The sequence below is a fragment of the Triturus cristatus genome, chromosome 8 (genome assembly GCF_964204655.1).
Source record: "Triturus cristatus chromosome 8, aTriCri1.1, whole genome shotgun sequence".
NCBI lineage: Eukaryota > Metazoa > Chordata > Amphibia > Caudata > Salamandridae > Triturus > Triturus cristatus.
In genome coordinates this window covers 573,604,057-573,676,145 of record NC_140591.1, presented here as the reverse complement: position 1 = coordinate 573,676,145, position 72,089 = coordinate 573,604,057, and positions in this window count along the sequence as shown.

Genomic DNA, 72,089 nt, shown 5'->3' with positions numbered 1-72,089 from the left:
TTAGTGCAGTACGTGTCACGCAACGTGCAGGTGGGGGCACCTGCTATTGCGGGACAACCAACGGACCACCATGCGGTGGTTATTAGTCCTGTTATGGTAATTCGGTGATGGGCAAGCGCCCCCAAAGTAAGGATGATTTTCCTTATTGGCTTGCTGAGAAATTTGAACAACTGGAGGCGGTTTTTCTGCATACCACTCCTGTGGAGAAACACAGCATTCTCACCATTAGTTTGCCGAAAGACTTGGTCCCAGATATGGCCGATTGCACAAACTGGGGCAAGGTCTTTGCCGCGACCTACTCGAAGTGCTTCGGCACTCCGTCTATGTCTGTACTACCCTCCGTCATTAAACGTGTTCAAGAGAATCACGGAGCGGAGGCTGCTGTTGAATTAGGAATGAGGCTTGTCGGAGTGTTCGATGTGGTGGCTTCCATGGTAATCGCCAACCTCAAAGGCGATGCCATGCAGCTCCAAGTAGCTAATAAGCTGGACCGCTTGGATGAACTCGACAGGCCTAAGGAGTTTGCTAAAATAATTGTGCAAGCCTATAGGACCGTGGGCCGTAGTGCCTTGGGTGTTAAACCAACCGTAGTAGTTCCTGATATACTACAGCAAACTAAGGTGAGCTCGTCTACTAAAGACGAACGCCCAAATTTTCCTAAACAAAGTTGGCGAGCAAAGAAACAGGGTAAGCAGCAACAGAAACAGGGGTCTCGTCCTGCCTCGTCCGTGCAGTCATCCAGCGAAAGCACATATGATCTGCGCGATCGATCTCGTATTAAGTCACCTGATAGATTTCAGGTTTCTGAACAACGCTCTCCTCGTTCTTCACAGGAAACATCGGCTTCACAATCCGGTGGCGGAGACCGTGGGAAAGGAAGGGGTACCCAAAGTCGTGAGCAACCCCGTCAGACTGACGGCAAAGGCAAGCAGGACGAGTCTGCACGTCAACGACCCCCGATTCAGAAGAAGAAAGTTGCTGCGCTAACAGCGAGGTATGCCACAGATGGTGCGGACGCAGCTTCAGAACCTGACATGGGCACTAACGCTGCTCGACAGCGTGGCAGAAGTTACAGTAGTGCGACAAGCACTGCGTCCATATCTGGTGGCGACAGCAACTGATACATTCATAACTGTAGAAACTGCTGACACTAGAGTGGCTCCCCCTGACAGACTATATAATATAGTCCTTTTAATTGAAGGTGACATACAACGCACGATTAAAGGGATTTTTTGGTATAATCTGACCTCTTCATATGATATTCTATTGGCAGAGGCTGATTGGCCCCCGGCTTTCGTTTTAGATGCTACTAGAGGGGAGGAGGTGATCCTCCCGTCTTTTGCGCACACAGTGCCAAAGGACCAAGCTAAGAAGTTCGCTGAGGAGTGGGCTCTGGTGCTTGCACCTGCGTTGTATCGTAATCTGGTAGGCTGGGATAAATTGTCCCCCAGCCATGAAATTCCATTGCGGTCCACACCCCAGCTACAACCCCAATATCCCATGCTTCGCGAAGCAAGACCTCACGTCGAGTCTATCCTTGAACAATTGGAATATTAAAGTGTAATTGAAACATGTGTGTCACCAATGAATAATCCTTTATTCACTGTGACGAAGCCTGACGGGTCGTACCGCCTGGTTTTGCATTACCGGCATTTAAACTCTCATTGCCGGACATGCGCAGTACAGAATACCCACAGTTCGGCTCTCGTCGATAGTCTCGTGAGAAAACGGTTTAAAACCACACTTGACATTTCCAACGGCTTTTACAGCCACAACCTGTCCTCTCTCAGTAGTGAGTGGACGGCATTTACCTCAGGTGGCAAACAAAAACATTTCAAAAGATTACCGGTGGGCTATTAAAACAGCCCTGGTGTCTTTGGCGCTCGTGTAGTCTCTCTGTTAGAGAGCATAGACCCTGATGCGTACTCGTATGTGGATGACATTTAGCTCACAGATGACGAGTTGTGGCCGCATCTCCGTCTCGTTGATTGCATCATTGTTTTGTTTGCAGACTTCGTTACAAATTCAACTTTGCGAAGTCTCACCTTGCGGAATATACAGTGTTGTTTTTGGGATACGAACTCAACAATGAAGGTCGAGGATTGGCTCCGCACTTCCTAGAGAAATGCGCATGCCTACGTGCTCCTACGACACTGAAGAAATTACAATCTCTGCTGGGCTTTCTGAATTTCGGTCGAACGTACATTCCTGATTATGCCCAGCGTATCAAGCCGCTTTATGCCTTGGTACAACCTACTGTTTCCAAATCATGTTGGCTGCCAGAGCATTCAGCTATATTGCAATCATTGCAAGCTGACCTTCTTGCTTCAAAATGCTTACTGACGCGTGATAACCACACTAACCTGGTCATAAGATCGGGCGCAGTGGCTTTCACATACTTAATGTTCAATGAGGGCGACACCGTCCCCATTACCTACAAATCACACCTGTACACTTCGGCTGAACTGCGATTTTCTGCTGTCGAGAAAGTTCTGATGGCAGTGCAGATGGCAATTCTGAAAGAACAAGGGCTATCGCAAGGTAAACGCATGTTGGTGGTAACACCATATCCTGCCCTTGAGGCGGTGACGAAAGCAAGTGTACCTAATTCTAAGGCTTTGCATCCAAGGTGGATACAATGGGCCACTTCCTTGACATCGCCCGACGTCACATATATATTTGACGCGGCTCTACAGACTCAGGAGTTCTTGCAATATGAATTTGTTCATCCAGCTCCACTGTCTTTGCGCCCGCTTGAGGATTACCATTGTGTCATTTACACTGACGGTTCTGCGCAACCGGCTACTGGATCGAAGCCTGCCTATTCAGCGGCCTGCGCAATTGTAGTCGGTACTTTCGTGAATGGTGAATTCCAAACCGATGTCGTGCATACGCAGTCATTGGGTGATTATACCGCACAGTTGGCGGAGCTTCGTGCTCTGGTGCTTGCACTGGAGTTTGCTGATCCCCGAGTCACTACTCTTATAGTGAGTGACTCGTTTTATTGCGTTCAATCTTACAACGACAATCTACATTTTTAGTCTCGAAATGACTATCATGATTCCAAAGGTAGCACAATTAAGCATATAACGCTTTGGGTTCGAGTGGCAGAACTTAAAGAACATCTGCCTCTCGTGAATGTTATTCACACTCTTGGTCACCAACGAGTTGGTGTCCATGCTGTCGGCAACAGCCTAGTTGACGAGGCAGCAAAAACAGCAGCGGCGACATACTTAGTAGCAGCAGTTACAAGATCACAAAGTAAGATCGATGATGACATATTGACAGCTATTGCTGCTACAGAGAAGGGAACAAAATATCCAAGAGGTTTTCCTTCTCGTTACCATTATTGCTTAAGCCCGGATAACATCCCTTTAGTGAGGATTAACGGCGTTTGTGAAATATTGACTCCCAACGCGGACTGCAGACCATCTTTGATATTAGCGGCTCACGAGGGCATGGCATCCGCGCATGCCGGCGTTGCAGCTACTGTATCTCTGTTGCAACAACGTTACTGGTGGTGCGGTTTATATAAACAAGCTCGTGCTTATGTTCTTAATTGTGACATTTGCCAGCAGATAAAACCTTCAACTGCGGCGCGCCCACCACAAACTCAGTTGTACATATCTAATAAACCACTGGGTTGTGTTTATTTAGATCATTGCGGTCCATTTACCTCTGACACTGCGTTCAAAGACATCTTGGTTGCAGTGGATTCGTGCACACGTTTTCTGTGGGTGTGGCTACAAAGGAGTGCTGATGCCCGTACTGTCATCAAGGATTTGCGTGTCTTTGTTGGAAGTTTTGCATGTGGTACCTTTCATTCTGATCAGGGCCCTGCGTTCGCCTCTAAGGCGTACAAAGAAGCCATGAGAAATTTGGGGGTCCAAGTCAAATTTTCGGCTCCATACCGACCTGAGGGTAATAGTGTGATGGAGCGAATGAACCGTGACTTAAAGCAATCTTTGACAGCCAGGGTTTAAGGTACTGGCCGGAACTGGCTAGCCCACTTGTATGACGTGTAACGTGCACTTAATAAGCTCCCTAGAAGGTCTCTGGGTGGGCGGACCCCATACATGATGCTCTTTGGCATATGAATGTTTGTCCCGGACCTTGATGGTCTAGACATGGCGGCGTCGGCCGCACCCTTTGACGTAGATGATCACTGGGCTGTATTGCAGAATCTTCAAGAAGCCAGAGACAGTCTAGTGAAGGAACATGTACCCTCCACATCTGATGCTGCGCTTCAGATTCCGGTAGTCGGCTGGCTACCTCGAGTTGGTGATCTGGTCGGTGAGAAGGTGGAGAACAAGAAGGAGTTTGGCCCCTCTTATCGTGCACCAGTTCCGGTGCTTGGAGTACAGGGTACACGTACAGTAATTTTACCTCCACTTCCTGGTCGCAAGGATAACAGGTACATCTCTATTGACAATGTCAAGCTGCAGCGAGTGGCCGATTCTTCTTAGTATGACGCCAGCAGTTTCTTGCCCTTCGATGCTGAGAAATTCTGTTGTGGCCCCAGCTTCTACCACCTTGCTTGATGTTACCGTCGAGATGCATACAGTTACTGGTCCTTTATTGCCACCGACAGCTGGTGGTCTACCTGAAGATATTGAGTATGCTTATCCTGCATATGTCCCGTTGCCTGTTTTACAATCCACCACAGTTACCCAGTCATGCTACTCCTTTGACACTAATTCAATGACTTCTATTGCCCCGTCAAAAGTTTCGATTTTTGTTGCCTGATTCAAAAGACATTTTTTAATTCCTCCTTGGACTTACATTTGGCTGGTGCTCATATGTATTTTTTTGTTTATGTCCATTGGTTTTGTGGTAGTGTTTTTTAGACTTATCAATGGACACTACCTGAAAGAAAGGTCTACATTTGGACTAATTGATGGAACTTTGGCCCCCCACTCCTCATCACATGTTATGAAAAGGGACCAGACTTTTGTGAACATTACTGCCTGGCCTGTACGTGATGGAATCGCGTGGGATGCTGTAAAATTTCAAATTCATTGCCTCACTGAAGTAATCAATGTGCCAAATGTATTTCGTGTTTCTATGGGTGATGTAGTTAAGCAAAACATCCACTCGGATGACTGGGATGTTCAAGCAATAGAAGCACTGTTTTCTGATTTGAAATATTACGCTGCATTTGATGCTGAAGATTTGTATTTAGATACTGCTAATTATGATGAGCAATTCTGCTATCAACATTATGGCACACATTTCCTACACAAAGCAAATACGTTTCGAAATTTTGTAAATTATACACAATGGGAACACTGTCCAGCCCCTAGGGTGGGCAGCTCCACCACGTTGGTGGACAAATTCACATATTTTTCTGATTTCAGTGTGTCGAATCCGGCCTCCTTTTATTTTAAGGTTACGGCTGAGTCTGCTTCTAAAGTCAGACTGACACACACCAAATTGTTATATTCGAAGTCCTTTATGGACAAGTTGGCAATCGGAGGCTATGATCTGTGGAAAGCTACTATCGATCTTAAATCGGTTTGGGGTTCTAAACCATGGCAGGTACAGGGAACAGAAGCTTTGCATCATCCCGAACCACATGTTATTTTTTAATTCGTCAATTTTTCAGACCACCTGTTTTGGATTGGCTACTTCTAAAAAATAAAATGTTCCCTCCACTCCGGGGCTGGGTGCTTATCCTAATTGGGATAATCATACGGATCTGTCCCTTGCTACGTTACAGTCATACCTTTCCAACACATCCTTCAATATTTCTGAATTGAATCCGGAAGGGTGGTTAGTATGGCAAACGAGCTCAGATTCCTGTCAACATCGGTTTCTGGATTTAGCACGGGGGTATGCACAAGTTCGTGTAGACCCCCATTTTGAATCTTCTCACACTGTAACTACCTACTCAGTAGGGAAGTTATGCCAATCTTGGCTGCAACATTCCACCTTAGCATCTGTTAAACTTCATTTATCACAATTGAACGACAAAATAGATTTGAATTATTTTGTTAAGGTCCTGCGGTTGGCAGGTCCAAAAGATAGGTATATGCTATTTACAACGAAGTTTGGAAGCTGTCACAGATTGAAGCTGCATCCAGATTACGAGCTGTTGATCAAGCCAATATGGAAAAGGTATTGGCTGTAATAGATAATAGCAGTAACACCCTGTCTTCCGGAATTTATACCTTAGATCATATTGTTTCGTCTGTGGTAGACATTGTGCAGGATGATTTGTCTGTATTGTATCATGGTCAAAATCAATTGCGTTCTAATATGCAGTTTGCATGGACATTGCAAACGTTAAAGGCTGGGAAAGTCCCTTGGGATTACATGAATACTTCATCTTTGCTCCTCCCTTTTAATTTAACTGAGAAGCAACAGTTCATGTCCATGAAAGATGCAACATACTCATTGCTGCACATTGAAAAATTAGAACCTTTACCTTTCTCTGTTGCCGAATTAAACTCCGCTGTGTGGCTTATCCACGGGTTGATCACGTTACCATTCCCCCTGTTTAAGTTCAGTTCGTGCATGAAACATTATGCCCTTGGCAGATATGAAAAACTTGGTACTGCCTTCCTGCACGAAGTTTGGACACTCCCATTCACGTATAGATGCGTGAGGGACGGAAAAGAGGTTTACTTAAAAGGTGAAGAGTGCACTTCCACTCCAGATCACTCTGTGTCGGCACATTCAATTAAATGGTGCATGTAATGTGCACGCTCCTAATTTAGCTTGCATCCTGAAAGGGATTCCGGTGCCAGTTATAACACCGTCTTTTACGCTGCTTGCTAACGGTAGTTATTTGCTATTAAATAATGAAGCTTGCTGTGGGATGTTAGTGGGAATTCCCTACATAGTGACTGTATCGCAGAGAGTAGTCTGCTGTAATAACGTCCTTTTCCCACCCCCGCATGGACGGCTCGATGTATCCATCTGGCCTTCCATTCCAACCTTGAAAGCAGAGTTCAACAAGATGAGCAGAATAAGGGCTCAATTGTCTCAAAAAGAAGTCGTGTTGACTTCGTCCCGGGAAACATTTGTCCTTCACGTAGCAAATACGTGCACAGAGGTGCAAGCCCTTTTGAATAATGATCTCCCACTTCATTTTGGGGCCCTGATTCAGACTATCTTTAATGCCTCGTCAACAAGTGGCCTGGCTCATTTTTTTAAAATTGTGGGCTCCGGCCTTGTGACCTCCTTTCAAACTGTTTTTGGTGTGATCCCGGCATTTTTTGGTTCTATTTTTTCCAGCATCTTCGGAGGTCTCCCTTTGCTTCTCGCCCTTGTAGCTGGGGTGCTTGTGTTGATCTGCGTACTACGCTATGGATGCACAACTTGCGTCATACGACAGCATGTCCCGGCTGCTCCATCTTCGTAACCGGATACTTGAATACTATGGCACTTTACCACTGGCGACGTTAAGCATAGCCTATGGATTGTTCTTCCGGTCTCCCTACTTTACTTGTGTGCAACCCGTCTTTCATTGCTTAGATTGTCCCTTCCAATAGGCTCTGGATTTGTGCCTGTCAAACTCGGTGTGTCCTGCCCCGGATTATGATCGGCTAATGAGCCCCTTAGTGGCTCATGAGTTGGACTGTTCTGGTGTCAGGATTATGGCCTGTGGAGCAGCACATGGAATCCTAGGGAATTGGGACATCGGAACGGCTGCAGCTGAATTCTTAGCGAGAAGTTATCTTGAAGAACACACCAGTTGTCCTCGAGTGGTGCTGGAGGCTCCGGTTGTCGAGGAACATGCGTGTTCCTTCCCCCTTGCTGAACTGGATGGCAGATAATTTTGCAGTACGTTCCAATGATTTCCTCTTGGAAGCTGTTGCAACTTATTGTGCTTATACCTTGATGGATTGACTTTTTCGCCCTTCATTTCGTTCTACATCCATCGATGATATTTTTTTTCCTTTTGAATGGTTTTTTTCAATCGTCTTTATTTTTTTTCTTTCTCTTTTTTCCTTCGAACTTTTCACTTACCTTATATAAACTTACAATTTATGCCCTTGGTTCCGCTCTATCAAACTAGAACTCTGCGTTCTTGCAAGTGCGCCCCTACTGGTTAGTGGTCCGATCAAGGGGGGGTGTAGTGAAGATTGCTATCTATATACGTACAATGCTAAGTTAGCACAACCGCGTTAGATGTTAGAAAGTCATCTTGCCGTTTTTGCTGCTTTTGCACACAACACTGTAGTCACATGTTATTAATTGAGAAATGCTTGCTCGACTTTGCTTCACATGAGAACTGTCTGTTGTTCACATCCCTAACAGTGAGCAGCGACTTTGGTCTGAACATTGTGTAAAGAAACAGTCTGGGTTGCTAGACGGTGCATGTTGTTGGGTTCAGGTTGATTGGCCCACTATTTAGCCATAACACGCACGCAGCTGCAAATACCTGAAAGTCGAGTGCTTTTAATATTGCAGGCAGCATGCTTTAGAGACATTCGGAAGAAGAGCTTTCCCAGGAGCAGAGTCTAGCTGATCCTGTGATGTGATTCCACTAAGCTGATCTTTACGGTATGGGGTTAACCATTCAAGCCTAAGAGACCTTTTAATAGTCTAATAATAACCATATTAGTTTACTAGCAAAAGGAAGGTGGTTATCATCCACGGTCATTTTATTATGATTACTCCTTTCATTTTCTATGGTATTGTAACTATGCTGATGGTTTTGATCTTAATCATTTGTCTGCTTATGTTAGCCAAAGTACTGCATCTTCGGACACTTTACCGTGTCTCTGTTTATTCTGTTGTGGACTGATATGAGAATAATTGCAAACAGGTACTTCTGATTCCCACCATTCCTGAGAATACCCTAAGTCGCTTGTTCTGGGTTGTCTATACATTGGGACCGCCGAGATAAAACTCGGATAACGAATGGGACACGGATGCTGGTCGGATAAGGGGTTCTGAGGTGAGTTTTTGGTACACCACAATTCACTGAGGTCCTTGTTTCCTGTGCATAGTTCTGTGTATAAGCAGAATCCCTGCAACATTACTAAGAGTCTTCTCTTGTGAAATTTCTTCCCACATTTCTTTCAACTCCGTCTTTTCACATTTGGTTATGTATGACATAACACAGTGAGCAACAGCAATCAAATTATCTGCAAAATACTGAATATCCATATTTGCATTCCACATTGTCAAAATCACTGGATTGTAGTCATTAATATACTTTGAATCTTCAGTTCTTATTATGTTGTAAGAATTCTTCGGAGATTTTTGAGTAATAGTATGCCTTACTGCTGACTTGAAACCGTTGAGTCTTCATTTTGAAATTACTGGACGCGGGAATCCAAAGCGACATTTTGTGTAAAATCTTCCCTTTGATTTGTATTTCCGTCTCAATATTTCCCACATCGATGACTTTGATACTGTAAAACTTGCTGTTTGAAGTTATTTTCTCCTCCTTCTTTTGGAATGGCACAGGTAACATATTCTTCAATTCAAGACAAAACACTTTCATCTGTATCAGTTCCAAATGTTGGTGCATTCTTGAGCCATAATAGCATGTGAATATGAGGTGCACCTCTGGCTTGGTACTCCTTTCTCCAAAAGAAACCAATAACTTCTCCAAGAGGTGGATTATTTTTATTGCAGATAAAAGATATCATAGTTTGAAACCTATGATAAAAATATCTGCACACATTTACAGGATCCAAGGAACACAGTTCTCCAGCTGTCTTCAAATTATTTATTTATTTATTTATTTTTTATTGAGCAGAGCATCAAGAACACAACAATCACATGTGAAATACATTAACAGTGTCGTTCATAAGTTAACATTTAAATAAGATCAAATTCATTACTTAAATATTAAAAAAAGGAAAAGCAGAGAAGTCTTCTTAGATAAAACAATCATATTTAGCTACAGAAATATTTTAAGAGCTAAAATAAGTACGTGCAGAGAAACCGGGAAATACATCCGTACTAAAGTGCTTGTGCTAAAGTGCTATAGTTCAACTTAAAACCCTTCCAAACTCCATTTTCAGTATAATACTCCTGTTCAGTCTAATATTCCAAATTATTGTAAAACCTTCAATTCTCATTAAACTTTTTAGAAGCGACCACTCGCAGCGCATAGGCTTCTATTGAACCATTTGTTATACATGGGATCCTCCATTGACTTTCAGTTCTGAAGAATTAGAGAGCGTGCTACTAAGGAGGCGATAGAAAGAGACATTTCTTCTGCCTTCCTCAAATTAGTCAGATCTTTGCTAATTCCGAACAGGACCACCTTGGCCTCCGGCGATATCTTTTTTTAATTGCTCTGCTTAAGGCTGAAAAAATCTTCTCCCAAAAAGGCCCTATTCTAGGACATGTAAAAAAAGTGTGAATCCAGACCCCTTTGCCTTCTGCCTGGTAGCGAAAGCATCTGTTTTTGACTTTCCGGATATTTTTTATTTAATGCTTTTGGTGTAAAGTAAACCAGCCACCGCAATAGGAAAGACATTCTTTTAAAATTGTCTGCTCTCAGTGCGTTGCTTCCTTGCAAACATATAACTTCCCATTCTTAATTGGAGAAGGTACATTGCGTTTCCCGTGTCACCCTTTCAAGACGGCCTTTCACTAATTGGGATTGACCCTGGTTACGCAACAGACGATACCAATTACCCACCCCACTTATTTTAGCTCCGAATAGGGCTGTTGCCAGTTTGGTTGGTGCTCCAAAAGAAAAATTCTGTTGATTTAAAAAGTGAACAATCTGTAAGTATTAAAAAAAAGCAGGATGTCTCTGATCCCCACTTCTCATCAGCACCTCTTGCCAGGTGATTACCCTGTTCCAGTTCCTTAAGTGATGGGATTGGATTTGAAGATTGAGGTTTTTACATTCTCCTAATTTTAAATAATGGAACCCAGAGAAGCCTGTTCCTCAATAAAGAATTAAAGTCTACTGGAGTAATCTTTTAACGTCTTGTATCTCGTTTTTTTCGGTAGTTTGGAGGTTTTTAGGAATATCGGAATTTGAGACCCGGGTTCATGCACCATTTTCTCCCAAAAAAAGTTGTCTTTCAACCCATTAAAAGCCAAGAGACGAGCTGATAAATCTAAGAAGGCTGCTTCATAGTAAATACGAACATGCGGCCAGTCCACCATGTCCAATAGTTAGTTGTATCGAAACAAGTTTAACCCGCGATGTCTTTTCCCCCCAAACAAACTGTTTAAACATGTTTTCCAATTCTTTAAAATATTTGATATTAATTTGAATTGATAAATTAATAAACAAAAAGACAAGTAACGGGAGAATGGACATCTTTATAAGAGATACATGTCATAACAAGGTTAAAGGAAGTAACAACCACCTATCCAACAATCGTTTTATTTTACCCTGCATTTTTTCATTATTCAACTTAAATGATTGTTGGTATTGAGCAGAGACATAGATCCCTAAATATCGTATGGGGTCGAGTTTTTCTGCTTGTATCTTAAGATTGGCTGAGAGAAAATTTGTGTCGGTATTCAAAATAAGAATTTCAGTTTTATTTTGATTTATTTTATAGCCCCCGATTAACTCAAACTCCTTAAATTCTCTCATAACCAACTCCAAGTTCTGGCTATTAGGTTTCAAGTATAAAATAATGTCATCCGCAAATAGCTTTAGCTTGGCCATACCCAAGAGTGGGGCATTAATTGCATTGTTTTCATGTATAAGCATGGCCAATGGTTCTATAAAGAATGTAAACAGTAAAGGGGAAAGCTGTCACCCCTGTCTTGTCCCCTATTTATTTTTACTGTACCCACTCGTTTTGCGTTTATTACCACGTGCGCCTGTGCCCCCGATAGATATTTTGCAGCATTAAAATAATTATAAATAAATAATTATTATAAATAAATTAAAATAATCTGGGGAGGGATACCAAATCTAGCAAGCGCTAAAAATAAAGTATTCCAGTTAACCAGGTCGAAAGCTTTGTTCACATCAACCGTCGTAATACAAGCCGGGGTTAAGTTGATGTTGGAATAATCCAACACCTGTATTACAAATTCGGTATTTGGGGCCATTGATCTCCCAGCTATAAACCCAGTTTGATCTTTGTAAATTATTTCCTGAGCTGCAGGTGAAAAGCGAAGCGCCCAGAATTTCATTAAGATCTTATAGTCAGCGTTGAGGAGGCTGATAGGTCTATAAGAATTTATATCTTTTGGGTTTTTGTCTTTTTTCACAAAACTGACAACTATCGCCTCTTTAAAAGTCAAGGGCACCAGCCCCCCATTTTTAATATAATTAAAAATTTTCGTCAAGGGCAGAGTCAATTCTTTTGCGAATACCTTGGAAAATTCTATCGGGAGTCCATCCTCCCCGCATGCTTTTGCTCCAGCCGTTGATTTTATAGCAGCCAAGATTTCTGTACCTTGTAGATCTGCTTTAAACTGATCCACCAAAAAATTGGATAGTTTTGGGAAATATACTTTATCAAAGTATCCCTGAATGACACCTTCCCCAACCGGATATTCCGATGTGTAGAGCTGCTGGTAATACTCCATAAAAACCTGCACAATCTCGTCTCTATTTAATACCTCTCGTCCAGTTTTAGGATCTATCACCTTCGAGATTATAGCTGCTTCTAGTCTAGTTTTAGTGGAGCTAGCTAGCAATTTTCCAACCCTTTGGCTATTTTCGTACACTCGTTGTTGGTAGGTGCAGGAGCTACTGATCTCTTCTCATAAAAAGAATTCCCTCAACGCTTGTTTGGCATCTTAAAGCTGATGGGATCCTGACAGTTCTCAGGACCCGTGCCCTTTCCACTGCCAGCTGGAGTTCTGCTATTTCAGCTTGACGAATTCTCGACTGAGCGGCCAAGAAAGAGATAATTTGTCCTTTTACCGCTGTCTTAAAAAACCCCAAACCGAAAAGGGTTCCGATGTCTCCTCGTTGATCCTGAAGTATTCAAGGACCCATACTCTAATGCCCTCTACCCACTGCTGATCCTGAAGGAGGAGGCAATCCATCTGACACCTGGAGAGCTCCCTCCTCCCCTCACCAATTTCTAGTTTGAGCCTGATGTAAAAGTAATCTGAAAAAGAGTTGGTCCCGATATCTACCTTTAAGGTGTTAAATGATCTTGATGTTTAAAAAAAATCAATGCGGGATGCATTCTGATAACGTCAGAAGTGACAAGTATAGGAGTTAGTATCAGGGTTGGCTTTGTGCCATGGATCTATTAAGTGGGAGTCGATGGCCTCAAACACACTTTTGGTGTTGGGTTTTAATTGTTTTTTGTTCTTGTTGAGGGTGTCCTTCTTTAGATCCTGTATATAATTAAAATCCCCCAATAATAATTTGACCTGGGACACCCCTTAACAACTCGTGGATCTTCACCAACCCTGAGGCATCATCCGTAACTGGACCATAGTAATTTACAAAATTTTAAATCCCCCTATTCAATCTTGCGACAACCCAAAGACATCTTCCCTGTGGATCCCTATGAACTTGTTCAAATTCCCATTACAAACTTCTAGAAAAATAAATGGCTACGCCTCTCATAGTTAGCCCAGCAGATGCAAAAAAGGCCTCCAAAAATGTCCTTGGTAGGTAAAGCTTAGGTGAATTGGACTTGAGATGGGTTTCTTGCAGAAACAAAACATGGGGCATAAAGGAGGCCAATCATCTAATGACACCATTATATTTCTGTTTGTTAAGGATCCCGTTTATGTTGACTGACAGAATACTACTATTACTAGCCATTTCTATTTCTTTGATACACTTGATATTTGATCAAATAAGACATCCTGTTATCTCCTATTTGGTCCCTTTTGCTACTGCTCTTATCCCTTCTGAAATTACCACCCAGCACAACCCTCCACCTCCCCTATAAAATTGTGAACCCCTCCCCTGAAATGTGAAAACCCCACTTGCCACACTCAGCCACATTTCAGCCCACCCTGCAAACTTTTTGGGTGTCATGTAGCTACACCCAGGTGACCCTGCGACCCCCAGCAACAAAGAAGCCCCAACCTCCTATTACACACTCAGATAATTTTTTTAACTTCTAAAAGACATTTCTTTCAGTAAGCCCTGGGCATCTTCTATATTTGAGAAAAGATGAAACTTCCCCTTTACAAGAACCAGAGTTTCGATTGTTGTGCTATTGAGGCCTGTGTGCCTTGTGCTTTAAATAGGTATTACATCTTAACAAATTCCTTCCGCCTACGTGCTGCTCCAGCTGACATGTCTGAAAATATACGATATTTAGCAGATTCATTTATTGCAAATTGTCTTTGCTGTATTGCCTTTGCCATCACTCTCTCCTTCACACGAAAGTCAAAAAAATTCAACAGGATTGTTCGTGGTATCCTGGAATTTGGTAGAGGATGAGAGGGAACTCGGTGTGCCCTAGTGATAGTTAGTTCCCCATCAAATTCAGGGAGAATATTTTGCTTAATAAACGTTTCGGTCCATTGTACAGTGTGCGCTCCCTCGATCCCTTCAGGGACCACCACTATTCGGAGATTTGACCTTCGGGAGCAATTTTCGAGTTCCTCAAGTTTGTTTTCCAGAAATATTTTATTTTTTAATACTTCATTCGTCTTCGAAAACATGTCATTCATCTGGTCTTCTAGCTGTGTGATTCTTGTTTCCGCTTCCTGCAACCTGGCTGGAAAACAAGCAACTGCTTTTTTGATTTTACCTAGACGCAGATGGAGGGACCTCATCTGGAGCTCCTGTGATTTTTTCATCTACCTTATCTCCTCCAAAATAAGGTTTAGCATATCCCGTCTGTCTATCTGTTTTGTGGTTTGTCCTTCCATTGAGGGATTACTGGAATCTCAGAATATCTTTCCATCAGGCTTTTTATTCCCGGGTTGTGATGTCTCAATCTCCAGACAGGTTCCACCCTGAGGCTGCCCCTGAGGCTGTGGCAGAAATAAAGCCTGTGGCTGCAACTGGTTTTGAGTCTCCAATTGAAAAGATATTATAGACTCCAGTGTGGGCAGCGCTGGCTTAGTTGACATATTTACTTTAGGGGCTGGCAGTACTTCTTGTTTGTTCTGATTTTGTGCAACCAGATCCCCCTTTGATGGAGAAGATTAGGTCTGTCTAAGCGTGTGAGTTTGTGGTGGCAGTGATAGAGCCTGTACCGAATCCTGTAACAACTCTCCTAGCACATCTTGAGATTTTGCTATGAGGGTAGGAGGAGCCAGTAGGGATGCTTTTTTTTATGAAAAGAGGAAAATGCTTGGCACCTTTCAGAGCCTTCGTAATACCCCCAGTTGTTGGAGCCTCTTGTTGTTTCCTTACCAATGCTAATATAGCCTCTGTAGATTTTTGCACCTCCAATGTCTCTCTCTCTAGCTGCACCGGGGATAGAAGCTGCTCTTCTTCAGAGCTTTTAAAGCTAAAAATGTAAACCGGGGAGATTTGAACTGTGCACAAATCTGGCAGTTTGTGCTATGGCTTCCGCCTAGGCTAAGCGGGTTTTAGCTTTTAGCCCGGCCACTGAATCAACCTTAGCCACTGCGTTCGTATGTTTAAAGTGTTTGCCCATTTCAGCCTTTGTTTTTGTCCTGTTATCAAAAAAAAAATGAAAAAATAAAAAATTCAAGTGCACAAAATACCTCATATTCACTCAGTTCCACACCTCATGTTTTGGGAGATTTTTGGGGATTTAGCATTCTGCTCCTCCTACTTCCTGCCTCCTGCCTCCTGTTTCCATTGTCCTGCCCGATCCTCTGTAACTCCTCCATTTTGCCTCAATCTGCCCAAAACCTTCCTGAAAAGACGTCTTTTCCAGACGTCCCTCAGCGCCAGGACACTGCCCTGGTATGCAGAGATCGAGTTGTGGCGCCGCGCTACAGCTGCGCGAAGAAAACAGGACTGCCTGACCACTGCCTTCACTGTGTGCTTGCTCTGAAACGCCATTGCTGGGGGCAGCGTCACCTATGGCTTCACGGAGGCGTGGTATCCGCGGCCGCACCCAGCCCAGCTATCTTCAATTCAATGTTTTTTACATTTGAATTTGCTTGCCGTAAAAATTCAAGTAAATCATCCCATGCGTACTCAGCACAGCTAAACGTAACAAACCATGTAGGGGTTCAAAAGTTCCTTCACATACATTTAAGTTCTCTGTGACGAAGATACCAATACTCATTAGTAACATGTTGACACATCATCAAATTAATTAACTGAGGTTCTAAATGATTGTCTCTTTGTTGAACTTTGTTAAAAACTTCCTTGGCAGAAAGATGTGTAAGATGAACTCCTGTTTTTAATATGTGGTTCACTGCATATGAAAGTCCAGACAAGTCACTTTCGAACAGAAGATTAAATAAATATGGAATACACTGCTGAAATCTTGGATCTTCTGAGTACAATCGTGTTGTATGATATTCTGAATCTGGAATCTGTAGTGATCGTTCATCATATCATCCACCTTTTCCAGTGGGGAAGAGCTGTGGAAAACAACAGTCTTCCAAACTTTTTTCCCATACACTCACAGGAGTTCCCTTCACTTTCTTTATTTGGAATAATGCAATAGTGTTTTCTATCACGTCTTTTGAATGTAGAGGATGTATACTATAATGTTCATACATTTCTTCACTCCTTGAGTTATCCACTTTTTATTATTTGACCAGTTGAAATTTCTCTTTCATCTTCTAAAGATATGTTATCTTCTTTGTTAGAAATGGCGATTTCTGGTTGGCTGAGGCTTGCGCCAAAGCCAGGCAGAAACCACCACTCTAGTCAGGGCTGGGGAGTTACACGCCAAAGATAACCCCTGCTCACCCCCTTGGTAGCTTGGCACGAGCAGTCAGGCTTATCTCTGAGGCGATGTGTAAAGCGTTTGCGCGCGCACCCAGCAACAACACCCAAGGCCCACCACAAAGGAAACTCCACACAAGGTATTCTATAAAAATAGCCTTTGTATTATACACAACACATTAGATAAAAACACACACTTTACAATGTGCCAACAGGCACGGGCAGAATTTACAAGGGATCATATGTACAGGGGACAGGGCCACATGGACCCCTGTCAGGAATTAGCACTTAGAACATAGCACAAATCACCAATAGTAAACATAGGACATAACACACAGTAACTGTGGAGCACAACCAGTCTCTACTGGCGCACTAATGACCTCAGCGTCATCACACTAGCATCAGGTGTAAAACCTATCCTGCATCTATCACAGGGGCATAAATCACATTATGCAATTCTCCTTGGTCTAACTCATTAGACCTAACCACCTAGCTATAACTATACTAGGGGCGCACATCGCACAGGGAAGTACATTCTCCCTACCATCAACCTAAGCAGGTAAAACAACCTTCTAGGCAGAAATAACCACATTTAGAGGTATCAGACACAGGGTGCGCAAAACATGCTATACACAATACATTTCCTAGCACCCAAAAGCACATTAGAGTCCAGGTTGCGCCAGAACCTAAACGTAGCAGCTGCCCACTACTTGCTGGGCAGCTGGGGACAAAGCAGGGCCTAAACGCTGCAGCTGGCACTAAGTGCTGCGCAGCTGTGGAAGGCACATAGTAGGCAGGGGCTCTCACTAGCCCCTGAAACAATATCCAGAACGTTGGAGCCACCTAGGCTCGAAAATGACATGTCCCCATGGAACACACGGGCTCCTAAAATAATGGTGCGCAAATATAGCAAAGGGGCTTGCCCCAAAGTACTGTGGAGCGCACTGGCGCTCTCTGTGCAACTAATGCTGGGCTAGAGCCTCCCTGGCTCTCAAGGAAATGAGGGGGGGGGGCCAAACGTTGGAGCCTTCTAGGCTCTTCAAACAAACTTGCCCACGTGTTGGAGCCACCCGGCTCTGAAGTAATAATATGAGCTGGCGGTGGAGTCCCCTCTGGACTCGAAATACGGGATGTCCGCCTCGTGGGAGCCTCACTGGGCTCTAAACAAATCTATGCCCCCATGGGAGCGGCCCGCTAGCAGACGGGGCCGCCCCAGAACTTTGCACTCTGTGCCTTTACAGGCATTTTAGTATGGTATCGGCTCCCTCCTCGGCGGGAGCGAAAGGCGGCCCGGACCCCCTTAGAGCCCTCACTCACCGGCTCTCTCGGACGCGCCTCTCACGGCGGGGTAGGCTCCCGCCTCGACTCCTGCGGGGCTGACGATGGAGCATACAACGCTCCGCTTCCTCTGCACGCGGGGCTCTCTCACCACATGAGAGCTCCGTCCCTGGAGGCGCCGGTCTTCGCCCAGTCCCCCATCTCGGGACCGGGACTTCTCTGGTGGAGCCTGCGAGGCTCCGGGGACAATGGCGGCACTTCCGATTCCGTCCCGCGGCCCCGCCCACAACCAGGCGGGCCGCGGACTCGGCGGCCGTTTTTAAATGCAGCTCGGGCCGCGGCGGTGATCTCTTTGGCGGGCACAGTGCGGGGTGGGCACCCGTCATTTTTACATGACTCCATAAGCGGGGTAGGCACCCGTATCCCTCCTGAAGCACGAAGACGCAGGGTGGGCACCTGCATAGAATTAACGCAAAGGCAGCGGGGTGGGCACCCGCGAGACCAGCATTACGGGGGAATCCCTACGTCGGGATTCCCTCAGCGGCGATCGCAGCCCAGCGCTGCCCAGGCCCACATGTTCCTCCTTCCTGGGGGAAGAGATAGCGCATTTCAGGCGCTAGGTCACAAGTCCTGGAGGCATAAAGAAAGGGAGCAAAAACCTCCAGCAAAGAGGCCTTTAGAAAGAAAGGGGCAATGGCACAACGAATAGTCCCAGAAGTCCTTCAGCGTCCAGGGCATCCAGGGGCTGGGCAGGGCCCAGGGAGGCAAGCCTTCCCCTGGGCCCCAGCAGCAGCACGCCCCTGGTAGATTCAAGTACAGAACGAGAACATTTTGTAAGGGGACACAGCCCCTTTTTATACACCAAATCCCTTTGTCTGGGTTCAGGGTGAGGGGGAAAACCAGTCGCAGCTGGTTGGGGAGCACCCTTGATGTGCTCAGCCCCTCACTCTATTCATTGGCAGGGCTAGGGTCGTCAGTCGCACCGCAGGGGGCGGGGCCAGCATTGTGTGTGGAAAACCCTGTCCTATTCAGGACCCAGGTGTACTCCTCCCACCCATCTAGCTGTTGATCTCCCCATTCACCACTGGGTGACTCATCCTGACTCTGGGGAATCCCTAGCCCGTCACATGACACGACCAGCCAATCACGCGACAGACACACTGCACACAGAAGTGCCCACTTCTAGAAGTGGCACTTCCACACTAGGTACATGCACGCCGCACACATCATCGCGCAGCATTCACTCCCACGAGTCCGCACATACCAAACTCGGGCCTGCACACCCCACGCATCAGGAACTACTAGGGACACATACATTCCCCATGCATTCCTATGGGAGGGCAGGCCTATCTCACCACATGCACTCAGAGCACGCACGCACCTTACCCTGGGACACAGGGAAAGTGCGCAGAGACCAAACAATTACCACACCAAGTCACCAATAAAAGGCAAAAAGTTCAGGGGTGAACCCGCCAGAAGGGCCAAGTCCAACATTCTTCCACATATACATTTTCATAATAAATATTGTTTTGCACAAGATATAATGTAGCCTTTTGAAGTTTGGTGACATCTAATAACTCTTTCCACATTTTCCGACTCTTTGTTGGTACACCATTAAGTAGAATGACTACAGGTTCACTTTCCTCTCTCTCTACACCAACAGTTTCAATAGTTTTCTTAAAATCTAAAGGTAAATACGCAACTCTTCCTTTTAAACCTCTGTAAATCTGTTGGAGGCGGCTTACCTGTTTTAGGTTCCATACAGACTATAGCCTGAAACAGGTGCACAGATTGAATAAGAATGGACTCATACGTATTTAAATCTACCAGTTCCGGAAGAATTGCTACCAACTATAGATTATTATGTACAGCTCTAGCTGGCCTTTTGTTCTCTTCTAATTTGTTTCAACAATATTTACAAATAGGTTGATCAGTATCTAACTCAAAATGACCTTTTCCCAACAAATAGGCACCACATTTCTCCCACATTCATTGTTTTCCTTTTCACTTTTTAAATACACATCAACATTCCTAGTTTGACTTCTATAGTGAGTACGGCAACAATAAATACAAACATAGTTTGGATTTTCACAAGTACCTTAAACTTTGTAATTTCTTCTGCAAACTTCACAGTAGTAGTATCGTCCATCTCCTTTGCAACACCTACACTTATCAAACTTTTCCATAGAAGCTTAACTATGAACTCAATGAGACAAAAAGAAGAAGGAATCACTGAGGAGCAGGGCCACTGGAATTATGGGACTGTTTGGCTGCACCTACTTTCGCACAAATATACATTTTCTGCATTAGGCACATAATTCATCATCTGCTCCCTAATCAGTAGATTTGAACAAAAAAAGCCTTGTTTCTAGCTCAAACGTTATCAAAAATGCAGCGACAAGTGTGACAGCTTCTTGTAAGGTCCTTTGTAAACCGAGAATGATCACCTGTTACTTATTGCTAAATGTGGATGTTAAATTGGTACTAATGGTGTGCAAGCCACTCTTGCTTCCTTCTGCTCCTCTCTCTGTGCCTCTCTTTTTAATGCCCCCCTGTTGCCTCTTTCTGCATTTGTCTTCCCTCTTTATGTACCTTTCTTGCCTCTTTCTGCATCTCACTTGCCTCTTTCTGAATGTCTCTTGCTTCTTTCTACACCTTTGTTGCTTCTTTCAGCAATTCTCTTGACTCTTTCTGAACTTCTCTTGCCTGTTTCTGTACCTCTCTTGACTCGTTCTGTATCCCTGTTGCCTCTTTCTGCATCCCTCTTCCCTCTTTGTGCAACTCTCTTGCCTCTTGCTGTACCTTTCATGCCTCTTTCAGCACCTCTGTTACTTCTTTCTGCACTTCTCTTGCTTTTTTCTGCACCCCTCCTGCCTCTTTCTGTACCCCTCTTGCCTCTTTATGCACCCCTCCTACCTATTTCTGCACATCTCTTACTTCTTTTTGCACCTCTGTTGCTTCTTTCTGCACCTTACTTGCCTCTTTCTGCGCTTCTGTTGCTTTTTTCCACACATCTGTTGCTTCTTTCTCAATTCTCTTGCCTCTTGCTGCACTTCTCTTTCTTCTTTCGGCACCCTTCCTGTATCTTTCTGTACTTCTCTTGCCTCATTGTGTACCTCTCCTACCTCTTGCTGCACTCCTCTTGCGTCTTTTTGCACCTCTGTTTGTTCTTTCTGCACTACTCTTGCTTGTTTCTGCACCTCTCTTGCGTCTTTCTGCACCTCCGTTGCCTCTTTCTGCACTTTACCTGATTTTTTATATACCTCTCTTGCCTCTTTCTACACCTCTGTTGCTTCTTTCTGCACCCCCTGCCTCTTTCCGTACCCATCTTCCCTCTTTGTGCAACTCTCTTGCCTCTTTCTACACCTCTCTTCCCTCTTTCTGCACCAATCTTGCCTCTTTCTGTACCTCTGTTGCTTCTTTCTGCACTTCTCTTGCCTTTTTCTGTACCCCTCGTTCCTCTATCAGTACCTCTGTTGCTTTTTTCTGCACTCCTCTTCCTTCTTTTTGCACCCCTCGTGCCTCCTTCTGCACCTCTATTGCCTCTTTCAGCACCACTGTTGGTTCTTTCTGCACTTCTCTTGCTTCTTCCTAAACCGCTGTTGCTTCTTTCAGCAATTCTCGTGCCTCCTTCTGTACCTCTCTTGCCTCATTAGGTACCTCTGCTGGTTCTTTCTGCACTTCTCTTGCTTCTTCCTAAACCGCTGTTGCTTCTTTCTGCACTTCTCTTGCCTCTTTCTGCACCTCTGACTTAGAGATAGTTTTAATCCCCCTGCTCTATTATGTACTAGAGCCTTACAGGGGAGGTTATGCCAATCAGGTACCCCAATCCATAGTGTACCCTAGTGTATGCAGGTGTTTTCACTGTATTCTAAGTGTCTTTCAGGATAGCACTTGCTCTGGGCCTGGTTAGTCAGAGTCAGTTACCACCAGCACCAGGCAGCAAAATGTTGTGGGCGCAAGATGACTTTGCAACAAGGCCCCTTTCTGCACCTCTGTTGGTTCTTTGTGCATATCTCTTGCTTCTTGCTGCACCTTTCTTTGTCTTTCTGGACTTCTGTTGCATCTTTCTGCATTTCTCTTGCTTCTTTCTGCGCATTTCTTCCTCTTTATGCACATGTCCTACCTCTGTAGAAATAGTTAGAAATTAGCATTTAAAGGACCTTTGAAATTCACTGAAAAAAACATAGGTTTCAGGGACGTTATAGTTAGAAATTATCATTTAAAAAACCTTTGAAATTCACTGAAAAAATAATAGATTTCATGGACGTTATAGTTAGAAATTAGCATTTAAAAAACCATAGAAATTCACTGAAAAAAACACAGGTTTCAGGGACGTTATAGTTAGTTGAACATTTCACTAGCACAAAACCAGAGAAATTCGGCTGTTATAGTTAGTTGAGCTAACTATAACTGGCGCCCCCTCAATGCACTGCTGATGACATCACATACTACATCATTCATGACATGGTAATTGACATCACTGATGAGATCACTGATGACAGCTCAAATGACATCACTGATGACATCATCCATGTGATACTCTGATGCACCTCCTCACACCCTAATATAACCTCTGAAACACCCACTCTAAAATACAGACTCCCATTTTCAAACCATAGACACACCAATACCAGTTACTACATACCCACTCACTGATTCCTAGGTCTACACACAAGTCCACTCATTCACCCATACAGTCACTCATACATGCAGTCACTTATCAATACAGCACTATCATTTGCACTCATACACCTATACAGACACTCACACATCGCTACTAATCCATAGAGTTACTCACTCACCTAGTCAATCATGCAAAGAATCATTCACACTCCCATTTACTCACCTATACATTCATACACACACCACCTCAGTTATTCATACAGATACTAACAAATACTTACTCTCATATACAATCACTGATTCAAGCACACACTCATCCATACAGCCAATCTCACAATCACTCACTCTCACATATAGTGATTTATATACCTCAACACTCACATATACTGCCTCTCACATATGAAGTTACTCACACATGTACCACTGAGACAACCATTCACTCAGCAACACACCCATACACACACTCACCCACCCCTACAGCTCTTCACAGATGCACTATTGAACCCATACACCCAGTGAATTACCCCTCACAAATCTATGCACAGAGTCACACCCCCACCCACCCACACAGACACTCAAGCACCCATACAGATACTCAGACAACCAATCAATTATCCACATAGACACTCATGTAGCTAATCACCAACCCATGCAGCTATTTACACACCAACTAACAGACTAATAGACATTTACAGTTTAGTAACTAACCCATGCATTCAGTAAGACACATTTTATCACTCACTTATACAGTCAGTCACACACTTATTACACCATCCATTCAGACAGTCATACACCCACTCATTCTTCAATACACCCTGGCCTATATAAATGATTTATCTTTGCCTTAACAACAATGTGTTTCTCTTCGATAAAGTTTTGTACAAACAATTGAGGGGGGTGGCTATGGGGGCATGTTTTTCTCCAAACTATGCCTGCCTTTTGGTTGGTTGGTGGGAGGAGCATGTCCTCAGGGTCACCCACAAGACTATGTGGGATACACACATCCACTTTATGGCAGATATATTGATGATATTTTTATCGTTTGGGAGGGATCCAAAGAGGAAGCTTCTTTGTTTGTAACATCCATTAACACCAACACCATGAACTTGCAATTCACGGCTACCATCAGTACTGAGAAGGTTGAATTTCTAGATGTGGAGGTTTTCATTTCAGATAACCACATTGAAACCAAATTACATAGAAAAATCACTGCTGGGAATTCCATCTTACTTGCCAGCAGTGCCCATCCACCCCATCTCATACACAGCATACCCTATGGGGAATTTCTCCGCTTACGGCGGATGTGCAGCCGTCAATCTGACTTAGAACAATGTCAAAAAGAAGCATCAGTCCGGTTCCTTGCTCGAGGCTATACACCATCTAACCTCAAAAAAGTCCTTGACAAAGCTAACCTTTGTCCTCGGGAAATCTGCCTTTCATCCAAACAACATCAGGCCACACCCAATAGTTGTGAAGTGACTAATGAGGTCATGCAACCTATCAGATTAATCACTACATTTTGCAAACAAAATAAGACTTTCCGCAGAATAATTTACAAACATTGGCCAATTGTTCTGACTGATATGACTCTGAAATTTTTGCTGCCCAGTTTACCTAACATTACCTTCAGGAGATCTCCCTCTATGAGGGATGCTTTGGTTAAATCCAGTCCTGAATCCATGGCCAAAACCACCTGGCTGTCACGTTCTGGCTTTTTTAAATGTTCATCGTGTCGTGCCTGCAAATTTGGAACCAATGTTTCTGAGTACTACACAGCATTCAGTAACATTCCGGTCCAAATAAAAAATCACTTTACTTATCGTACTGATTTTGCAGTACATGTGCTTGAATGCACGTGTCACCTCAAGTATGTTGGCAGCACCAAATTACCGGTTTTCAATCGCATTTTGTAACATCTACGTGCAATTGTCAACTCGGATTCCACGTACCCTGTTGCCCGACATTTCAAAGCCATACATGCTAATAAAATCTGTGACCTTAAATATTTTGTTATTGGGGCAGTACCCCCCTCAATTCATGGGGGCAACAGAAAGAAACAACTTAGGCAGTTAGAATCCTCTTTCATTCTATTACTTGATACTAAAATGCCTATGGAATGAATACGAGTGAAGATCTCCCTAATTTTCTGTAAATATCTGTATGTGTAAGGTCTGTTGTTTAAGTAATTTGTTAATGAATCACTCAACTTCCTTTGTCTTTACTTTTCACTGGTGGCCCTAAAACATAGCATCAGCAAGCAATGCATTTAACTTTGTTCATCTTTTGAACAAGGACTTATTTCTCTGTCTTCTGTTTCGCCCTTTCCCTTCCCTTTATTTTATTCCCTTTCCCCGTTTGTTTAAATACTTCTAACTCTTTTTTCTTTTTAACGATATTATATCGTTTTTCTTTTAATCTTATTAACTTGTTATTCTGGGAGTATTAATGTGTATATTCATTAGAATTAATTAATGGATTTTAGACCTATCCGTTACATCTAATCATGTTTGTGATCAAATGTCAGTGTTACAGCATTATGGGGCACTTGCCATGAATTTCATTTGCTGTTTTCCACTTAAACCTTCGATTTTTATAAATTGCAGGTATATTTGTATTTTTGATTAATTAACTTGAATTGAACCGTAGTGATTTATTTGCAATAGTGATCAAGATGTTACACTCCCACAACTTAAGTACTTTTTTTATGTTCATTTTGAGTCAACTCTTTGATTGGGTGAAACTGTCTTTTTAATGGGAGGTCCGGCATCAACGCGTCAGGTGATCAAGGTCGCGGAGGCGATCGAAACTCGTCTGAGGCGGACACTTGTCTGACGAATTGAAAATAAAATGTCAGGATTTGAACTTTGAAACCGCTTGGTGCATTTCTTGGATGGCAGTATCGAACATTGACTGAGGTCCGTACCTGCTATCAAACTCCCTTTGGGAAATCGGGAGGTCAGGACTTTGTCTGCGTATATATATATATATATATATATATATATATATATATATATATATATATATATATATATGATACCAGCCTGACAGCGTTCAACAAACAGGCACCGACTCCGTGAGTAATTCAGCAAAGACAAAAGTTTTATTCCAACGTTAGGCACAGACGCGTTTCGGCGGGAACAACCGCCTTGTTCACTGCATGAATATATGAATATATATATATATTACCTACTGGCAGTCGCCAGTAGGTAGTTATAGTTAGGACATCCGCAGCATTCTATTTGGAATAACGTTGGCGTCGATTGATGAATCTTCGCGAAATTTTCCAAACTTTTGGCCAGCTCCGGTCCGCTCCTATCCTGAAAATTTCACGGTGATTCGTCAAGCGGGGGCCGAGAAAAAGGGGGGTCCCAAAACGCATTTTCTCTATGCATCTTCCCGTAGGACCTGTTGACGCAGCTACAGCCCGAAGTGGTGAACGGAATTACACCAAATTTGGCAAAGAGGAAGTCCTCAGTTCAGACTCGTGCCTTTTGCTTAAATGGTGTAAATCCGTTCATTAGTTCCTGAGAAAATCAAACGTAAAATCACATATATATCTGGGCGGAGCGTAACCACACATCTCATCGTGAGATCGAATTAGCTATCAGCACTTCATCCAAGAAGTGTTGGCAGCCATATTGGGACCAATATACATGATAAAAAGGATTGCAGTTAATAGAAAGTTTTAAGCCTTTAGTTACATTATAATTCATTTGTTGATGGTATCATACTCATTTTAGGAATTGTGGTGTGTCCTAAGGTGATTTTACCATGTGAAAAAAGCCTTCTGCTGTGATATCATCAATCATGTTTGGGAGAAAACTATTTTCTCATGCTTTTCCCACAGAGGGTTGGAAGGTAATCTATAAGCTAAACTGAGAGCATATTTTCTGTAAATTCACATTATCTTTCTCACTCATTTGAGAATGAAGTCTGACATTCTCTGTAAAACATGTACATCCAACAAGGGAAGAGACTGTCAGTTGATTCCTTTGTGTTCTACAGCAGCTTCCCAGAGTGTTCTAAAGAACAACTAGAGCGCTTACAGTCCTACTTATGACAAACGTATGGCACACCTGAAGCCATCTTGGTTGGAATAAAGTGGTAACTCTTAAAACATTTAATTTAAAAAGGAACAATATGAGGGGGTTCATTTTGCCATAGAAAGTATGATTAGTGCTGCAGAAAGAAAAATTAGGGCACATTTTGAGTGACTTCTCAAATACTCTTCTATTTCATTAAACAATTCTGACATGCAGACTGAAGCATGCACTTTCAATACCAGCAGCAGACTTCCCTGGTGAGCAGTAGCTTTGCTACAGTGGTCTGATAAGCAAATAGAGTGCTAACATTCTGAATTTATTGCAAATGTGTGACACATCTGAATGCCTTCTTGATGGAATCAAAGTAAAAAGCTGAAAGTATCTCCTACTGAGGAGACTGCAGTAAATGAGGAAATTAGTAAACTTCATAACAAATAAATCTCCCAAGATGGCCACCAGAGACAAAAGAGCCCAAATGTAGCCCAAATATCACCCAGATGTAGCCCAAGTATAGCCCAATGAGAGAATGTCCCAGTGTGTTCTAACGAACAACTAGAGCGCTAACAGTCTTACTGATGACAAAAGTATGGCACACCTGAAGCCATCTTGATTGGAATAAAGTGGTAACACTTAAAACATTTAATTTACGAAGGAACAAAATGAGGGGGTTCATTTTGCCATAGAAATTATGTTAGTGCTGCAGAAAGAAAAATTAGGGCACATTTTGACTTCCCAAATCCTCTTCTATTTCATAAAAAAATTCTGACATGCAGACTGAAACATGCACTTTGAATACCAACAGCAGAATTCCCTGATGAGCAGTAGCTTTACTACAGTGATCAAATGAGCAACTAGAGGGCTAACATTCAGAATGTATGGCAAATGTGTGACACATCTGAATGCCTTCTTGATGGAACCAAAGTAAAAAACTGAAAGTATCTCCTACTAAGGAGTCTGCAGTAAATGAGGAAATTAGTAAACTTCATAACAAATAAATCTCCCAAGATGGCCACCAGAGAAAAAAGAGCCCAAATGTAGCCCAAATATCACCCAGATGTAGCCCAAGTATAGCCCAATGACAGAATGTCCCAGCGTGTTCTAACGAACAACTAGAGCGCTAACAGTCTTACTTATGACAAAAGTATGGCACACCTGAAGCCATCTTGATTGGAATAAAGTGGTAACACTTAAAACATTTAATTTACAAAGGAACACAATGAGGGGGTTCATTTTGCCATAGAAATTATGATTAGTGCTGCAGAAAGAAAAATTAGGGCACATTTTGACTTCCCAAATCCTCTTCTATTTCATAAAAAAATTCTGACATGCAGACTGAAACATGCACTTTGAATACCAGCAGCAGACTTCCCTGGTGAGCAGTAGCTTTACTACAGTGATCAAATGAGCAACTAGAGGGCTAACATTCAGAATGTATGGCAAATGTGTGACACATCTGAATGCCTTCTTGATGGAACCAAAGTAAAAAACTGAAAGTATCTCCTACTGAGGAGACTGCAGTAAATGAGGAAATTAGGAAACTTCATAACAAATAAATCTCCAAAGATGGCCACCAGAGACAAAAGAGCCCAAATGTAGCACAAATAACACCCAGATGTAGCCCAAGTATAGCCCAATGACAGAATGTCCCAGAGTGTTCTAACGAACAACTAGAGAGCTAACAATCTTACTTATGACAAAAGTATGGCACACCTGAAGCCAACTTGATTGGAATAAAGTGGTAACACTTAAAACATTTAATCTGCAAAGGAACAAAATGAGGGGGTTCATTTTGCAGTAGAAATACTGATTAGTGCTGCAGAAAGAAAAATTAGGGCACATTTTGACTTCTCAAGTCCTCTTCTATTTCATAAAACTATTCTGACATGCAGACTTAAACATGCACTTTGAATACCAGCAGCAGACTTCCCTGGTGAGCAGTAGCTTTACTACAGTGATCTAATGAGCAATTAGAGTGCTAACATTCAGAATTTGTGGCAGAATGTATGACAGATCTGATTGCCTTCTTGATGGAACCAAAGTAAAAACTGAAAGTATTTCCTACTGAGGAGACTGCAGTAAATGAGGAAATTAGGAAATTTCATAACAAATAAGTCTCCCAAGATGGCCACCAGAGACAAAAGAGCCCAAATGTAGCCCAAATATCACCCAGATGTAGCCCAAGTATAGCCCAATGACAGAATGCCCCAGAGTGTTCTAACGAACAACTAGAGAGCTAACAATCTTACTTATGACAAAAGTATGGCACACCTGAAGCCAACTTGATTGGAATAAAGTGGTAACACTTAAAACATTTAATCTGCAAAGGAACAAAATGAGGGGGTTCATTTTGCCATAGAAATTATGATTAGTGCTGCAGAAAGAAAAATTAGGGCACATTTTGACTTCTCAAGTCCTCTTCTATTTCATAAAACTATTCTGACATGCAGACTGAAACATGCACTTTGAATACCAGCAGCAGACTTCCCTGGTGAGCAGTAGCTTTACTACAGTGATCTATTGAGCAATTAGAGTGCTAACATTCAGAATTTGTGGCAGAATGTATGACAGATCTGATTGCCTTCTTGATGGAACCAAAGTAAAAAACTGAAAGTATTTTCTACTGAGGAGACTGCAGTAAATGAGGAAATTAGAAAATTTCATAACAAATAAGTCTCCCAAGATGGCCACCAGAGACAAAAGAGCCCAAATGTAGCCCAAATATCACCCAGATGTAGCCCAAGTATAGCCCAATGACAGAATGTCCCAGAGTGTTCTAACGAACAACTAGAGCGCTTACTGTCTTACTTATGACTAACGTATGGCACACCTGAAGCCATCTTGATTGGAATAAACTGGTAACACTTAAAACATTTAATTTAAAAAGGAACACAATGAGGGGGTTCATTGTGCCATAGAAATTATGATTAGTGCTGCAGAAAGAAAAATTAGGGCACATTTTGACTTCTCAAGTCCTCTTCTATTTCATTAAAAAATTCTGACATGCAGACTGAAACATGCACTTTTAATACCAGCAGTAGACTTCCGTGGTGAGCAGTAGCTTTACTACAGTGATCTAATGAGCAGCTAGAGTGCTAACATTCAGAATTTATGGCAGAATGTGTGACATATCTGAATACCTTATTGATGGAATCAAAGTAAAAAACTGAAAGCATTTCCTACTGAGGGGACTGCAGTAAATGAGGAAATTAGGAAAGTTCCTAACAAATAAATCTCCCAAGATGGCCACCAGAGACAAAAGAGCCCAAATGTAGCCCAAATATCACCCAGATGTAGCCCAAGTATAGCCCAATGACAGAATGTCCCAGAGTGTTCTAACGAACAACTAGAGCGCTAACTGTCTTACTTATGACAAAAGTATGGCACACCTGAAGCCATCTTGATTGGAATAAAGTGGTAACACTTAAAACATTTAATTTACGAAGGAACAAAATGAGGGGGTTCATTTTGCCATAGAAATTATGATTAGTGCTGCAGAAAGAAAAATTAGGGCACATTTTGACTTCCCAAATCCTCTTCTATTTCATAAACAAATTCTGACAAGCAGACTGAAACTTGCACTTTGAATACCAGCAGCAGACTTCCCTGGTGAGCAGTAGCTTTACTACAGTGATCAAATGAGCAACTAGAGGGCTAACATTCAGAATGTATGGCAAATGTGTGACACATCTGAATGCCTTCTTGATGGAACCAAAGTAAAAAACTGAAAGTATCTCCTACTGAGGAGACTGCAGTAAATGAGGAAATTAGGAAACTTCATAACAAATAAATCTCCAAAGATGGCCACCAGAGACAAAAGAGCCCAAATGTAGCCCAAATATCACCCAGATGTAGCCCAAGTATAGCCCAATGACAGAATGTCCCAGAGTGTTCTAACGAACAACTAGAGCGCTAACAGTCTTACTTATGACAAATGTATGGCACACCTGAAGCCATCTTGATTGGAATAAAGTGGTAACACTTAAAACTTTTAATTTACAAAGGAACAAAATGAGGGGGTTCATTTTGCCATAGAAATTATGATTAGTTTTGCAGAAAGAAAAATTATGGCACATTTTGACTTCTCAAATCCTCTTCTATTTCCTAAAAAAATTCTGACATGCAGACTGAAACATGCACTTTGAATACCAGCAGCAGACTTCCCTGGTGAGCAGTAGTTTTACCACAGTGATCTAATGAGCAACTAGAGTGCTAACATTCAGAATTTATGGCAAATGTGTGACACATCTGAATGCCTTCTGGATGGAGCCAAAATAAAAAACTGAAAGTATTCCCACTGAGGAGACTGCAGTAAATGAGGAAATTAGGAAACTTCATAACAAATAAATCTCCCAAGATGGCCACCAGAGACAAAAGAGCCCAAATGTAGCCCAAATATCACCCAGATGTAGCCCAAGTATCGCCCAATGACAAAATGTCCCAGAGTATTCTTAAGAACAACTAGAGCGCTTACTGTCTTACTTATGACAAAAGTATGGCACACCTGAAGCCATCTTGATTGGAATAAACTGGTAACACTTAAAACATTTAATTTAAAAAGGAACACAATGCGGGGTTTCATTTTGCCATAGAAATTATGATTGGTGCTGAAGAAAGAAAAATTAGGGCACATTTTGAGTGACTTCTCAAATCCTCTTCTATTTCATTAAAAAATTCTGACATGCAGACTGAAACATGCACTTTCAATACCAGCAGCAGACTTCCCTGGTGAGCAGTAGCTTTACTACAGTGAACTAATGAGCAACTAGAGCGCTAACATTCTGAATTTATGGCAAATGTGTGACACATCTGAATGCCTTCTTGATGGAATCAAAGTAAAAACTGAAAGTATTTCCTACTGAGGAGACTGTAGTAAATGAGGATATTAGAAAACGTCATAACATATAAGTCTCCCAAGATGGCCACCAGAGAAAAAAGAGCCCAAATGTAGCACAAATAACACCCAGATGTAGCCCAAGTATAGCTCAATGACAGAATGTCCCAGAGTGTTCTAACGAACAACTAGAGAGCTAACAATCTTACTTATGACAAAAGTATGGCACACCTGAAGCCAACTTGATTGGGATAAAGTGGTAACACTTAAAACATTTAATCTGCAAAGGAACAAAATGAGGGGGTTCATTTTGCCATAGAAATTATGATTAGTGCTGCAGAAAGAAAAATTAGGGCACATTTTGACCTCTCAAGTCCTCTTCTACTTCATTAAAAAATTCTGACATGCAGACTGAAACATGCACTTTTAATACCAGCAGTAGACTTCCGTGGTGAGCAGTAGCTTAACTACAGTGATCTAATGAGCAACTAGAGTGCTAACATTCAGAATTTATGGCAGAATGTGTGACATATCTGAATACCTTCTTGATAGAATCAAAGTAAAAAACTGAAAGCATTTCCTACTGAGGAGACTGCAGTAAATGAGGAAATTAGGAAACTTCATAACAAATAAAACTCCCAACATGGCAACCAGAGACAAAAGAGCCCAACTGCAGCACAAATATCACCCAGATGTAGCACACATGTAGCCCAATGACAGAAATGTGCAAAACACCTATTTTTAGTGTTTTTGCAGACTTGTCAGGTATTGGAGTGCTTTACATGAGCATTGGTTACATCACACAAGATCAAATTCATTTTGGTTGTAGACATGGGGAGATTAAGTGATTTGACCTGAATCACAGAATGTTGAGCTGAAGCAGAAACTCCAACCTGGTTCCCCAGTTGCAAAGTCTGCAGCTCTGGAAGTACCACCACATCATCTCCCCTAAGTGCAACATTTAATCAAGTGGTCAACTGGATAAAAAAAACATAAAGACAACAAATAATTTAAAAGTGATTTGTCGCTATTTGAAAACTCAGAAAATATATGTCCTCATTTTAGTTTTTTAGAGCACTAACCATAATTTTGATGCAAATAAGACCCTCTCATATATGTAATTTCTAAAGGAAATGCTCTAGGTATTACAGTTTTGATTACAGCAAGATGACGTCAGGCATTCCACACTTTTGTAATAAATATAGAATGTTAGCAATCTAGTTGTTCATTGGGATACTGTTGAGCGGCAGAGGCCAGGGGCACGGACTCCGAAAATTGAAGGCAGGTAGGAGAGCGCAGAGGCAACAATTTGAGCACACTGGGCAGGCAGGAAGGGCAGTGGAAGAACAACAGACTATGGAGGGCAGTGGAAAGGGGGGCAGGGGCAACAAACCAACAATACAGGTCTGGCAAGAGAGGCTTTGGCAATATAATAGACCATTGTGGGCAGAAGGAAGAGGCAGTGGTAATACAACCATACATGCCAACAGACCAGTTTCAGCCAGGAAACGTCCAATGTTTGTAAGCTCAAATGGGCTTTATTTGATCTGTCTCCTGTCTACAATCTCCTCTTTTTCAATGTAACTCAAAGGGGAAAATCAATACCCCAGTTTTTTTTCAAAATCTCCCTCTTACCAAGTTCAAAATGTTCGCAAGTATGGTACATTGGATCATGGTAGGCAGGAGGACTTGGGGTAGGGACATGGACTCGGATAATAGAGGACAGGAGGGACATGGAGAGGTGCACCAAATTGACCCTACAGGGCAGGCATCAGGGTTGGCAGCAGCACAATACATCACACAGTGCATGCGGGACGGGAGTGCAGCACAACAATCCATAGAAAGAAATAGGGAGGGGACAGGACCATGCACATGGACAACTGAGAACAGAGGGGAAAGAGGCAATGGTAGCTAGCTGACCATAATGGACAGACAGGAGAGAAAGCTGCAGCATAACAGACCATAAAGGGCAGGAGGGACGGATCAGGGGCATTACAATGGAACAGACAATCCAGGAGGGAGGGAATAGGGGTCTGCACATGGAAACAGAAGGCTGGGGGCAAGGGGGCAGGGCAGGAGCAGCAAGATGACCATGGAGGTCAGGCAGGATGGGCACTAGAAACAAGACACACCATGGAGAGCAACAGTGAAACTATGATGGCATACACACAAACCATGGAGGGAAGGTGAGAGGGGGTCAGGGGCAGCTAGCTGACCACACAGGGAAGGTGGGAGGGGCCATGGCAGCACAGAAGACCATGCATGGCAAGCGGGGGGGTTAGTGGCAGCACAATGGCTATGATGGGCAAGAAGGAGGGTGCAGGGGCATGCACAAAGGACCATGGAGGATAGAAGGGAGGGTCAGGACCTGGGCACAGACAAGAGAGTTCAGGGGAAGGGGCCTCACAACAGACCGCGCGGGGCAGGCAGGAAGAGCAGTTGCAGCGCAACAGACCAGGGACGGCAGAAGGGTGTTGCAGTAAAATGGACCACGGAGGACAGGAGGAAGGGGATAGGGGCATGGCATGTGGACAGGCAGGGTGGAGGTGGCAGGGACAGGTTACAGTCATCTGACAATGATAGGCAACTGAGAGGGGAGTGGCAGATCAACAGAACACTCAGAGTAGATAGGAGTGGCAGGTCCATGGATCATGGTGGGCAAAAAGGATGGAGCAGGGGCATGCACAAAAGAGATCGGAGGGCAGGGGGAAGGAGAATAGGGGCAGCAAGCTAAGCACATAGGCTAAGCAGGTGGTCAATGATGGGGCATAGAATTGGGCAATGGAGGGCAGGATGAGTGGACTGGTACATCATGCTAAATGGAGGACAGTGGCAGCACATCAGACCATGCATGGCAGGATGGAGGAGGCTAGTCCATGGATTCAGACAACAGAGGATAGGGAGGAGGTGGATGGGGCAGCAAGGTAACTGTTCAGAGAGGGTGGGTATTAGGAACTTTATTGTTTCTAAAATGTGTGTCTGTGCGAACTACTTAAAATATGAACAAGTATGCAGCATTATCTCGCTTTTATTCATGAAGAAGAGGACGTTTGTGACTGTGACTCTGGGCTCACTTGGCAAATACACCCCCTGACCCTCCACCCCATCGCACTATGTAATGCCCGTGAAAAGGGTAGGTGGACGCAGTGTTATATAGAACATAGTCCTGAGAGCACGATTGAAAATGAAAACTAGATATATTGTATGGTATAAACTATGCACCAAAAAATGTGATACAAGATGAACCGGGGCGTGAAATATAATATGCAATACATTGTGCGCAATGACAGATTCATTGGAGAGCACGAGATAGCACAGGAAATAGCGCGTGCTATGTGATATGCACCTTGGAGTGTAATATGCACAGGGCAGTGTTGAGTAACCTAACCAGTCTCTAAAGTTGTAATATTAAATATGTGCTGGGGAGTGTAACGTTGCATATGCACTGTGACAAAGATATGGATCCCAGATTGTAATATGTATGGCATAGCACTGTGCGTTATAACATAGGCATCGAGGAAGGCATGTTAGATGGGGCAATATAACCCGTGCGAAGGGAAGTGCGGCATGAGATATTCACGGGGTGGTGTTACAGTGCACATGGGCTAGAGAGTGTCATAGCATACGCACTAGCTGGTTGAATACAACACAGAGGTGTGTGGCACTCGGCGGGCACTGGTGGGTGTAACACAGCATTGGGCTCAGCCAGTAGAGCGCTGTGACTCTCAAGTGAGGTTCGTCTCCTTTCCAGAGAGTAAAATTAAAAGTATTACACATCCAGCGGTGGATGTGTGTTTTATTAACCGTGAGGGGGGTTTCTTGCAAAGTTTTGGTCGAATTTTTGTCGAATCCCCTTTGAATGGCTTGGTGTGGATGTGTATTAAATGTGCCCGCCATTAGCTACCCATGTTTGTATAAATAAACGACAAGGGTGTCGACTTGGAGAGTACCCACTGGCGGGGTCGCCGGGATTAGGCACGGTAGGGCATCAGACACGTCAGAGCTTCACTAGCAGTGTAAATACATTCCACGTGGATTAATTGTATGCATAGTCGCTTTTAATGAATATCACGCAAATCGTCATGGTGATAGGTACATACGGTTTGTCCAGCATAACTTAGGTGTTTCTATAAATATATATAAAAAAAATAATAAAAAGCAAAGGCCGGCCCCAAGGGATGGGGTCCCCGGTGCCATAAGTGTCCTGAAGAGGGGGGCAACGCAGCCACCCTACTAAAGAATAAAAAAAAAAAAGGCCATGCCCTGGGGGTTGGGGCCCCCAGGGCCGATTAAGGCCTTGGGAGGGGGGCCACGCGACCCCCTTCCCAATTATTTTATTTTTATTTAAATTAGGGGGCAGGCCCTGGGGAATTAGAAAAAGAAGGGGGGCCACACAGCCCTCCTTCTTAAAAAAAAATAAACAAAAGACCGGCATCGCGCCGGAGGCCACGCCCCCTCCTTGCAGCACTCTGCAAACGCGCCCCCTGGCAAGTTGTAAGTTGGGGAATTAATTCACCTCCAATACTGAGGGTCCCTGAGGGCCAACTAGCCCAACAGGTATCTCCAGTTTACTTTACACCTCTCTGCAACGTAGCTCTGTGGCGCTTACTGGAGATACCTAGTGGGCTAGTTTGACCCTAGGGACCCTTAGGATTCAAGGGGACTTAATCTCTCAACTTAGAAAGGCCACAGGGCGCGTTTACACATTGGTGAAGGGAGGGGATGGGCCTGAGGTGACGTGTGCAAACACGCCCTGTGGCGCATTTTAAGTTGGGGAAATAATTCCCTTTCAATCCTGAGGGACCCTGGGGGCCAACTAGTCCACCAGGTGCTTCCAGTAAGCGCCACTGCGTTGCATTGCAGAGAGGTGGTCCTGGCCGTGCCATTTTTACAACTCTCTACAACACAGCTCTGTGGCGCTTACTGGAGGTACGTAGTGGGCTAGTTGAACCCTAGGGACCCTGAGGATTCAAGGGGACTTAAGCTCCCAACTTAAAACGGCCACAGGGCACGTTTACACAGTGGGGAAGGGAGGGGACGGGGCCTGATGTGACGTGTGCAAACACGCCCTGTGAAGCGTGACACGACGGGCGAGTCCAGGAGAAAACCGGATGGTTGGGATTCTGTTGTGTGCCCTCCTGAATGCCTTGGGGCAATTTGGTGATTGATTTTTTGCAGGGCAGCCCTGTCCTGGGGAGGAGCACCATCCAGGCAAAGAAAATGGAGGCTGCTGCTGAGAACGAGTTTTAGCGCGATGCAGCACAGAAGACCGAAATATAATTAAGACTTGCCTCGAATGTCATTAATCCTATGAAGGAAATTATCCATGCTTTTAAACTAGATCAAGAGGAACTGCACTCACTTAGGGTAAAATAATAGGACTACATGTCCCAGAGTGCCGTACTGCACCAAGCTGCTCTACTATAGGAAATGACATGCAGTGCCAGGAACATAAAAGAAGGACTGGCCTTTCCTCTTGATTTCACAAAGCAAGCCCCTGACGAAGAGGAGTCATTCCTTGAAACGCGTTGGGCAAGAAGTAACTGCAGCGTGACACAAAGGGTGAGTCCAGGAGAAAACCGGACAGTTGGAATTCTGTTGTGTGCCCTCCTGCATGCTTTGGGGCAATTTGGTGATTGATATATATATATATATATATTCACTGAAAAAACCATAGGTTTCAGGCACGTTATAGTTAGGAATTAGCATTTAAAAAACCTTAGAAATTCACTGAAAAAAACATAGGTTTCAGGGGCGTTATAGTTAGCTGGAGTTTTCACTCACACAAAACCATTGAAATTTTCCCGTTATAGTTTGTTCAGCTAACTATAACTTGTGCGCCCGCAATGCACTGCTGATGACGTCACATATTATATCACTCATGACATGGTCAGTGACATCACTCATGACATCACTGATGACATCTCAAATGACATCACTGATGACATCATCCAGTGAATGTGTCTTTTTCAGAAAATTACATATGTTTTATATATGTATATCTCAAGGTCGATGGAAGAATAAATGGGTATATAAGTGTCTAAATGGATAATTTGTTTTTGAAAAATTGATTGTATAACTGACTGATTAAGTGTATCTTAGTGAATACATGGCTTAGTGAGTAATGTTTAAATGTGTAAATATCTGTATCAGTCTCTCACTTTGTGTATAAGTGGCTGCATGGGTTAGTGAGTAGCTACATGAGTGTCTATATAGGTTATTAGTTGGTTTTTTGAGTATCAGTATGAGTGTCTGAGTGTCTGTATGGTTCAGTGGGGGGTATTACGTAGTGCATAGGTGCATGAATGAGTGACTCACTGTTTCTATGTGTTGAAGACAGCATGTGTGCAGGAATGTATGGGTGGATGAGTGTGTGCATGGGTGTGTTAGTGAGTGATAGGCTGTCTCAATAGTGTCTTTATGAGAAACTACATATGTTTTAAACTAGTATATGTGAATATTGGTGTATATAAGTGAGTATATGTGAGAGTGAGAGATTGAAAGAATTCCTGTATGAATAAGTATGTATTTCTATAAGTGATTGTTTAAAAGACTAAGTATGTGTACGTTTCTGTAGAAGTAAGTGTGGTGGTGTGTGTATAACTGTATATGCAAGTAAATGGATGTTTGATTCTTTATTAGCATGAGTGACTATGTGTGTGAGTAACTCTATGGATGAGTGGCGTTGTGTAACAGGATGTATAGGTGTGTGAGTACATATGATGAGTGAGTACATGTATGAGTGACTGTATAGGACTGTTGGTGAATGAGTGGATGTGTATGTGGATCTTAGAATTACTGAATAGGTTGTTGTAACTGGTATTGGTATGTCCATTGTTTTGAACATTGTAGTTTCTATTTTTGAATGTGTGTATCAAAGGTTAAATTAGGGGAAGAGGAGGTCTGCCACTCTATCACAAGGATGATGTCATCAGTGATGGCATTAGTGATGTCATTTGAGATGTCATGAGTGATGTCATGAGTGATGTCACTGACCATGTCATGAGTGATGTAATATGTGACGTCATCAGCAGTGCATTGCAGGCACGCAAGTTATAGTTAGCTGAACTAACTATAACGGGGGAATTTCAATGGTTTTGTACGAGTGAAAAGTCCAGCTAACTATTACGCCCCTGAAACCTATGTTTTTTTCAGTGAATTTCTAAGGTTTTTTAAATGCTAATTCCTAACTATAATGTGCCTAAAACCTATGGTTTTTTCAGTGAATTTCAAAGGTTTTTTAAATGCTAATTTCTAACTATGCCTACAGAGATAGGACATGTGAAGAAAGAAGAAAAAACGCACAGAAAGAAAAAAAAGAAATGCAGAAAGAAGCAACAGAAGTCCTCAAAGATGAAGAAAAGTGCAGGAAGAAGGAAAACGAGCAGAAAGAACAAACAGAAGAGCAGAAAGAAGCCTTGTTGCAAAATCATCCTGTACCCTCAACTTTTTCAGACGGATACAGGTGGCAACTGAGTCTGACTAACCAGTCCTAGAGCCAGTGCTATGTTACAAGACACTCAGAATACAGTGAAAACACCTACATACACTAGGGAACACTATGCGTTGGGGTCCCCCTGTGATCAGCATGACCTCCTCTGTAAGCCCCTAGTATATAATAGGGCAGGGGATTAAAACTACCTCTTAAAACGCGCCACAGGGTGTGTTTGCACACGTCACCTCAGGCCCCGTCCCCTCACTTCCCCACTGTGTAAACACGCCCTGTGGCCGTTTTAAGTTGGGAGATTAAGTCCCCTTGAATCCTGAGGGTCCCTAGGGTCCAACTAGACCACTAGGTACCTACAGTAAGCGCCACAGAGCTGCGTTGCAGAGAGATGTAAAAAGGGGCACGGCCTAGACCACCTCTCTGCAACGCAGTGGATTGGTGCTTACTGGAAGCACCTGGTGGGCTAGTTGGCCCCCAGGATCCCTCAGGATTGAAGGGGAATTATTTCCCCAACTTAAAACGCGCCACAGGGCTTGTTTGCACACGTTAACTCAGGCCCGTCCCCTCCCTTCACCACTGTGTAAACACGCCCTGTGGCCGTTTTTAGTTGGGAGATTAAGTTCATTTGAATCCTGAGGGTCCCTAGGGTCCAACTAGCCCACTAGGTACCTCCAGTATGTGCCACAGAACAGCGTTGCAGAGAGGTGTAAAAAGTGGCATGGCCTGGACCACCTCTCTGCAACGCAGCTCAGTGGCGCTTACTGGAAGCACCTGGTGGGCTAGTTAGCCCCCAGGGGCCCTCAGGATTGACGGGGAATTATTTCCCCAACTGAAAACGCGCCATAGGGCGTGTTTGCACACGTCACCTCAGGCCCCGTCCCCTTCCTTCCCCACTGTGTAAACATGCCCTGTGGCAGTTTTTTAAGTTGGGAGATTAAGTCCCCTTGAATCCTGAGGATCCCTAGGGGCAAAATAGCCCACTAGGTACGTCCAGTAAGCGCTATTGCAGAGAGGTGTAAAAAGGGGCACGGCCTGCACCACCTCTCTGCAACGCAGAGCAGTGGCACTTACTGGAAGCACCTGGTGGGCTAGTTGACCCCCAGGGTCACTCAGGATTTAAAGGGAATTATTTCCCAACTTAAAACGCGCCACAGGGCGTGTTTGCACACGTCACCTCAGGCCCCGTCCCCTCCCTTCACCACTGTGTAAACGCGCCCTGTGGCCGTTCTAAGTTGAGAGATTAAGTCCCCTTGAATCCTAAGGGTCCCTAGGGTCAAACTAGCCCACTAGGTACCTCCAGTAAGCGCCACAGAGCTGCGTTGCATAGAGGTGTAAAAAGTGGCGTGGCCTCAGAACACCTGTCTGCAACGCAGCTCCCTGGCGCACACTGGAGATACCTGTTGGGCTAGTTGGCCCTCAGGGACCCTCAGTATTGAAGGGGAATTAATTCCCCAACTTACAACTGGCCAGGGGGCGCGTTTGCAGAGTGCTGCAAGGAGGGGGTGTGGCCTTCAGCACGATGCCGGTCTTTTATTTATTTTATTTTTTTAAGAAGTATGTCTTAACTGTTTGGCTGAGACCGGGCAAGAGATGGTGCTCATGCATTATAATAGGCTAACAGAGATTATTAGAGAGTCAATGCTCAAGCCACTCCACACAGGCAAAAGGGACCCCAGATGCGTTAATGAGACTTTCTCAAAGTCAAATCGTAAGCTGAGGAAGGCCCTAAATGCACAACCTAGGGACAGGAATGAGAGCCCTTTGGCATGGAGTAAGTATAAAACTGTGCTCTCAAACAGGAAATGGGAGCATTACAAACAGGACTGGGGGCTGCTGGAAAATGCAGCTCTCGAGAAGGAAAGCAAGTCCTTTTGGGATTTAGTGAAAACAATTAAATCCAGAAATTCCCCTATTAACTCTCCCCTACAAACTAATATTTTAGGCTCGGATTGGGTCATTCATTTTTGTTTTATTTTCTTCATTGCAGAATATCCGAGCACGTTATTCTATCTATGTAACAGATTAGAGAGCTACCCTCCTCTGTGAATGATGCTGGATGAACTAGAATTGGCCATCCATCAGAGTAAGGGAGGAAAAGCACCAGGCCCAGACGGGGTACCTATGGATCAGGGAAAATCCTTGCCTAAGATCTGGGGCCCCTCATTATCAATACATTTAATTCCAGTTTAAACACAAATATCACCCCTTCCTGGGCTCCTGCAACTATTGTGCCGAAATGCAAAAAGGGTGAAAGTCTGTCCCCTAAGTGTTACCACCCCATATCACTTATTGATAGTACAATCAAAATTATCGGCAGAGTCATCTACGAACTTCTGGTAAAATGGGCAGTGGATAAGGGCATTTTCTCCCGTTTCTGATTTGGCTTCTGCATGAAATAAGGCATAAACTAACAGCTTTATGGATATGTCTACTGCTTTTTATTGAGTGGATAGAATCAAGCTATGGACAATGTTGCTGGATCAATGAGTGGACCCCTCATTGATTAATTTTTTATTCTCACCACAGTTAGACCTGTGGGCTAGACTGCGATTACATTCATATGGTAAGCTTTCTGCTGCTTTCCCCTTGAGGAGTGGAGTGCAGCAGGGATGCATATTGGCCCCTCTATTATTCATTTTATATATAAATGGACTAACAACCAATTTAACTTCCCGCCCCTCAGATATCCCTAAAATAGCCGGCTCCCCAATTCCTGCGCTACTCTTTGCTGATGACGCAGTGCTGTTTTCCCTTACTCTGAATGCACTGAGGCTTCTAATGGAGCTTTTCTCCTCTTTTATGTTTTACGTGACACTGTAAACCAATTACACAAAGTCACACATCATGTTTTGCGTACCAGGGAAAATAAGGCTGAATAAAATCAACCTCAATGGGCAAGACCTAATGGCCGTGGACAACTTCTGCTACCTAGGCTTAACTTTTAGTTCATCAGAGTCTTGGAAGCCCCACCTGGCTCAGCCCAGCCAAAAGCTTTGCAGAATTACAGGGACTGTTTGCAATCTCTCAAGACCAGAGTCTAGAGGGACTCTTCTTCCTCCACTGAAAGCATATCATTCTCAGTGCATTAGTGCCGCCACCTATGGCGCGGGTGTCTGGGGGTTTAACAAATGCGCTACCCTTTAGTCTGAGATAAAAACGCTTTCTTCGTCGGTTGCAGAGTTTACCACCTACTACTTCCAGTTCATTGTACACTCAGAATTAAATCAGGCCTATATGTTAGACAAAGTACGCGTGGCTCCACTCCTACTGTGTGTCAGGGTCTGGACGAACCCAGCGGCAAAACAATATAGGGACATTATACTCAATTGCATTGCGCACAAAAACGTCCTGTATATCCCTTGGCTAAGTTACATTCAGAACACTCTAGGAACCCTGGGCCCATCCGCCTGGTTCTCTGAACCTAACGGTATTCCAAAAGCTGTGAAGGCAGAGGTGAATGTAGCATACAAGGGGCAAAGTGAAGATCTAAGAACTAAAACCAAGGGGCATATTATCAAGCCAGGCGATAAAATTATCACCGCTTTAGCGGCAGAAAACTGCAGCTAAAACGGCGATAATCGGCTTGATAATATGCTCTATGGAATTCCAATTGAAGCCCATGTTAGATGGGAAGGACATCTAACCTGAGCTTCAATTGGAATTCCATAGAGCATATTAACAAGCCCATTATCGCCGTTTTAGCAGCAGTTTTCTGCCGCTAAAGCGGCGATAATTTTATCGCCTGGCTTGATAATATGCCCCCAAGTTGGTAAAATCTTCAGTTTTAACTTACTACAGATTCTTATTACCAGGCGTATCTCCCCTGTATCTGTCCTTAGATCTCACAAGATGAGAGAGATCTCTTCTTTTCCGTCTCAGGGCAGAATCCGTTCAATGGTTACTGTTTTTCAAAAATCCCCTTGATTCTGCTGATAACACAAATTTGATCTGCCCCTGTGATAATCACTTGTGCACTTAGGTGCCGATTACGATCCGGTAAAAACCGGGTACGAACCGTCGGTCGGAGAGTTTTCTCCGTCCGACTCGTACCCGGTCGGAAAACTTTACAAACATGGAATTACGATTCGCACGGAAACACCATTTCTGTACGAACCGTAAAAAACACCGACCGACGAAAATATACGTACGAATGTGATCCGGGAATGCTGCGACGTGACGTTGGGACGCATTCAGGCAGCGTTTCACGACCCAGGAAGTACGATTCGGACCGACAGCAGTCCGGACGGCGATATTTTCACGGCACCCAAAAAGTGCCGGAAAAGCGAAGTACGGCGCGAAACGACCAGAGTAGGTGGCCCGGTACGCACCGTCCCCCCCCCCAGTCCCCGTATGTACACGCCGACCCCCCTCAGCCCCCGTACATTCGAGTCGTACCCCCACTCGTGTTTGTACACCCCTGTACGTGTCGTACTCCCCCGTGTATGTACACTCCTGTACGTTCGAGTCGTACCCCCACCCGTGTATGTACACCCCTGTACGTGTCGTACTCCCCCGTGTATGTACACCCCTGTACGTTCGAGTCGTACCCCCACCCGTTTATGTACACCCCTGTACGTGTCGTACTCCCCCGTGTATGTACACCCCTGTACGTTCGAGTCGTACCCCCACCCGTGTATGTACGGTGCGTACCCCCAGCGGGTACACACCGTACATACACGGGTGGGGGTATGACTCGAACGTACAGGGGTGTACATACACGGGGGAGTACGACACGTACAGGGGTGTACATACACGGGTGGGGGTACGACTCGAACGTACAGGGGTGTACATACACGGGTGGGGGTACGACTCGAACGTACAGGGGTGTACATACACGGGGGAGTATGACACATACAGGGGTGTACATACACGGGTGGGGGTACGACTCGAACGTACAGGGGTGTACATACACGGGTGGGGGTACGACTCGAACGTACAGGGGTGTACATACACGGGTGGGGGTACGACACGTACAGGGATGTACATACACGGGTGGGGGTACGACTCCAACGTACAGGGGTGTACATACACGGGTGGGGGTACGACTCGAACGTACAGGGGTGTACATACACGGGTGGGGGTACGACACGTACAGGGGTGTACATACACGGGTGGGGGTACGACTCGAACGTACAGGGGTGTACATACACGGGTGGGGGTACGACTCAAACGTACGGGGGCTGGGGGGGTGTTCGGCGCGTATGCGGGCACATGTCTCCATGTTTGCTATGGGTGTTCGGTGCGGACAGTGTTTTTTCCATGCGGTTGTAACATCGGACGCACGGGATGGATCGTGATTCCTCGGTCGGACTTCACTTTTCACGTTTGTACGGTAAATCGTCCGTGGACGTGTCGGACACATTTTCCGACCCGAGTACATGTGGGGAATTCTTCCCGATGCGAATCGTATGGTCTTTTTCCCATGCGAATCGTAATTGGCAGTTTGTACGGCACTTGTACGATTCGTACGGTAAAAAGACCGGATACGAGTCGTACGGGGAATTTTTTTACCGGATCGTGATCGGCACCTTAATGTTTTTTCTGCAAATCGTACAGTCTAGCACACAAGCTCTGTATACATTCTTTGCTACGCAAACTAGATTTTCAACAGTGTAGAGTAGCCCTGCTCCACTACCAGTTTTTAAGCTCATACGAAATTTCTTTTTTCGTGTGTGCTTTTCTGACATCAGCTATTCGGGCCAGAAAAACTATGGATGGCTAACTTGCTTGCACTGAATCCCCCTTCTATTGGATGGTGTAAAATCGAGGTGCTTCTTTTCTTTTCTTTTAGCATTTGCTAGGAGCACATGGTGGACCCTATTTGAGGTTCTTTTCTCCCTATCCTGCTTGATAATTGTGAATTTGTGTCCGTGTTTGCATTCTTTAACTTATAGGATGAAATCGGAGACCTAAAATGCACTGACGCGATCACATTTTAAATGTTTTTAAATTAATGTAAATTTGGATTCTTACTATTGTCACACTTTGGATTTGTATTTGATATAATGTGCTGGTTTTGTTTTCAGGATAACAGTGATCTCCTGCACATGTTTTTTTAATGTCCTCTGGTTAAAACATTTTGATTACAAGGTTGGGGTCAGATAAAAAATATTCTGTCTACTGGTATACCTTTTAGAAACCTACACATTTTTCTTTAGGAGTCTCATCCTCCATATGTAGTCTTAAGTTATGGTTAGAAAATGTTTTGACCTGCTTATTGCAATAGCATTACAAATTATCACGTTGAATTGGAAGGATACCAGCAAAATTTAAATTAGAAACTGGTGGAACATACAGTGTCACATTCATGGAATGATTAGTGCTCATGCCAACACTTACCCACTGATGGATAAAAGAGATGTGTTATGGTTGCTGCTTACATCCTTCTTAACCAGACACTATATCGTCCCATCCACTACCAATTCCACTTTCAAACCCCAATAATGTTCTTACAGAATGTATGGCAGCTAAAAGTTTTTTTTGTTTATATTTGCAATTCTTAGAATGTATTATTTTTTTTTCTCTTTTTTTCTTCCCTCTCTCTCTCTTCCTCTCCTTTGATTTCTTATCTTCTTAAATCTTCTTAAAATGCTATCTGTTTTAAATAATATTATTCCAGCAATATATTATATATACAAAGTGCTCTGCAATTTTGTATGATACACATTTCACATTCCATTCAATATTTTTTTACTTTTTTTTTATAGCTCTTTGCTTACTTATTTTCTACTTTTACTGCTGTATGTTATTGGATTTTATTCAATCAAGCATTATTAAAGTGAAAAAAAGTGGAGTAAACCTTCTTTCTCGCAATGAATGTATTTTCCCATGCGTTTGATAGATCGTAGTTGGAGTAGTAAATGTAACCCCTTCCTCACCCCACAATTTTGTATTTTCTCTAATATTGTTATAATTGTATTTAGTGTATTTTAAAAGTTTTTTCTTGTGAATTATTAAGATTTTTATATTGAAATGAGGTTACTATTTTTTACTTTATTCTAGTATTTGTATATATACCACGTACTAAGAGGAATATTAAGGAAATGAAAGAGCATGCGAAACGAAGAGAGGAAAGGGAAATAATTTTAGTGAAGAAGAGGGGAGAATCATGGAGAAGAGAGAATGATATATTAAGAGAAATAAAATAGATAATTGCATAATGTAAATGCTGTAGTGAGTCAAATAAAGGCAGATGGTGAGATGCTTAAAGTAACAACAACTAAACATTTTCAATTTGCATTACTACAGTCGAGCAGGAGATGAACTGCATATTCATATTCACCGAGTAGAATTTTAGAAAACTATCACATAATGCTGCCACTTTCGTGGTGAGCAAAAGGAAAACAGCGTTGAAGTGTTGTAAACAACATCAGGCAGCTCCAGCAAAGAAGAGACTATGGGGCAGATTTACAAGCCCCCTGCGCCACCAGTACATCATTTTTTGTGATGTACTGGTGGCGTATTTCACTGCTCCATATTTACAAGGACAGAAATAGCCAACCTGCGTGACTTCTCCTGTCCTTGTAAATATGGCCCCATTACATGCAGCACTTTGCGTGGAAGGGGCGTTCCATGGGTGTTGCTGTCAGTGTTCCTACGCAACACCCATGGAACCAGACACATTTCCAGATTTACGAGGAATTGTAAATCTGGAAATGCATGTGAATGCTACGCCTCCCTTGGGGAGGTGTAGGGAGAAGTAACGAGGAGAAATGTTTTCATTTCTCCTCCTTTTTCCCTCTTTCAATGCATGCTGCATTGAAAGAGGAAAATGCCTGTAGTGATTGTTTTTGTGCAGGAAGGTGCCCCTTCCTGCAGAAAAAAACAATCTACCCACGATGCAGGCATCCTTGCACCATGGTGCAAGGGTGCCTGTGCCGGCGCATGGCTGCAGTTTGTGCGCCAGTGCAGGGGAGAGCACAGAGATGCAACATATTGTTGTAAATATGTCACATCCCTGTGCTTTAAAAGTAACTCAGTGTGGCGCAGCCAATAGGCTTGCAGAATGCACTGAGTCACTTTCATTGTAAATCTGCCCCCATATTTCTTAAAACGAAACTGTCATTTTATTTAGTTATTTTTCTATGTATTTATTCGGTTGCAAAAACGGTCTTTCTAAGAAGAAAACATTGGCATTTGTATTAAACCGTGCCAGGGATACGGCTTAGATGCTTATTCTGAGGTAAAATACAGCTTTTCTCTTCAGTAGAACCCTTGTAAGGTGTATTTTTCAAACTAACAACTTGAATTGAATTTTTTAATTTTGGCATCCTTTGCATTCAAAAACGAAGTATTCCTGATTTAATACATGTTTAATGCCTACATTAAGGCAAGCTTTATAATAAATGTGGTTATTTACCTTTTCGTGTAATGTGATGTGATTATGTAGCTCAAGATATCGCCACATGTAATGATACTAAGAGTGTTCATGAAAATGCAAACCTCTATCACAGGTAATTTTTTTCCACTTAAGGTCATGAAAAAGGCAACTGTTTTATTTCTTCCTCCAAAGACTATTGCACATAGTTTTATGGGATATCAGAGTGTGTGAAGATTGATGGCTGGAGCGGTAGACCTTGTTAAAATATACTGAAAGATTGATACCGTCAAGTCATATATCAGACTGAGAAATGGGATCTGTCATGATCTTTTATGGTGGTGGGCTTCTTTCTCATCCATCCATTTTGTGAGAGTTTGTGCTAAATTAATCTTCGGTGAGTGATATGTGTTTTCCATCTGAAAGGCTGTTTCTGGGGAGCGTGGAACAGGCATTTATGCTGGGGATGTTCATTTTCCTTGAGCATAGGTTACAGGGTTACGTCTTGGTCCACAACCAGAAGCAATTTTTCCATATAAAATACAACGTGTAAACTTCAATTGCAAGATAGATGTTCAAGTTGAATTGGTAAAGAAGCATGCTGTCTATCTATCTATCTATCTATCTATCTATCTATCTATCTATCTATCTATCTATCTATCTATCTATCTATCTATCTATCTATCTATCTATCTATCTATCTATCTATCTGTCTGTCTGTCTGTCTGTCTGTCTGTCTGTCTGTCTGTCTGTCTGTCTGTCCGTCCGTCCGTCCGTCCGTCCGTCCGTCCGTCCGTCCGTCCGTCCGTCCGTCCGTCCGTCCGTCCGTCCGTCCGTCCGTCTATCTATCTATCTATCTATCTATCTATCTATCTATCTATCTATCTATCTATCTATCTATCTATCTATCTATCTATCTATCTATCTATCTATCTATCTATCTGTCTGTCTGTCTGTCTGTCTGTCTGTCTGTCTGTCTGTCAGTCTGTCTGTCTGTCTGTCTGTCTGTCTGTCTGTCTGTCTGTCAGTCTGTCTGTCTGTTTTATCTATTTTTTTCTATTATTTATATTGTCTCATCAATTGTCTGCTCATTTTGTAGAACAGCTAATAGTCCACAAAATAATTGTGAAACCGTATGTGTGTAAAGTATCGATTCACGAGTATTATTCCAATCACTGAATACAAGTAAACTACCTATTTCACATGCACGTTTGAGATTAGGAAAGGAAATGCACCCAAAGGCTGAAATATAAATAAATAGTCTTGTTTCTTGCCTTTAATATTAATTTCAGTGTGCATCTTAGTACTGGAGTAGTGCCCGCACATACGTAACATATTACAACCAAAATTGGGCATGATGACGTGTGGGGAGGGGGGGGTGTCCTAAGCCAGGAGGAAGTTGTCTCCAATAGACCCCGTCTAGCTTCACCTGTAGTCTGGGTGGGAAATAGATTTGTTTACTTAAGGGCTTTGCAATACAAATCAAATCTCCTCTCACAAAAACCCTCTTTCTTTGATCTAAATGCGGGTGGTGTATGAAGAGGGCAGCAGAAGAAACTTCTGGGATATGCTGCTGTGTGCATGGGTAAGGGTTCCATAGTACCACATCCATTTCTTGGAAATATGTGCCCGGAATAGGTGGAAAGTGAAATGGTAGCTCTAACAATAATTGATAGGCATGTTATGAACTACAAAGAAGAATGCAGAAAGACTAAAACACCGGATCAGGTGATAATTCAACGGTTTAAGTTGGGGTTTCTTGGAAGAAGATTACATTGATAATGGGGGAGAGCACAATTGATGATACACAGATTTGAAGATGCTGTTTGGAAATCAGTACACACGTGTAACTTCCAAATAGTTTTGCATAGCTTGAGAATGTTTTATTCAATTGCAGAAAGGGTTTTGGATACTCCTGAAGAAGGGTGAAAAAGGGCGTAGTTGTGCATTGTATTGAGAAGTATGCAACATAAACCAACCAGAAAGCAAGATACGGTTCTGAAATATAAGTTGAAATTTATGAAGAAATCTGTTGACAATATATGTAACAGAGGCACAGAGAATATACTAAATATGTTCATGGGAAAGAGATGGCATAGGCAACTCCAGATAGAGATTTGAATCATAAGAACTGTTAGTCTGAATAGTTGCCATTAAGTACTGAATTAGGGTGTTTATCATTATTGTTGGTTTTAGACCTTTTTGCAGGGTTATTCCCAAACTCTTTTGCTCTGTCCTCCTATTTTTTCCTGACTTGTTGTTGTTGCTTTTAGGACTCTGGGCACTTTACCATTGCTATCAGAGCTAAAGTGCATGTGCTCTCTGTGTGAATTGTGTTTGTAGATTGGTGCTTCCATGTTTGGCTATTTGTTTTTCTGACAAGTCCCTAATACATTGCACTATGTGTGCCCAGGGCCTGTAAATCAAATGCTGCTAGAGGGCCTGCAGCACCGACTGTGCCACCCACATGATTATTCCTGAAAAAGTATATCAGACCTTCCACTGCAGTGTCTGCATGCAGTTTTAAACTGCCATGTTGGCCTGGTAAGTGCCCCCAATTGCCAGGCCTTAACCTTCCCATTTCTTACATGTGAAGCACTCTATGGTAGGCCTAAGGTACTCCTCTGGGCAGGGTGCAGTGTATGTGAAAGGTAGGATATATACTGGTGTGTGTGACATGTCCAGATAGTGAAATACTGCCAATATTGTTTTTCACTATGAAAGGATATCTGTCCCACAGGATAGGATGGGAGGTACTTGGTAACATCTTACAAGTATAACTTCCCATAGGGGCGAGATATAGAAATTCAGTTTAGGATCTCTGAACTCAGAATGTAATAACAACTCTTTTAGTAAAGATGGTTTTTAAATTATGTCTTTGAAAATACCACTTTTAAAAAGTAGGCATTTTCTTGTTTAACCATTCTGTGTGCCTCTGCCTGTTTGTGGATTGACTATCTGGTTTTGGAGTGACATGGGCTGGGAAGAGCATTCACTGTAGAAAGACACTGGAGGGGTTGAGAGATTCATGACCCTTCCTGGTTGACTTAGAGCTGAGCTAAATGGGGCTTGGCTGCATTTAGGGTAGTGAGAAGAGTTTTCCTTGCACCTGAATAGGGCATGTCTCCCTTGGACAGAACTGGTTTGGACTGGGCTCAGAGACCATTGAACAAAAAAAGCAAACACAAAATGGGGTATAAGTAGTAGACCTTAAACCCCAGAACTTTAGATAACTTCTGGACTCAAGAGGAACCTTTGCTTTGTGAGGAGGAGTACTGCCCCTTTGTTTTGCACTGTGTGGGATTGGCCTGCAGTTGCTGTTTTTGCCAAGGAAAGACAAGGACTGGAACTTTGCTGTGAACTTGCTTGAAGAGGGATCTCCAAAGGCCTGTGTGTACTGGCCTCTGTTCTGAAGTCTCAGGGACACAAAGACTTCACACCCAGCTTCCATGACCTCTGCTGCTGGGAGTTCTGACCTGCCAGGAGGTGTCTGTTCCAGTTTTGGTCCTCTGGAGGTTGTTCCTGCTGTTGGGAGCAGGAAAAAACCTGAAGAACTGAAGAAATTGATGCATCATCCTGCTTGCAGCTGTTTTTCTATGTACAACACTACTGTGCTGTGCAAGAAGAATCTCCACGCCACTGCCGAGACGATGCAGCGCCTGTTGTGGCTGCAAGAAACGATGCATCATGGAGTTGTGGCTGAAAAAAACAGCACAGCGACGCTTTTCACTGCTGCATTGATCGCCAAAGCATCCTGGATTTCCACGCATTGCACCTGTGCAGCAAGTTTTCCCAACGCATCACATGCGGATCAGAATCGTCTTGGAGTCGATGCATCACTACCCCCTACAGTCTGGTTTTGATGCATCACTTCTCCTGTGTGCAGCAGAACTGTTGCATTGCCTCCCCAAGAACTCAACTCAGGAACTTATGCATCTCTTTGTTTCTAGACGCTTCCCATCTCTCCGGCTGGTTGACAAATCTACAGGTACTTTTTGTAGAATCATGTATCCATAGTTTTCTATGGACCAAGTTACTTGAAACTTTTTAAAGTCATATTTTTATAACATGTAAGTTGGATTTAAAAAAAATTTTTTTTTTTTAGTTTAGATGAAGATACTTTATTTTTCCTAAACTGGTATGGGGTCCCTTTGTGGTGTTAAAACTGTATTACTGTGTGTTTGTGAGTACAAATACTTTACACATTGCCTTTGGGATAAGTCTGTCTGCTCATGCCAAGTGTGTATCCCTCTTACCCTGACTAAAAACAAGGGTCCGTATTTGGACAAAGGTACCTACCTCTGCCAACTAGAGACCCCCGTTTCTAACAATTATACATTGCAGAAATCCTAGATGTCTCATTGCTTCATATTCAACATTTTTAGAAAATGTTTTGTGTGGATTCTGGCAATGCATTTTTGGTTGGCGTCCCCCAATTATCCATGGCTCCTTTAAATTTTGCAGATAGATATCTCCCAATCGGAACAAAATTCAGTTGCCTTTCACCAATTCTACCAAACCTGTATTGGATGCCACTTGATGGAAGGCTCAATTCAAAGAATGCGGGGTGGCTTATGTTCCTGTGCACCGCAAATTCTTAGTTATCTGGCTGAACTTCAATCTTTCGCTCAATGTGGTCTGAGGAGCAAAGACTATTTCCTAGTGAAACATATCTGGCATTAAAAAATTAGTTCTCATGGATTGCCACAAATACTTGGAGCTTTCTCTTCACTCTTCTGGGAGCTCAAACTGCCTTTCTCTCCTTCAGGAATTTACTGAATACACATAAGTTTTCAATAAATCTAGAGTAAACTATCAAATTGACCCTTCTGAACTAGCTATCCTCACACCCATTTTATCCACATATGGACAATCCACTCAACCACACAGCGTTGTACATATAATAAACTGTTCTTTGCCTAATTTGTTACATTTTTGTTTCCCTATCTACAGAGTTATATAAGATTACGTGTTTTGATTTAATTTTAATGTACTGTCTGTATCACAGTTGTTCCAATGTAAAATGTAAAAGGAGGTGAGCTATAGAGAAAGGGTAAATACACAAATAAATAAATAAAAGTTCAAAAATTTGAGACAATCCAGATATCAAATCACTTAGATGATCTAAATAGGCTACAGGTTGAGAGAAACACTTCTCATACAGACACGGGAAAATAGAATCTTGATATATGAATCCGTCTAAGACCCTAAACAAAGACATAGACCTCATTTGAAGGAATATACGTGGAAACAGCTCAATTAAATATCACTGAATATTTTATTTGAATTATCCCCCTCACAAGAATGTACAGGGTAGAATCCCAAACAGCTGCGACTGATGGTGAAATACAGCTTTAGCAATCAGGAAAATGTAGACTGAGAGATTGAAATATAAAGATCTGAAAAATAAAGAAAGTTCGGATCTATCAACAATGTCTGTGACATACGCACCACAGAAAATAGGATCTGGGACCAGATGTACGACCCATTTTTGCATGCACAAACAAGATAGTGACCCGTTTGCGCATGCAAAAACTTATAGGGCCATGTACAAGCCCTATTTAGTGAGTCGCAATTTATTTGCGACTCGCTAAATAGGATTGGCGACTCGCAATTAGGAAGAGGCGTTCCAAGGGCGTCCCTTCCTAATAGCGACTCCCTACCCTATTTAAGAATGTTTTGCGACCGCAATTGTGGTCTCAAAACACTCGCAATGCACCGCCGTCTTTAAGAGGGTGGTAATGGACTTGCAAATGTGAAGGGGTCCCCAGGGGACCCCTTCCCGTTCGCAAATGCAGGGGAAAATATTTGTAGGGGCAGGCAGTGGTCCCAGGGAAAACAGGCCGCATTTGAAAAAAATAGTTGCTTTATTAAAAAGCAGTTCCAGACATGGAGGTCTGCTGAGCCCAGCAGGCCACCATACCTGGGAGGGCCAGCCATTTCTGATGGGGTCACAAATTGCGAGGGCCTCATGAATTAATGAGGCATGTAATTTGCGACCCCATTGGGAATCGCAAACAGTGTCTCTGACACTGTTGTACATGGCATTTAGCGACTTGCAATTTTGTACTCCCCGCTCCAGCAATTGCCATCAAGCTTTGGTTCACATTTCTAAGGTATTTAGAGCACGATCGTGCGTGACAACAAATTACCCTTTTACTAAAATTCCATTTCAGTGCACACACTTCTGTCAATATACAACTCACATCAGTTCCATCCCCATTCTTTACACCTCATCTTCTTACTCGCATTTAAGGGGTGTGGCCTTCAAAAGGTACCAGAGGTTTCATGCCTGAACTTGCATTCACGATGAACAAAAGGGTGTCCATCCACCGCTGACCCATATGCCACCAGCTAACCAAAACCTTGCAATTCCTCTACAAATCAGAGGGTACTTTTCCGCCAGTAAACCCTGAACCATGAATGTAAAGTCTGAATCAGAGTTTTATAGATAATATTTCTAGCCATTAGTGTTGTGGACGCACTACCTCTGCTCTATTAGTCATAGAAATAAATGTGTATTGTAGGGCTTTAGAACAATGGTAGTTTTCTTTTTTTTTAGTCCTCATAAGCCTCTTTAGTGAAGAGAAAAAACAATGACGTTCTTCCACTTGCACATCTAGATGGGCCCATAGAAGCCTTTGCCCTCTTTTGCTTTTTGTCAGTGTGGGTAGGTGTAAGGTAGGGTAGGGGGGTCGAGATTTTTTTATTTTTTTTTAATTTATTTTTATGTTTTTGATGGCCCTTGGTCTTCGTCTCCCTCCTTCCTCATGTGCATTTGTCTGCTTTCTCCCTCTCACTTTCCAACCGGCAGATCAATCACCCCAAACACCAGAAACCAAATGCCACATGAGGCTAGTAAGGCATAATCATAGGACCATCAAGAAACTAAATATTGTCGTTTAGATTATCACACCATTGAATAAAAGTAAACCAAAATTTAACACCTCTAGGACTCTTCCTATCTATATTGGCTATATATTTAATCGAGGTCAACAAATCATTCAAACTTGGAGAGAGAAGGGACACCCATAACTTGCAGATCTCCCTACACGCTAACAATGCAATGTATAAGATAAGCCTTGCCTGAGCATTGGTGGGTTTTACTTCTGGTTCCAACTGACCAAAGATAACAAATAAAACGCTTACCTTAACATGAACCTTAAGCATTTGAGACAATGCCCTACTCACTTCACTCCAGAAAGTTTGCAATTTTACACATTCAAAAAACATGTGGACATCGTCCGCCTTCGTATTCTCGCATTTCGGGCAGGAGACTTCACCTCTTCCCCCAAACTTTGACAGCTTCAAGGGTGACCAGTATGCTCTATGGATGGAAAAGAGATGATTTCTTCTCAGGTGTGCAGGCTTTACCGATTTAAAAAGCATGGCCATAGATACTTGCTAGTATATTTCCAGCGATGATTCCGGCAAGTATTTTCCACATAATTCCACTGGAAGCGTAAAATCTCCATCCTCGTTGTCCACTAGTAACCAGTAAATAATTGCCAATTCCTTCCTTTGACTCGGTTGCTGCTTCAGTTTAAACTCTAGATCGTTTTGTTCCCCTATTTTTCTTAGTGGGTCAGCAAACCAACTCTGCATTTGTGCATATTTAAACCTGGATAACCGGAAGTTCGTAAGCTGGCTACAACTCTCCCAGGAAATAAGCTTACCATTACTTATTATCTGGTCCCATTGTATGAAGCCCCCCCTCAAGTAGAGGTTTGACTAAACTGTCCTTTGTCCATTGGGGGAAGCCGGGACTATCCCAAATGGGGGCTAAGAAGCTATGGTAGGGAATTTTTAAGGTTCTCCTCACTTTATACCAAGTCTCTGCAAACCCCCTCAGAATCTTTAGCCTGACCTTTTTAAAACAAATTCGGTCAGCATATTTAAAAATAAAGCCCTCCTTACGTCCCGGCTCCAGGTTCGCAATTGTAGACCACAAGTCTCCTATCATAGAGGGGTTTGGAGAGTTAAAGAGATATTTCCCATTTTTTAAAAGAAAAGCCCATGAATAAAAGAGTAAATCTGGCAAGGCTAATCCTCCTTTCTCGCCCCTTCTCCGCAGCTTCTTCCAAGCTATTCTTGGACATTTACTTGCCCATATCAACGAACCCAGGTCCCCTTGTAGCTTTTTAATCCACTCTATAATAAACGGTAAGGGTAGAGCATCAAACAAGAAGGTAAGCTTCGGGAGAATTACCATTTTGACCAAGTTATATCTTCCAAAAATTGATAGTTTAAGATGAGACCAGGATTTCAGAAGTCTCATAATCTCCTTACAAATTTTGTCGAAATTGAGTCTTGCTATCTTGCCGATGTCTTGAGATATCATAACACCCAAATATCTGATCTCATCTTTTCCAGATTCCACCTCGATATTCCAGGACATAACTTCGGACTTGTCTGCGTTAACCTCATAACCTGAGACCCATCCGAAGTCCGTCGTTAGAGCCATCAGATGAGGCCAGGTTATCAAAGTATTTGTGGTAAAGATCACTATATCGTCAGCGTAGAGCCCCAATTTTTTTCCCAACCAGAAAAATTAAAAAGCTGGATTCCCTGATCTTCTCTGATCTTTCTTGCCAGTGGCTCTATGTAAAGGTTAAAAAGCAGAGGTGATAGAGGGCAACCCTGCCTGGTTCGTCTGGAAATTCTAACTGGTAGAGACAAAGAGCCATTAACTAGAATCTTGGCTTCAGGTGCTTGGCAGAGGCCAGAGAGCGCATTACAGAAGTTTGTGCCTAGATTCAGGTACGCTGCGACTTCTTTCAAGTATATCCAGTTCACCCGATCAAAAGCCATGGTAGCATCCAAAGCCACCAAGGCAAAAGGAAGATGGTAGGTGGATGCTAGATCTATTGTGGCTATCAATGAGAAGGTCAGATCTTTCAAAAATCTTCCCCGGATAAAACCTTTTTGATCGTCACGAATGAACTCAGCCATCATCCCATTTAATCTGTCCGCCAAGATCTTTGTGTAAATCTTGTAGTCACTATTTAGTAAGGAAATAGGGCGGTACGAGTCACATTTTTTAGGGCATTTTCTGGGCTTCAATATCAGTGATATTGTGGCTTCCTTCCAGGAGGCTGGCAGGGCCATATGTTTTATGAATAGCTCATTAAAAATCTTAACTAGGATAGGAGCTAGAGTATCTGCCAAGACTTTATAGACCTCTTGTGGAATGCCATCTGGCCCTGGGGCATTCCCTTTCTTTATATGAGCCATTATGTGACCCACTTCTTGCACGTTTATTTCTCCATTAAGAAGATCTGCTTTTTCTTTTGTCAAAGGGTTTCCCATGCCCTGTCCTACCCACCTACTAAGACTATCTTTAGATGGCGTAAGATCTTCCTGATAGACTCTACTAAAGTGACTTTGAAAAACTTGCTCGCTTCCTCGACTGTCCTCTACCAAGCTGCACGTTTGATCACAAATAATTCCCTCAACCCTATTTCTTAGTTGTTATTTCTTTGCCTTCCATGCCAAGAGTTTACCACAGCCCTCGCTATATTCAAAATGGGCCATTTGACTGACTTCCCATCTCTTTCTCACCCACTCTTGCAATGTAGTTGATAAACCAGTCTTCTCCTGTGACACTTCTTGGAACCATCTCATCCTCGCTTCCTCATTTATACTAGGGTCAATTTGTTTTTCTACCAAGGAGCGAATCTTCTCCTCCTGTACTGACACTTCTTTATAATAGCTCCTCCTTCTCTCTGCCGCTAATGTCCCAAGTCTACCCCTAAGAAACGCCTTGTAGGCATCCCATGTAACCCCAGGGGCAACTGATCCCCAGTTAATTTTGAAGAAATCTTTTGTTTCTTTTTTAAGGATTTGCACCACCTCTTCTTCTAACAAAATTGTACAATCAAGAGTCCATCTGGACTGAGTACTAGTCTTACTAACCTCCAATGTGAGCATTACCGCCGAGGGGTCTGACAAGTTGGCACCTATACGTTCAACCTGCTGGACTTCACCTTTTAATTTGCAGTCTATCAAGAAATAATCCATCCTAGACTGATGTCTATACTTTTTATTAAAAAATGTGAAGCCTTTTTGTTCCCCTACTTTTCGTCTCCAAATATCCAACAATCCCAATTGTTCCATCATTTGTTTAATTAACCTACGCATTTTGGGGTTAATTTGAGCTCACCTATTAGTGGACCTGTCCAGTACATTATTTAATACAACATTAAAATCACCAGCCAGAATAATTGGGTCCGATGAATTTGAAAGCTCAGCCAACAGATCTTGTAGGGGAACCACTTCATCATGATTTGGTCCATAATAGCCCGCTAACGTAAATGGTCTAGCTGAGATCTTGACTTTGGTTACTAACCATCTGCCCATTTTATCAGATGTAAAGGAGTCCAGGCTCATTTGTGGTCCTTGCTTGATTAAAATTACCACCCCTTTTGTCACTGCTGTTTGAGCTGTGCATGCGAAATGTGCTACCCATTTTGAGGCCTTGAAGAGCTCGACTGCCTCTTTCTCAGTTAAATGAGTTTCCTGGGCTATAATAATGTGGGCTGGAGAGTCCTTCAGATGCTGAAGTATTTTTTCCCTCCTACTTCTGACCCGTAAGCCATTTAGATTCTAGGACAGTATATTTATGCTTGTTCCCACCTTACTACCCATCATCGAGTACTCCTAAAAGCTTAATTCTAAAAACATGGAAAGAGACTTTAGAGGACACATTTTTTTTTATTTTTTTCCCACTGCTCTCCACCCTGTGCTTCCTCCCCCGTGGAGAACCCCCCCTAGTTTTCCAGAGGGAGAACATGGCAGCCAGTAATTAGCCGGTCGCGGAGGCACCGTCAGAGTGCTCTGGGAGGTTTTGCATTAACCATGTCCAAAACAAACAAAATCGGGTCGGAGGGAGTAGCAGAGACCCTTTAGTGTTTTTTCTCTTTCCCGTTTTCTTTTTTTTTTTAAATTTCCTGCATGTTTGGCGGGTTGGCGGTTTAACCCGTTCTGTGCCCATGACGAGCTGGACTCGTCATGGAGCACAGTCGCGATGTGCCCATGACGAGTCCAGCTCGTCATGACACCCACCCACGGGGGAAGCGCTGGCGCTCCCCCGTGAAAGGTCGATCCTTTTTTTTTTACTTGCAAGGCAGGGGAAGACCTTCCCCCGCCTCCCCCCGCCCCCACCCCCGCGTCATCAATGACATCAGCGCATGAGCCGCGCTGACGTCATTGGAGGTTTCCCCTTTGTTCTCCGTTGCGCAGGAAACCATTTGCTTCCTGCGCAACGGAGAAGAAAGGTGAGTTTGGGGGCTGGGGAGGAGGGATTTGGAATCGGGCAATGTTCTCTTCTTTTTTGTGCTGGCAGCTGCCCCCCCCCCTCTCTTCCTATTATTCCCTCTCTTTCTGACTTGCTCCTCATTTACTGAAAACTGTAACTTGAAACGGTTCACAACCTCTTTCATTTAGTTGCTTCCCTGTGAAATGGATCCAAAAAAGAAAAATACTTGCGGGAAATGCCCTTTTTCTGACATTTTTCTATTCCAAAGTGCAGCAGGATGGAGAGAAATAGAAGGTTTTAAATATGAAAAATAAATACATAACTAAATAAAGCAAGACAGAGGGGTTGCAAAGTGGCCAGATTGGTTTAATTTACATCCAAATACATCAGCCTCACTTTACAGACTTTGCTAGTGAAGCGCTACTTTCGTTTTCTCGTCTTTCTTTGAACAGCATTGTTGTTCCCAGGTGGGAAAGTGTACCATTCCTGGAGGTACTGCAATACCTGGTTGAGGGTGGATTGGAAAACACAATGTGTACCATGGCTCTGTGTTTATGGATGTGGTCTTTTTATACCATACTGCTTACGTTTTGTAAGGATATAATCAATGGACATTGAAACGGGTCCCTTCAGGGCCCTCTAGTCATGTCCATAACTTTTCAGGTAAAACCACTTGCTGATTTCTGAATAGTGAGTGAGAGATCGTTAAGGTAACCATGTTGTTTCTGCTTACATTTCACATGCTTTGCATTCCCTATGAGTGGTTGCTTTTTTTTTTTTGAGGCAGCATATTACTCTTATCAAGTGCATAATTTGAATTGAGACACATCCAAGAGTTTATAGCTGGCAATTAGGTTATAGCTGAAGGAAGTGCGAGTTTCTCTCAGTGGGCAAGTATGGTGTTCAGTGGGGGAGAGGATGTGGCACTATGGCCAGAGCTGTTGAATTTGGAACTGGGGAACCGGGTTCAGCCTTCATGACCAGTCCACCAGACCACTTTACTGAGGGAGCACATTCCCATACTAGACCTTAGAAGGTCCCACTAGACCTTAGAAGGCTTGATGTCTTAGCACAAGCAGGTGTACCCTAGTGGTGTCAATTGTGGGTTATCCTTGAAGGCCTGTCCACCACAATCCATACTGAAGTTCATCTCCAGTCTTGCGGGCAGGCCTACGAAGTAGCACACCCTAGAGCAACAGTGATCCAGTCGCTGTAACTCTGTCACTGAGGTCACACGAACCTTGAGCAGGTTAAGGCGATGCGAACGGTGTGACCTGACTGGGTACCTATTTTGGGTGGGTGCGTAGTGTTTGCAAGTATATTATGGTTTGAAAAAAACTTGCTGCCTCCTTCCTGGCCTCCAGCAATTTTCAGAAACAATAAAAATGTCATGATAACTTTGGTGATTAATGTTCTTCCTAGAGAGAGATGGAGTTTTGTCTAGTGGAAGGGTTGACTCCTGGAAAGGTAGCACAGAGGGTTAATGTGCCTGCTGCAAACAACATGTGCCATGCAGATCACAAAGTGCACTGCTTTAATGGGGGGACCATGATGAATGGTCATTTAATGTCAGCTGTAGATGATGGATCCCTGAACAGTGTCATGTATGTGCATGTTTGCATTGTGCGGAGGGTATTACCAGGTAATTATTCACGCAGCTCTCTGATGGATGTTACATGCGGTTTTTCTGAGTCCCCAGATAGATCATGCAGTCTGTGTGTTCTCTTTTGTACTGCCAGTCACCGGTGTATTCAACTGTGTAGCCTTGGACTGTGTCATGTATGTAAGTGTCTCTCAGACCACTTTCAAGTGGTCGCCGTCCTTTTTCCCCAGCAACCGCCCTCCCCAGGGGCGGCAATCAGAGAGATAGCACCGGGCGCCACAAGCTCTAGCTACGCCTCTGCCCCCGACGTCTCTTTTATGCATTCCTGCTGCACGATCGTTCGATCGTGCAGCAGGAATGGCCACTAGCGCCAGGGTTTTTTTTCTTTTTTTAGGTTTGGGGTTGTTTGTGGGAGCGGCCCCTTAGACAAGGGCCGCTTCCCTTATGGCCACATTATTTTTTAAATATTTTAAAGTGCAAACAAAATCAAAGAGGTAGCAGACGATACGTTACAAGAGGAAAAAGTGATGTGTGCATGTTACAAAAGAGTACAAAATACAAGTAGAGGTAAAATACTGCAATAAATGGCAGACACTCAGAAAACAAGAGCAAACGTTACGTTACATGAGGCAATAGTGGTAATTGTGCATCTATCAAAAGAAAACAAAATAAAAGAGGTAGCAAACAATATGTTACAAGAGGAAAAGTGACATGTGTGCAAGTTACAAAAGAGTACAAAGTTCAAGTAGAGGTAAAAAAGTGCAATAAATGTCAGACACTCAAATCACAGGAACACATTGGGAAGGCACTTCTAAAGGCATGGAGAACAGAATTTCCTATAATGTAAAGACTTCCTGCAGACAATAGAGAGGGCGTGAATTAAGTTTGGAAGTGTCTTTGCAGGAGGAGAACTTTGAGGTCAGTTTTGAAGGACTGGGAAGAGGGGGTGGTCCGGAGCTGAGGCTGAGTTCCAGATTCTCGCCGCGTTGCCTGTAAAGGATTGGGCCATCGATCTTTCCTTCTTGAAAGTGGGAGGTTCAAGCAATAAATTTTGCGCAGTACGTGATGATCTAGAGCATTATATGCATATGTGACATTAATGTTTTTTTCTCCTTTTTATTCTAGTCTAAAGCTTTTGATTCCTGTTTCCGGTTTCGACAGCGGTTGTTCTGCAGTTTTGTGTAGTTGCATTTTTTTGGTAATAATTTTTTTGTTGTTGTATTTACTCCAAATGAGTAATATTGTAATGTTTGAATTAATTTTTTTGTAAGTAATGTCATAATGGCAGCATATTTAGTTAGTGGTTTGAGCATGAAATTCTTTGCGATGTGTTTTGCATAGTCTTATGTGTAATTTCTTTTCTCTTTCTTTTTTAGTGGGATATTGTTGATCCATACTGTGTCTGTGCAGAGTAGGTGGTGGTGAGTAGTTTAGTTGCCTCTGGCAAGTGAGTGGTATTGTTTTGGAGTATATATGAGTTTTTGATAAAGGTGCTTTTTGTTTATTACTTATTTTACAAAGTGTTTGTTGTTGTTGACTTGTTTGACAAGTTACCTTTATTAATAAGCATTATGGCTAGCCGTAGAATGACTGCTCAACAGGTGGTTGGTATGCTTCTTGAATCTTCCTCTGAGCATGATTATGAGACTGACAGTGCATCTGAGGGGGAGGAGGGAGGGGAAGATTCTGGCAGTGAGTTTTCTCTCCACATGGAATCATCGGATGATAAAGGTACTCTCAGTGCAGATGAAGGTACTCTTGGTGTGGATGAAGCAACTCTCAGTGCGGATGAAGTGTCTGTCTTAGAGGAGGAAACTGCTGTGCCGATGGTGGAAGAGGCATCTGGATTGCAGTCTGAGGCTGCTAGGCTTCCTACTGGAAGTGCTGGACTTTGGGTTGATCCAAACATGGTGCAGCCGGTGTTGCCTGCCTTTAGCGGTGATGCAGGATGTAGAGTGGATTGTGAACACTTTTTGCCTATACAGTTTTTTCAGTTGTTTATGGATGATGTATTTTTGGGTGAGATTGTTGAGCAGACGAATTTGTATGCTGAACAGTTTTTGAGGGATAACAGTGACAAACTTAGGCCCCAGTCTAGAGCTACCCGGTGGTCTCCCACATATCTGGAAGAGATTAAGAAGTTTTTGGGTTTGACTTTATTGATGGGTGTGATAAGGAAGCCAACCTTGGCTTCATATTGGTCTACTAGACCCTTGTTGGCAACTGCCATATTTCCTGCAGTTATGACTCGTAATCAGTATTTACATTTGCTACGTATGCTGCATTTTGTTGATAATTCTATGGCGTTGCCACAAGATCACCCTGACTGTGACCGTCTTTTTAAGATTCGGCCCGTTCTTGATCACTTTGTAGATCGATTTTCTGAGATCTATACTCCAGGGAAAGAAATATCTATTGATGAGTCTTTGGTCTTGTTCAAGGGCCGTTTCGTTTTTAGGCAGTACATCCCTAGCAAGAGGGCATGCTATGGAATTAAACTGTATATGTTGTCTGAGAGTAGGACAGGATATGTTTTTAATTTTCGTGTGTACACTGGTAGAGATTCTACTATTGACCCCACAGGTTGTCCGTCCACTTTTGGAGATTCAGAGAACATTGTGTGGGATCTTGCTAGAAGCCTATTTAACAGAGGCCACCATTTGTACCTTGATAACTTCTATACTGCTGTGCAATTATTTAAGGAATTGTATAAAGTGGACACTTTTGCATGTGGCACAATCCGCTCTAACCGTAAAGGTTATCCAAAAGAGCTTGTTGGCAAAAAACTTCAGAGGAGGCAGTGCAGTTCCTTGCGTAGTGATGAACTACTAGCTGTAAAATTTGTGGACAGGAAGGATGTGTACATGCTGACTACCATCCATGATGAGAGTACTTCACCTGTGGCTGTTTGGGGTCAGGTTGCTGAAGTGCGCAAACCTGTGTGCATTCTAGACTACAATAAGCACATGGGTGGTGTTGACAGAGTAGATCAGAGTTTGGAACCTTACTCTGCTATTCGGAAGGCTTATGTTTGGTATAAGAAGTTGGCCATCCATTTCTTCAAATTAGCAAATTTCAATGCTTTTATTGTGTTCAAAGAGTGTTCTCCTGCATCAAAGTTGACATTTCTTCAGTTTCATCACTCTGTGATAGCTAGCCTTGTTGTTGTGGAACAGGCAAGTGTTCCTAGATTTGGAGTGGTGGAGGATGTGGCTCGATTGAAAGATCGCCACTTTCCTGATTACATCCCTCCTACACCTTCAAAAGATTTTCCCACTAGGAGATGTAGAGTCTGTTGGCGAAGAGATAAGCAGAAGGAGTCTTGTTGTTTCTGTCCCGGGTGTCCTTCTAACCCTGGGCTGTGTATGCCTGCTTGTTTTAGAGCGTGCCACACGCAAAATACATTTTGGGAGCTTCCATGAGTGGTAAAGTGACCTGCCTGGTCTGTATTGTTTAAAAAAATTATTCTGTTTCAAAGTTGGCATTAGTGCAATGTATTTAGTTTCAGATTTTGTGTTAGAAGATTTGTATCTATTTGCAATTTGTTTGTGGTTTTTTGTATATAAAATCCTAAATGTGATGGTGGTGTGTGTAGGTTGGTGCTTGGTAGGAGGTGTGCGTGGACTGGCGCTTGGCTGGCAGTGTGTGTGTTCTGGCACTTGGCTGGCGGTGTGCGTGGACTGGTGCTTGGCTGGTGGTGTGCGTGGAGTGGCGCTTGGCTGGGTGTGTGCGTGGAGAGGTGCTTGGCTGGAGGTGTGCGTGGACTGGTGCTTGGCTGGAGGTGTGCATGGACTGGTGTTTTGCTGGCGGTGTGCATGGACTGGCGCTTGGCTGGAGGTGTGCGTGGACTGGCACTTGGCTGGCGGTGTGCGTGGAGTGGCGCTTGCCTGGTGGTGTGCGTGGAGTGGCGCTTGGCTTGCGTTGTGCATGGAGTGGTGCTTGCCTGGAGGTGTGCGTGGACTGGCGCTTGGCTGGAGGTGTGCGTGGACTGGCGCTTGGCTGGCGGTGTGCATGCACTGGCGCTTGGCTGGCGGTGTGTGTGGACTGGGGCTCGGCTGGCGGTGTGTGAGTAGTGACTTGGTGCTGGTCACTACACACACTGCTAGCTGAGCGCCACTCCACGCAATCCATCAGTTTGTGTAGTTGCTGTGTCAGGAATGTGGGCGTGTGGAAGTGATGGGCCCTTGAATGGCGCTGTCTACTGGTGTGAGTGTTGTAATGTGATGGGCCCGCGGCTGGCGGCGTGAATGTTTTGTATGTGTCACACGTATGAAAGATGTATGAATGGCCTGTAAAGAGGTTGGTGCCTTGTCGTGGCTTTACAGCTCACGAGCTGTGAGTCAATGGTTCAGTTTCTCGTCCTTTCAATTATTAATAGTGCATTTCATTTTTGTGAAATCACTTGCTAATACAATTGTATATACTGAACCATTACTCACCCTCATGCCAAATCCAACCAGTATGTGTGTGTGCTTTAGGATTAGATGGCTGTGCAGTAATATTAGTATTTTTTGTCTTCCTGAAGCAGGGTGTACCTTGTCCCTTTTTGTGAATGTTGTGATGTGTTGGTTTTGTGCCTGGTGTTGTGAATGGTCTTGTGTGTATCACGTATGAAAGGTGTGTGAATGGCCTGTAAAGCGGTTGGTGCCTTGCCGTGGCTTTACAGCTCACGAGCTGCGAGTCATTGGTTCAGTTTTTTGTCCATTTAATTATTGACAGTGCATTTCATTTTTGTGAAATCTCTTGTTAATAAAATTTAATATACTGAACCATCACTCGCCCTCGTGCCAAATCCAACCAGTATGTGTGTGTGTTTGAGGAATAGATGGCTGTGCAGGAATCTTTGTCTTTTTAGTTTCTCTGCCAAGGTGTATGTTCCATGTAAGAATAACCCACCAACTGCGGATATTGTCGTAAACCCATGGGAGTTCATGGTGATGTCTCTCTTGTGAATTCCAAAAAGGTATTTTATCCAAAATGTCCTGCAAACCTCAAAATGTCTGTCACATTTTCCTTGCAATATTGTGCCAAAATTTTCACGCTGTAGAAACAAACAACTAATTATGTCAAAACGATCTGGTTTTGCAAGGGGGTCAACTGTCTTTTTGGCCCGTGCTCTGCAGCCATCTAGGGAAACCTACCAAACCCATACATTTCTGAAAAGTAGACACCCGGGGGCTTCCAGGGTGGTATGGCTTGCGTGGATCCCCCAACATTTCCTTACCCAGAATCCCCTGCAAACCTCAATTTTAGCTGTAAAAATCACTTTTTTCACACATTTTTGTGTGGGAAAGTTGTGGCATCACCGGGCTCACTCAAATTTCCCACCACCCAGTCTTCCCCTGGGTCTCCCGGTAAAAATGGTGCCTCACTTGTGTGGGAGGCCCAAGTACCCGCTACAATTGAGGTTTGCAGGGGATTCTGGGTAAGGAAACGTTGGGGGATCCACGCAAGCCATACCTCCCTGGAAGCACACGGGTGTCTAGTTTTCAGAAATGTATAGGTTTGCTAGGTTTCCTAAGGTGCCCGCAGAGCTAGGTTTAAAAAACTAGAGCTAGGCACTTTGTCGAAAAAGGGTCATTTTTCACTGCGAAATTGACGTGTGACCACGTTGCGTTTTGCGCCGTATCCTGTCGCGGGCACTAGGCCGACCAGCACAAGTGAGGTTCCGTTTTTCTCGTAAGACCTTGGGGGACGCGGGGTGGGTGGAAATTTGTGGATCCACGCAGATTCCGGAACTTTCTACCACAGAAATGTGGAGAAAATATGTTTTTTTGGACAATTTTTTAGGTTTGCAAGGGATTCTGGGTAACAGACCCTGGTGGGAGGCAGTCAAGTCACCCCATCCTGGATTCCCCTGGGTGTCTAGATTTCAAACATGTATAGTTTTGCTAGGTTTCCCAAGGTGCCGGCAGAGCTAGGGTTCAAAAACTAGAGCTAGGCAATTTGCCAAAAAAGGGTCATTTTTCACTGCGATATTGAAGTGTGACCACGTTGCGTTTTGCGCCGTTTCCTGTCACGGGCACTAGGCCGACCCACACAAATGGGGTACCATTTTTCTCGTAAGACTTTGGGGAACGCGGGGTGGATGGAAATTTGAGGCTCCACGCAGATTCCGGAACTTTCCACCACAGGAATGTGGAGAAAATATGTTTTTTGTGACAATTTTTTAGGTTTGCAAGGAATTCTGGGTAACAGACCCTGGTGGGAGGCAGTCAAGTCACCCCATCCTGGATTCCCCTGGGTGTCTAGTTTTCAAAAATGTATAGGTTTGCTAGGTTTCCCAAGGTGCACGCAGAGCTAGGGTTCAAAAACTACAGCTAGGCACTTTGCCAAAAAAAGGGCAATTTTTCACTGCGAAACTGAGGTGTGACCACGTTGTGTTTTGCGCCGTTTCCTGTTGCAAGCAATAGGCCGACCCGCACAAGTGAGGTACCATTTTTCTCGTAAGACTTTGGGGGACGCGGGGTGGGTGGAAATTTGTGGATCCACGCAGATTCCGGAACTTTCCACCACAGAAATGTGGGGAAAATATGTTTTTTTCACAATTTTTAAGGTTTGCAAGGGATTTTGGGTAACAGACACTGGTGGGAGGCAGTCAAGTCACCACATTCTGGATTTCCCTGGGTGTCTAGTTTTCAAAAATGTATAGCTTTGCTAGGTTTGTCAATGTGCCCGCAGAGCTAGGGTTCAAAAACTAGAGCTAGGCACTTGGCCAAAAAAGGGTAATTTTTTACTGCGATATTGAGGTGTGACCACGTTGCGTTTTGCACCGTTTCCTGTCGCAGGCACTAGGCCGACCCGCACAAGTGAGGTACCATTTTTCTCGCAAGACTTTGGGGAATGCGGGGTGAGTGGAAATTTGTAGATCCACACAGGTTCCAGAACTTTCCACCACAGAAATGTGGGGGAAATATGTTTTTTTCACAATTTTTAAGGTTTGCAAGGGATTTTGGGTAACAGAACCTGGTGGGAGGCAGTCAAGTCACCCCATTCTGGATTCCCCTGGGTGTCTAGTTTTCAAAAATGTATAAAATGTATAGGTTTGCAACATTTCACTAGGTGCCGGCAGAGCTAGTGTTAAAAAACTACAGCTAGACACTTTGCAAAAAAAGGGTACATTTTCATTGTGAAAATGTGGTGTGTTCACGTTGGGTTTTGAGCCATTTCCTGTCGTGGGCACTATGCCAACCCACACAAGTGAGGTACCATTTTTATCGGGAGACTTAGGGTAAATCAGATTTGTAAAGGAACTGTTATTACCTATTGACTTTTGATGTATTTCTGCCTTCCAAATGAAAGACATTGTGTAAAAAAGAAGTCATTCTAAAAAAATGACTGATAATTCTCATGCTAGTATGAGTATTCCCAATTTCGGAAATGTGCAAATATCTACTGTTTCTAAACTCTATATTTTGTTCCCATTTCAGAAATACATAGGTGTCTTTCATACCAATTTTTCCATGTACACATTTTTACAGTATAATTACTATATACCCGGTACATAATAAAAAACCATTGCAAGTTGCTGCTCAGTTTTTGGCCCTGGATTTATCGGGTTCTTGGTGAACCTACAAGTCCTATATATCCCCACAAACAGTAATGTCCAGCGGATGTAACGGTATATTGCTTTCAAAGAGCTGTCATAATTAGAAGAAGTTACAGGTGAAAACGTTGACACAAAAGACTGTTTTTTTCAACTAATTTTCAATTTATCCTATATTTAACTGTTAGTTTCTATAAAGAAACCTTGATGGATCTACACAAATGACCCCTTGCTGAATTCAGAATTTTGTCTACTTCTCTAAAATGTATAGCTTTCCAGAAATTCATTATTGCTTTTGTACCCATTTCTACCATTAACTGGAAGGAGGTCGAAAGCACAAAAAATAGCAAAAATAGGCTATGTCCGAGAAAAATGCCAAACCTGTGTAAAAAATGTTGGGTTTCTGACAAAAGTCTGGTATCCCCTAAAAGCTGGGAAAAAGGTGATTTCAACCCCACAAACCCTTTTTTGATAACATTTGCAGGGAAAAACCCAGATGCTTTCATTAGCAGCCCGTTTTTCCCCCCAAAAACAATTTTTTTCTGTATTTTGTCTCATTTCTGTGACCCCTCCAGGGGAATCCACAAACCCTGAGTACCTTTAGAATCCCCATGATGTTGGAAGAAAGGGACGCAAATTTGGCGAGGATACCTTATGTGGTCAAAAAGTTACAGGGGCCTCATCGCGCACTACCCCAAATAGCCAAAAAAAGGCTTGGCACAGGAGAGGGAAAAGGCCTGGCAGCGAAGAGGTTAAGCCGCAGTAAGGGCACTGAGGCGAACCACGGAGAGAGTGGCTCCGAGTGTAGCAGTACTCGGCGTCAGCGTGGAGGTGGTAGCAGAGCAGCTGTGGGGCGGTCCTAGAGCTCCGCAGAGGGAGAGGCGCGGCAGCCAGAATCTCCTTCCGGGGAAAAGATGGTCAAGGAGCCAGCGGGCTGGAAGGCCTGCCCGGGAAAAGCGCTATACCGAAAGAGGCTTTGGAGCTGTTGGATTGCAAATCAGAGGGAGCCGGGCGCGGTCCGGTCTCCTGTGTCTCCCTGGCCTCTTTCTGAAAAGGCGAAGCTGGTTTCCAGTCCCAGTTCCACCGGGTCCAACGGTAAGGTAAAATCCCCCCCCCCCTTGCCCCCTCATCCCCAATATGCTCTAAGAAAAGCGAAAAGAAACAAGGGAGGCAAGGGAGGGGGAAAAAACAGCAAGGGGCCCGGGAGGGAAGAGGAGGAGGAAAGTAAAGAAGTGACAGTTAGTATGACAAAGGAAAGGAAGATTGCAGCCCAGAAGCGGGAGACTGCCCAGGAAATAAAGATCAACCCCTCCCTTAAGTCTTTTTTCAAACTTGTGCTCCAAACCGTCTTCCTAGCAGAGAGCAGGATGGAGGGAGGGAAGGGGATAAATAAAGATAACATCATAGAGAGAGACATGTCCCCTGTTAATCCAATAGAGGCCATTGACTGGAGTGAAAATACCTCCCCTAACAGATATAAAAATCTGGCTGGACCGTCTGCTGAAGAGAGTATAAATACCCCGGTGCTCCAGGAAGGGTCTCAACAGTTAACACTTTCAGTGATCCCGGGCCAAGATCTAGTCACCTCAGGTGCCTCGGGGAGTGAGGAGTTGCCGCTGAGTGTTTTGTTAAAGGCCCTTACCGTCGAGATTAAGTCTAGATTTAAGACATTGGAAGAGAACCAAAGAGAAATACGACATTCATGTCATACCTTGGAGAGAAAGATAGACGATCTCAGTAGTAGAACATTTTTACTGGAGGGGGAAGTGAAGGAGCTTAGGGAGAAAGTCAGCTCAAACTCAGCAGAGATCACAAAGTTAAAATCATCAGAGTCAGAGTATTTGGAGAGAGTCGAAAGGTTGGAAAATTTCCAAAGGAAAAACAACATAAAAATCCTGAAAGTCCATGAAGGTAGGGAAGGTGATGATATTAAAACCTTTGTAGTACTTATGATTAAGAAAGAACTACAATTAGAGGAATCCGAAGAAGAAATAAGTAAGGACATTCAGCGTGTGCATAGGGATCCGTTCAGGCTGAATACAAACAGGATAAAGCCAAGAAAAATTCTGCTGAATTTCCTAACCTTCTCATTAAAAGAAAAGATACTCTCAAAAGCATTGACCCTGAAATTCGTAGAAGGGGAGGGGGCAAAATATGAGTTTCGATCAGATGTTTCAGCTGCCACTTCTAACAGGCAATGGGAGCTTGAAAAACGGATGGACCAACTAAAAAGTCTGGGGGCAGTAGTTCAGCTGAGGTTCCCAGCATATTTAAAAGTGATGATAAATAACAAAATGTTTAACTTTAACTCTGCTGAGAAGGTAGACGAGTTCCTAAAACATTTTCAGACGAGTTCCTAAAAGACTTTCGGATAAATGGATAGTAATCTAATTTTCTAGAGCCATTTAATCTCTGCCAAAAAATGATTTATTTTAGGCAAAATAAAGAATAGAAAGGGAAGCATGATAAGCATGATAAGGTGCTAGGGAGAAGAGAATGGGAAAATAAAAATAAAAAAAATGGTGATGAAGGAAAAGAAGGAAGAGAAGGAAAGAAGGTGAAAGGGAAGAAGGAAAAAAGAAAAAGTAATTATGAGATGGAAATACGCTAAGATTTCTCTATAAAGGAAAAATGTAAAAAATTTAAAAAAAGGAGGGGAAATAAACTCTTTCCTCTTCTTTTATTTAGTTTTTTTTAGGTTTAATAGGACATGATTAATCTTTTTTCACTTCAGATGTTTATGCGCTCTGGAGGGTAATCCATATGGCCTGTGTGTCATGGAATAACAATGGTAGATTTGTCTCTCTCAAAGTGATGGTTTCTGGCATGTGAACAAAAATTGTGAGGGTGAAATTCTAATGAAAAATCTGTTTTGGCCAGTGGCAGATATATTAATTCCTCCCATCAAATCTATGCACTGGTGGGATCTCCCTAAAATCAGAGCAAATGTTAAAACCTGCACATCTAGTGTATCAAGCATACCGAGGGGTGAATTTGAACATGTTGTAGCCATTAAACGTACCTTTTTTTGAACTCATTAGCTCACAACACATCTGTTCTAATCGAGTTGCCACCACACCATGTCAAACTCAATGGCAGAATTAGATATGTCACTCTCCGCTGGGTGTAAGTCATCAAAGCATTCAATAATATAACATGAGGCAATATGCGAGGGTCACCGTGCTCCATGACCACTAGGCTATGATCTGAACCATAATATCCTCATTACCCTATTTTCTTTTTTTTTAACAACCCCAATAACTCCACAAATAAAGGGATACCCTGGAGTTATAGGGTTTTTTTAAAACTTTAATCCTCTGGTCTACTCCTCCTAAGTGCTCCCTGAAATATGGTTGAGCCCACCCTGAGAGTCAGGGTGAACCTGGTGAGGAAGCATGACTCTACTAGAGTGTGTAAGGGTTATATAACAAAAATACATCTTTTTCTTCCCCGCCCTTAAATGGATGGTGTACCACCTGAGCAGAGTAGTGCCCCACGTTTCACACATATACAGGGCGGTATACTTTATGTTTGGCTAACTACGATCTGCCTTCAACACTGTCAGCACCCCTGTTTGTTTTTATTGCTAGTCTTCTGCAGTCACCTGACCGTAGGGGACTTCTGTTACATTAATAATCATTCCCAATATGGTCACAAATTGCAGCATTTGAAGATTTAGTATAGACACATTTATCTAAACCAACACCTCATTTAGATGTGTGTTCAAAAGCTTCAGGTACAGTTTAAGGCTCTATACTGGCTGCCTTGGGCAAATATATTGTAGATAAGATTCTCTGCGCCATTTACTGAACCATCCATGGCACTTGATTAATGTTCTTGAAATTCAAGTATTTAAGTGTTGCATCTACTACAAAAGAAGAACCCTAAGATCCATGTTTGTCTTCTCCTGGCCATACTATCCTTAAGAAATGTTTACATCCTTGTTTCTGACTTCTTTGTACGGATGGTCAATGGTAATAAAGGTGCACCAAATGCACATCAGGTTAAAAATTCATGCTGTGGGTAATTAAAAATACATTTTCCATTTAGGAATAGTTATGGCAAGAAAAGAACCATGTCATAGCTTGTGTGACTCTATCTGTCTGTCATCTTTCCCTATGACTTCAGGAGTAAGAGCAGCTCCAATGTGCTTTGGCACTACTTGAGCCCAACCTGAGCCCTCAGCCACAATTAAAGCATCTTATAGAAGACACACTATTGACCCACACGAAGGACCCACTCTTTCCAGGCTCTCACTGGAAGACAGAGATAATGCTTTTGGGCTGAAAAAGTGTTATGAAGTGCTATAACTGTGCTGCAAAATAATACAATACCGAAAGAAATAAGAGAGAAACCAAAAATCATGTACATTCATCCTGTCAGTCCATGGAAGTCTAGAATTGACATATAGCTCTTTAGCTCACATTTGATAGAATGTCAGTCTA